Genomic DNA, 72,089 nt, shown 5'->3' on the forward strand with positions numbered 1-72,089 from the left:
ACAACTTTTCATTTCTCTGGTTGTACATGATGCAGAGTCACACCATTCATGCAATCATACATGTACATAGGGGAATAATGTCAAATGTCCATCTCATTTCACCATCCTTCCAACCTCCATACCTCCTCCCCTCCTCTAACTCCCCTCTGCCCAATCCAAAGTTCCTCCATTCTTCCCTTGTCCCCCCATCCCATTATGGATCAGTATCTACATATTGGAGAAAATATTTTGCTTTGGTCTTTTGGGATTAGCTTATTTTACTCAGCAGAATATTCTCCAACTCCATCCATTTACCAGCAAACACCATATTTTCATTCTTCTTTAAGGCTGGGTAATATTCCATTGTGTATGTATACCACAGTTTATTTATCCATTCATCTATTGAAGGGCATCTAGGATGGTTCCACAATTTAGCTATTGTGAATTGAGTTGCTATAAACATTGATGTGGTTGCATCACTACAGTATGCTGATTTTAAGTCCTTTGGGTATAGGCCAAGGAGTGGGATAGCTGGGTCAAATGGTGGTTCCATTCTAAGTTTTCTAAGGAATCTCCATATTGCTTTCCAAAGTGGTTGCACCAATTTGTAGTCCCACAAGCAATATATGATTGTACCCTTTTCCCCACATCCTCACCAACACCTATTGTTGCTAGTATTCTTGATAATTGTCATTCTGACTAGAGTGAGATTAAATTTTAGAGTAGTTTTGATTTGCATTTCTCTAATTGCTAGTGATGTTGAACAATGTTCATATGTTTGTTGATTGATTGTGTGATGAATCATCAGTATTTTTGAATATTTTTATTACATGTTGTTTAGTTGACTTCTTATTATTGCAGCAAAACCTTAGGTACAACCTGTGGGGATAACAAGAGTCTAACTGTATAGAAATAACTGCAGGACACCAAGATAAGATCAACTTTGGAACAATGGAGTCTTTTCTGTATAGGAACACCACAACGTGGTGTTTGGTTTGATCTCCTTGGATGTTAGCTCTGGTATTTCTTCTAAAGGGTGGTTTTGTCACTGGCTTTGCAATAACAAAGAACAAAAAAGAAAGGGATCATGGGTGAAACTCTTGTTACTAAGAACAAAAGCTTTCTAATGTCTATTTTGAAGGTTTTATTAATTTAAGAGAAGTGAACCATGGCTTAAAATTATACTTCCCCAAAAATTACACACATAAACACACAAAACTTTTACTAAACAGGTAAGTACATGTGTCTGTTTCATAAGGAAATAAATAAACACACTAAGAGGTTATGTACTTTACTCAAAGCTATTTACTCAATAATTCTACAGGAAAAAAAGATTTCAGGAACAGAAATGGAAACTCCTAACATTGAAAGTCTTGCCTTGATTACTCAACAACACTTTCCTTATGGTAACACATTGCTATTGACACTAAAACAAAATAAAACCAACTGTTTTATGGTAGCTGGAGGTTAAATTTATAATGCAAATGACTTTGCACAGTCCTTTGCACACAGAAGATACTTAAAGAATAACTTGTGAAGAAACTACACTGGTGGTTCTCAGCATATACAGATCACTTAGGGAGTTTTTTAAAAATGCCAAATGCTGTTGCTCATCCCAGATCAATTAAAATACAGTCTCTGGATGGGAGTAAATGATCCTGCTTAACACATCCAATCTATACCCTTGATCTCTTTCTTTCTCAGTTTCTTTTGCCTCACAGTTGTAAATGCTGACAATTCTTATTCAGGTAAAACAAAATGTTGCTCAGCATCCAACTTTAGTTATTGCTATCTCTCATATGTTTCAAAAGAGTTTATTGTTAAAGCAGTCCCTATTTCTATCAGTATGTTTTCCCGATTCTAATGACGATTGCCTCTGTTGTTATAAAATGTATTTTTTCATTGGTGAGGCCCTGGGCTGAAGTACTGCTATCTGGAATGTGGGTACTTGCACATTCCACTTTTTTTCAAGTGGATATCCACTTGGATTATTGTGGATATTAGAGTTTGGTTGTATGGTATTATAAAGAGACTGAGCCACTGGGAGGCAATTTTGGGCCTAGAATTTAATATATTAATATATTTTAAGTCAAGGAGCTTATGGGTGCACAGCAAGCAAAGGTGATATTAACATCTGTGATGCTGTTGTCATGTACCAACGTGAGCCAGTAATGCCCCAGTTAGCACACAGCTGAGAGAAGCTTTATTTAAATGAGTATGAAGTTCAACTTTATTTGTGCCAGTCCTTTTCCCAAAGCTCAGTGAAAAGAGAGGTCCCATTCCATTAATTTCCCCTTAGGGAAAGATGAGATTGACATGCATCCAACATTCTAATTTGATGGAGTCCTGTCTGAGGGAATGATTTCTATCTCACCTAACTCTTTATTGAGAATATTGGAAGAAATGACATAGTTTGGAGGCTTGGGGCATCTGTGATTAGCAGAAGGTGACTGGTAGCTTTACAATGACTGGTAAATCTTTGCATGGTGGAGAAGGCACTCAGCTTGAGAATTTTCCTCTGGCAATGAGAGAGAGAGAGAGAAAGAGAGAGAGAGGGGAGTGGAGTGTTCCTACAAAGTTTCACCTTCTCTGAGAATTCTCTATGGGATTGTTTTCTGTGTCACCTCACACCTCACTTGGAGGACAGTGAACACTGGCAGTTTGGAGGCCTGGGGGCAGTAGAGAACAATAGAAAGAAATGGATAGCTTGCAGAAGCTAGAATGACTTTACATGATTGGGAGAAAATACTCAACCTGAGACATTTCTCTTGGAATAAAAAGAGGCAAATCATGTCCCTCCCATGACCTGGAATTTCTGAGAACAGTGTGATGGATTTTGTTTGTTTGTTTGTTTCAACTCACTTCTTAATCAAAATGAGAGAGAGGGAGAGGAGTACAGTGTGCATCCTGCAATCCAGCTTTTTGGAAGACTGCCCAAAGGACTGCTGGCTGTTCTAGAAATGACTAAGGGTATGGACAGGGAGTTGCATGTCAGTCACTGAGAACCAGAGAGCATGGGACAGCTTTCTTCTATAGAACCAGAGAATTGTCAGAGCCTCAGAAACCAGAGCAAGAGGGTTCCTAAAACCCAGGATATTCCTCTACTGATCCCTAAAATTCCTATATGTATACAAGTACACAGAAAACATATTCATCAGGAAGGTCTAAGAGTTCCCCAGATCTCTGGCTGGGCTAACTTATGAATATGTTTCTCTGTACAGAGCTAGTCTATAAACAATGGGAGAGGTAGCTGTTGTTTTCAAATGTGCAGATACCGACAAAATTTTCAAGGAACATGAAGAAACTGATAAACATGGTCAAACTAAAGGAACAAAAAAAAGTCTCTAGCAACCAGCTTCAAAGAAAAGAAAGTATGTGATATGACTGGCAAGGAATTGAAAATAACTGAACAAAGATGTTTGACAATCTCAGGAAACTAATTCTTGAAAAAGAATCAGTCTTCTGACAAAGAGAGAGATGCAGAAATTTTGGATCTGAAGAATACAATAACCAATCTGAAAAAAAAAAAAATCAGAGAGGTTCAACAGCCAATTTGATCAAGGAGAAGAAAGAAATAGTGAACTAGAAGCTAGATCATTTGAAATTATACAGGTAGAGGAGGAAAAATAAGTGAAAGAATGAAGAAAGACTAAGGAGATTAAGAACTATTGATGAAACACCAGTAGCCTGGGTGATCCAGAAGCAGAATAAAGGAGGAAATAGACCAGGAGCTTACTTTTAAAAATAATGACCCCAAACTTCCAAAGTCTGGGTAGAAAGATGAACACTCTTATTCAAAAAGCCTAACAGGTTCCAAATAGAATGAACTCAAATAAGTCCACACTGAGACACATTAAAATTAAATCATCAAAAGTCAAAGACAAAAGATAATATTGAAGGCACCAAGAGAAAAACACATTGTCACATATCCTAGTATCTCTGTAGGACTATCAGCAGATTTCTTTGAAGAACCTTACAGACTACAAAGAAGTTGGATAATATACTTTAAAAACCAAAATAAATGACTTGCCAACTACAAATTAAATATCCAGAAAATGAAGGAGTGATAAAGCCTTCAGGTAAAAAAAAAAAAAAAATGCTGAAGGGAGTTCATTACTACTAAGCCTGTCAAATGGAACGGTAAAGGAAGTCTTCAATCTGCAATGAAGAATGGAGCAACTTGAATACTTAGAAGTGTAAAGCTCACCATTAGATGTAACTACGTAGGCACAGACAGAACACTGTGATAACAGTGGTGCATAGATCATCTCTAATTTTTAGAAATTATGAGATAAAAATAAAAAAAACATAACTATAGTGACAATAATTTGCTAAAGGATATACAATGTGAAAAGATATAATTTGTGACATCAGTAACATACAATGATGGGAGAGGTAAATTTTAGAGTTTTGTAATTGAGGTTTAATGAATTTATTATTGTAAAAGAGAGTCTTACAACCTTAAAATGTTTCATGCGAGCTCGATAATAACCATGAAAGAAATGACTACCAAACAACAACAACAACAAACAAACAAAAAACAGAACAAAAGCAAAATGGAATCAAATCATCACACTTTGTGCTAGCTTTCTGTTGCTGAGATAAAAAACTTAAATGGAAGAAGGATTTATTTCAGCTCCCAGTTTCATAGGTTTCAGTCCATGATGACGTGGTTGCTCCCATCATGGTAGCTGGGAAGCAAAAGAGATTCAAAGGGTCCAGGGTCTCACTGTCTCCTACAAGGTTGTACTCGCAAGGATTTAATTTCCTTCCACTAGGTACCACTTCCTGAAGTGGTTTTTCCACCTCTTCTCAATAGTTTTACAGACTGGTGACCAAACTTTAACAATGAGACTGGGGCACCCCAGATCCAAACTATCACATTCCATTACAACCCACAAAGGCACACATCCATCTCACAAAGAAAAATGTATTTAATCCAAGAGTCCCCAAAGTCTTAATGGCTCCAACATTGCTCAAAAGTACAAGTCCAAAGTCTTACCTGAGATTCAAGGCAAACTAATAGCTCTGAGCCTCTGAAAATAAAAACAAGTCACATACTTCCATAATACAAGGGTACAGGCTAAACAATCCCATTCCAAAGAATGAATAGGGGAATAGAAAGGCTATGTACAAACCACTCCATTTCTAGCATCTTGGGCACCTGCTGGCAGGAGGAATGTCTCCAGGGACTTGGGCAGTGACACCCCTACGGTTTTTCTGGCTGCAGTCCACATTGCTTCTCTCTTACGCTCACTGTCTGTGGTTTTTCTTGGCAGATGGTCCATGTTCATGACATCTCTAACTTCTTGAAATCCCCATTCTGGCTTCAACTTTATTCTTCAACATCACCTTCTCATGGTCTCCTTGTTGGAACTCTGTTTGACCTCCAAAGTTTTCCTTTGAAATCTTGGTAGAAGCCTCTTACACCCATAGTGCTTACCTTCTGCATGCCAGCATAAATCAGCGTTGAATGGATTATGCCAGTTTCTTCCACCTGCTTAAGCAGTAGCCAGGCCTACTTAGGTCATGGCTATTGGTCTCTGAATTCTTAAATGACTGGATATGAGAAAATGCATCTCAGGTAAATAAAACCCTAGGTAGACCCACATGAATAGAGTGCCCCAAGGATCTCTTCTCTAAGAAAATTTGAAAAAAATTAATATTCTAATGTCTTTGACACTGTGATGGGTAGTTGGGGTATTGCCAGTTCCTGAAATGCCCTCAAGGAATCTTGCCTGTTGTTGCAGTGCAAAATATATGGTTTCTTTTTAAAGGAGCTGATCTCTTTAGCAACTGTATCCTCTTTGACTGTGCCTTTAAATGCATTTCTTTCATGGCAAAATGGCAAGTTTTTTAAATCTTTCTGCTCTACTCTTTGCTCCTAGTTCTCACTGTACATCTGGCTAAAAGCATCCAGCAATCCCCATGTCAATGCCTGAATGCTGTGATGCCTTCAATCTCCTCTACCAGATTAATTAATCTGTCACCTTTAAATTCAGCATCCTACAAAGTCTCAGGACATGGGTATATATAACATGAATCGCCTCTAGTGCAATTCCCAACAGTCCTTGTTGCCATCCAAAATCTCATCAGCACAACCTTTACTGTCTGGATTCCTATCAGCAGTCTGGTCTTCTGAATTTCTGACATAATTGCCCATGAGCTCTGCTTGTAGTATTCTAGGCTTTTTCTAATTTATTTATATAAATGTTTCCAAATTCCATCCTTAAACTAATTCCAAAGACTTCTGAACCACATGGTCATATACAATCACAGCAATGACCCCACTTCTTGGTAGCAAATTTCTGTGCTATCAACTTACCATTACTATGACAAAATACTGAGATAAACAACTTAAAGGAGGAAAGATTTATTTTGGCTCATCGTTTCAGGAGTGTTCAGTTGGTCCTGTTGCTTTGGGACTGGAGTAAGGCTGAAAATCATTGTGGGAAGCATGTGATGAAGCAAAGTAGCTCACATCACAGTGGCTGGGAAGTGAATGAAAGAATAGGAACCAGGATCCAAATACCCCTTTCAAGGGCATACAGTCAATGATCTTATTTCCTTCCCTTGGGCCTTATTTCCTAAAGTTTCCTCCACTACCTATAGTGCCACAGACTGGTGACCAAGCCTTTAACATATGAGATTATGGTGATACCCCAGATGCAAACTATAACACACTACAAAACATCAGTTACTCACAATGAAAGACAGCAAAAGTGGAAATGAGTGACAGAAGAGTTAGGAGACAGATATAAAATATATAACAAAATGCTAATAGTAAGTCCTTCCTTATCAATAGTTACTTTAAAAGTGAACTGATTAAATTCCCAAATCAAAAGATATAAAATGGTTGAACAACAAGATTTAACTCTAGAGAGAGACTCATTTTAGACATAAAGACAGATACTAAAAGTGAACACATAGAATAAGATATTCCATGAAAATGATACCCCAAAGAGAGCAAGGTGACCATATTTATATCAGACACAAATAAATTTTAAGTGAAAACTCTAGTGAGAGACAAAGCATGGCATTGTATGATACAAGGGTCACTTGAGTATGCAATTACACCAATTACAAATACACACCCACATAATACCAAAACTCTGATATATGTGAAGTAAACATCGATAGAACAATGGAAAAAAATAGCAACATAATAACAGTAGGAGATGTCAATGCTTCACTTTCAATAATGGATAGAACATCCAAAAAGAAAACTAACAAAGAAATAGAGAGCTTGACTAGTACTATAGACCAAATTGTCCTACCACATATCTATAGTACATTGTACCCAAGAAAATACATTCTTCTGAAGCACTCGTAAGACATTCTTCAGGAAGTATCACACTTTAGGTCACAAAATAAGTCTTGAATTTTAGATTAAAATCATACCAAGTATCATTTTCTGACCACCATGGAATGAAACTAGAAGTCAATAGAAGAAAGAAAACTTGAAAATTCACAAACATGTTGGAATTAACACAGTCTTGAACGGTAAATGGTTCATAGAAGAAATAAAAAGTGACATCCTGAAACAGACAAAAAATGAAAATATATCAAAAAATACACCATAGTAGTACTACAAGGGAAATTTACAGCAATAAACACCTCCATTTAAAAAGAAAGATTTCAAGTGAACAACCTAACTTTACACTTCAAGAGATAAGAACAAACTAAGTCTTTAGCTACCAAAAGGAAGGAAATAATAAAGATTACAGCAGAGATAAGCAATAGAAAACTGAAACACAATAGAAAAACATCAATGAAGTTGACAGTTGGGGTTTTAAAGGATCAACAAATTGAAAAACCTTTAGATAGACTAAGAAAAAAGAAGAGATCCAAATTCAATTGTGCACAACAAAATGATGTTTCAGTCAATGATAAACTGTATTTGTAACAGTGATCCCAGAATATTATGATGCAGCTGCTAAATTTCATTTGTGTAGTGACATCATAGACAATGTAGCCACTGCTCATTGTAGCAAAATTCATTGTTCATTTTTATGGTAATTCTGGTGTACACAAACTTGTAGTGCTGTTAGTCATATAAAAGTATAGCTCATACAATTATGTATAGAACATAACAAGTGATAAGGACAATAAATCACTATGGTACTGGTTTATGTAGTTATTATACTACATTTTTATTATTAATTAAGAACTTACTCTTGCTTATAAAGAGGATAACTATAAAACAGCCTCAGGCAGTCCTTCAGGAGAGATTATAGAAGATAGAATTATTATCATAGGAGATGACAGCTACATGCATGTTATTGCCCCTAAAGACCTTCAAATGGTATAAGATTTAGAGGTAGAAAACAGTGATATTCATGATCCTGACCTTGTGGAGGTCTAACTATTTTAAGGGTCTTATGATTTGGATAACCCCAAAAAGGTCCTTGTTAATGCAAGAATATTCAGAGGCTAAATAATTAGCTTATGAGAGCTGTAACCTAGTCAGTCATTCTAGTTTGGACTAGGAAACTGTGTGTGGGGGTGTGTGACTGGAGGAGGTGGGTCTCTGGGGGCCTGCTCTGGAAGGGTGCATGTACCATGCAGGCCTCCCTCTCTTCCTGCTTCCTTGTAATGAAGTGAGCTGCTTTCCTGTATTGGACTTTCTCCCATGATGTAAGGGAGCAATGGAGTTGGCCCTTTATGAACAGAAACCTCTGAAACCACAAACCGTGTTTTAGTCAGGTTCTTTGGGTGCTGTGAGTAAAAGACCCAGCCAGAACAAATGTAGAGGAGGAAAAGTTTATTTAGGGGGTCATGGTCCAAAAGTCTCAGTCCACAGAGGCCTGACTTTATTCCTCAAGGCTCAAGGTGAGACAGAATATCATGGTGGAAGAGTATGGCAGAGGGAAGTGGCTCACATAATGATAAGAAAGCAGAGAGAGACTCCACTCTCCATATAAAATATATATTCCAAAACCATACCCCAAGGCCCACCTCCTCCAGCCACACCCTACTCACCTTCAGTTACTACTCAGTTAATCCTATCAGGGGATTCATTCACTGATAGGTTAAGGCTTTCATCACCCAATCACTCACCTCTGAGCCTTCTTGCATTGTCTCACACATGAGTGTTTGGCGACACCTCACATCCAAACCATAAGATTCTTCCCCTTGCCCCCAAAAGCTTGTGGCAATCTCACAATGCAAAATACATTTACTCCATTTCCAAGAGTCCGCATAGTCTCATCAATTCAAAGATTACCTAAAAGTTCAAGTTCAAAGTCTTCTCTGAGGCTCAAGGCAATCTCACAGTGTGAGCTCCTATAAAATTAAAAGCAATTTATAAATATCTAATATGTAAAGGTACAGAGTAAACATTTCACATTCAAAAAAATAGGGGCATAGAAAGTAGAGCTAAGACCAAAGCAAGACTGAAATCCAGCAAGGGAAACATATCCTGTATTTCCCATCCAGCATCTGGGGCACATGGCATGGCGATGCTCTGTCCAAAGGACCTGAGTAGATCCACCCCTGTGACCTTGTTAGTCGCAGTGCAAATGGTCTTTCTATTGGCTTGTCTCTGCTCAGTACTTGCAGCTTTCCTCAGGGAGCATTCCTTGGTACTGACATTTCTTAATCTCGGGGGTTTCCACTATAGCTTCGGCATCCTCCTTACATCTCCACACCTTGTCCCCTCAGGGGTGCCTGAAGGGACTCTAACCCTCCTTCACTTTGCCTGGCCTCCCAGGCCTTCCTCTGAAATCTTGGTGGAAGCCTTCATGAACTCCTAACTCCAGCATCCTTCATTGCTGCAGAACCAGCACCACATGGTTGATGCCAAGGTCTGCCACCATCTCAAGCACTAGTCAAGCCTCCAAGGACTCTGGCTGCAGTGGTCTCTGAGTGCCTGAGTGACTAAGCACAATGAAACAACTTCCTAGGTCCCCTTGTGCATGAAGGGTACCCCATTGGTCTCTTCTCAAGAGAATTTTTACTTTTACTCCCTAGAGCCTGAGATAGGTGTAGTCTTTCTAATTCCTGAATGCTCTCAAGTCATCTTTCTTATAGTCTCTGGGCAAAGTCTTCAGCATTCCTTTCTTGGTGGTAATGTCTTTAACAATAGCAACTTCCTTTAACCCCAGTTTTACTCCCACCTTTCAAGTCCAAGTTTTTCAAATCTTTCTGCTCTGCTTTCTGCTCCTGATTATCACAATAAATTTGGCTAAAAGCTGCCAGTAATATCATTGCCACTACCTGAATGCTATGATGTCTGGAAAATTCTTCCTGATTAAGAAGCTCTTTGCTTTTTAAATCAACCTCTTGGAAAGTTTCAGGACATGGGCAAAGTGCAGACAATTTCTCAGCCAGACCATAACATGAATGGCCTCTAGTCCACCTACTAATAATGTCCTCCTTTTTTTCTAGAACTTCATTGGCCCTGTTTTCATTATCCACAGACCTATTGGCATTCTGGTCTTCTGAGCTTCCACAATAATCAGTCATTAAGATTTTTTTAATAATAGTCTAAAGCATTTCCAGTTTGCACTGCTACATATCTCAAAATTCCTCCAACAAATTCCAAAAAAAAAAAAAAAAAATCCAGTCTTCTGAACCACATGGTCAGGCTAGTTATGACTCCACTCCTGATACAATTTCTGTTTTAGTCAGTTTTTTGTTTGTTTGTTTGTTTGTTTGTTTTTGGCTTCTGTGACTAAGGACCTGACCATAACAACAGTAGAGGAAAACAAGTCTACTTAGGGACTCATGGTTTCAGAGGTCTCAGTCCATACAAAGCTGGCTCCATTCTTCAGGGCTACCAGAGAGGCAGAATATCATGGCAGAAGAGTGTGGCAGAGGGAAGTGGCTCACATGGTGATCAGAAAGCAGAGAGACTCCACTCTCCTGATACAAATTATATACCACAAAGCCGCACCCTACCACCTTCACATTTTACCAAACTTATCCCTCTTTTAAATTTAATTTTTAATTAACATGACTATGAATGATATCAGAAAGGAAAGAAGAGTCATTACAGCTAATAACACAGGAATTAGATGGATTCTGAGACTATTGGGAAAATTTTACAGTAATGAATTGGATCATACACAAGAAATGGAAAATTTCTGGAAACCTACAATCTACCAAGAGCCAATAACCCAGTTACCACTCTGCTCATCTCATCAGTGGATTAATTAACTTAATAATTATAAAGCTCTCATAACCCAATAATTTCACCCCTGAGTCTTCTTTCATTGCCTCACACATGAGCATTTGGGGGATACCTCAGATCCAATCCATAACACACCCTAAATAAGTCTTTCCTCTTCTAAGTTGTTCTTGTCAGGATTTACACAAAAAATGACCAAAACAGTGCATTTGCTTCTTACAGTGTAACCAAAAAACAAAACAAAGAGCAAAAACAATTTTAAAAAAAAAATAAAAATAGAAAAAACTTGTAGAATAAGCATATATAGAATATATCTGTACAATGTGCATGTGATTTAAGCTAAGTGTTACTAAAAAAGAGTCAGAAAGGTTTTTTTAAGTTTATAAATGAAAAAAAAATTACAATAAGCCAAGGTTAATGTTATGGAAGAAAAAACTTTATCAGTTAATTGTTGCCTGAATGGACCATTTAATAAAATCTACAGTAGTTTACCATCATGTCCTAGGCTTTCAAATTCTTTCACTCACACATTGATTCACCTAGACCAACTCCTAATCATATTAGCTCCATTCATGGCAAATGCTCAAGACAGTTTGTATTTTTAAAAAATCTTTTATATGCTGTTTTTTCTGTACTTTTTTCTATGTCTAGATATGTTTAGATACACAAATGCCAGTGTTTTATAATTTCCAAAAGTATTCAGTACAATAACGTTGTGTAGGTTTGAAGTGTAAAAGCTATTCATAGCGGACACTATAGAGCCTAGGTGTGTAGTAGCATACACAATCTAGTTTTGTGTCCCTATAGTTTATGACACAATTACTTAATAACACATTTTACCAAACATATCCCTATGCTTAAGTGTGGGTAATATCAAAAAGGAAAGAAAAGACATTACAGCTAATACCACAGGAATAAAATGGATTATAAGAAATTACTGTGAAAATTTTATAGCAATGAATTGGTTCTAACACAAGACATGGAAAATTCCTAGAAACCTACAACCTACCAAGATCAGGACATGAAGAAATAGCAGAAATATGCTGTTTTACTTCTAGAAAGGAATTTGAAAAAATATTCAAGCCTCCCAACAAACAGATTCAGGACCAGATGACTTTACTGGTGAATTCTATCAAATAGTTAAAGAAAAATTAATACCAATCATTTTAAAACTCTATCCAAATGTTCAAATGAATAGAGTTTGTAAGGGAACACTTGCAAATTCATTTTACGGGGTCAGATTACCTTAACTCCAAAGACAGAAAAAGAGATTACCTAAAAAAGAAAAGTGTAGATCAATAACCGTGAGGAACTTGGATGCAAAAGTACTCAATATAATACTAGCAATTCAATATCACATTAAAATGGTCATTCAAAATGACCAAGCAATATTTGTCCCTAGGAGGCAAGAATTGCTCAATATATGAAAATCAATCACAGTGATACAATATGTTAATTTTTAAGAAAAGGATAAAAGACATAGGATTGTCTCAATGGGTAAAGAAAAAGCATTTGACAAAATTTATTACTTTTCATGACTAAAAAGTTCAACAAAGTAGGAATAGGAGGTAATTACCTCAACATAAAAATGGCCACATATGAAAAGTTCACAGTGATCACATTACTCAATGGTGGGAAACTGCAAGCTATTTCTCCAAGATCAGAAACAAGGCAGAGATACCCACTCTTGCCACTTCTATTCAACATAGCACTTGAAGTCCCAGTCAGAGAAAGTAGGCAAAAGAAAGAAAAGGTATCCAAATTGGGAGGGAGCAAAATTACCTCTGTGCACGGACATGTCTTATAAGTAGAAAATCTTAAAGATACCATCATTTTTTTCAAACTAATAAACTTAGTAAAGTAGCAGAATATAAAACTCAGTTGAATTTCTATATACTAATAATGACCACTTCAAATAAATCATTTATAATATCTTCAAAGAGACCAAATATTTGAGAATAAACTTAACTAAGGAGGTGAAAAGTTCCAACATTAAAATTTACAAAATCTTGATCAAAGAAATTTTAAGAAGACAAAAATAAGTGTAAAGACATTCATGCTCATGGATTGGAAAAACATATTCTTAAAATGTCCATAGTACTCAAAACAATTTGCAGATTCAATCTCTCCCAAAGCTTCCATGTTATTTTTTACAGAAATGGGAAGAATAAGTCTAAAATTCAAGTAGAACTATGAAAGACTCCAAATAGCCAAAACAACCATAAAAAAAGCAAAACAATGTTGGAGGCCTCACCTCTTATTCAAAACACATTACAAATGTACAGTAATCAAAAGAATGTGCCATTAACATAACAACATATATAGAGACCAATAGAACAGAGTAGGGAGCCCAGAAATAAACCCAGACATTTGTATAGCCAACTAACCTTTAACAAAGGTCCATGAATGTACAATGGATAAAGGAAGGTCTCTACAACACATAGTATTGGAGAAGCTGGATAGCCATGTGAAAAAAAAAAAAAAATTCACCTTTATCTTACACTATACATATAAATCAATTCAAAATGAGTCAAAACTCAAATATAAAATCAGCAACAATAAAACTTTTACAATAACACCTAAGTGGAAAATTTCATGTCATTGATTTTAGCCAGATTTCAGCAACAAAAGAAAAAAAAATAGAGAAAAAGATGACATCAAACTAAAAATCTTCCTAGCAGAAGAAACAACCAATAGCACAAACAACTATGAAATTGGAAAAAAAAATTTTGCAAACCACATATTTGATAAGGTGTTAATATTCATAAAATGTAACTCCCACATCTCAATAGCATCAAAACAAATAACCTGATTCAAAAGCAGGCAAAAAAAAATGAGTATATATTTCTCCAAAGATGACATACCGATGGTATGAAAAGATGCTCAATGTCAGTATTCATCAGGGAAATGTAAATCCAAACTTCACTGAAATGCACTGTGTTTCTTAGATATCTTTGTCAGCTAATTTATCTCTAATTTCTGCTCTAGAATCCAGGGAGGGATATTGGAAGAAAGAGGAAAGGAACAAGAGAGTCCCTTCCTGCCTTTAGTTTCTGACAGTGTCAACAGAGTCCTTATTAAAAGAGAACAGCCATCTGCAGCTCCAGTTTCTATATTCTTCAGGTCTCCTGCTGCCAGCCACAAAGAAGCCCCTCAGAGGTATTAGTAGCAGTTTCGACTTAGCAGCTGGAGTTACTGCCATCTCCTCAGAAGTCTGAATGTCAAACACATGATGTCCCTTCCACAGAGCCTTTCTACATAGGTCAAGCACTGAGCTCCTAGGGTCTAGTAAGCCCACTGTCCCCTTTTTCCCAATTCTCAGAGTGGTAGTAGTTATTGATTTCTGGGTAATCTCAACATTCCCTACATACTTTTGGAGTTCTTCATTAAGAGTGTCAACAATTTCCTATATTAAATCATCCCCCCCATTTTTAAGTAGAGTAATTGCAGAGAAGGGAGTTAATATTGACTGGGCTCCTGTCAGTGGAATTGAGTGTTTATTTAGAAAGGCAACTGGTAATAACATCAGGCATGATTATGGCCCAGCTAGAATTCACATTTTATTGGTGTATCAAAGACTGTTCTTTTCTTTACCTTTTATTGTGCTCATATTTTCCTTATTACATTTTGGGAATTGGCAAATTCTGGAGAAAGAGATGGGGTTCCCAAGCTAAAAACTACATGATCATTTGAAAGGAAGAAGGGAAAGAAGGAAGGAAGAAAGGAAATATTCTAAATCATTTGGCAATTTTTCATGGTTATAGAAAAATTAATACTTATTAATACTCATATTAGAAGCTTAAAACTCAAAAAATAGAAACTACTGGGACAAAATCAGCCAGCTAAGAAGTGGCAGACAAGAGAGTAAAATGTCTTCTGATAGCATACCTTTTAGCTTTACTCCACAAATTTATTGCAATATTACTGCATCATAAAAATGGATGAATCTGTGGCCTAGAATTGCTTTGGACTTTTCTTCATTTGCAAAAGAACCTCTATTGTGACACAGCTGTCTCCTCAAAGCTCTCATTCACTCCATATACAAACAGAAAAATACCCAGATATTACTATGTATTTTGTGTCTGCATGGAAAGTGTCCATGTCTTTCATACCTGGTCATATCTCTAAAGACTTCATAGCTTGTTGCTTCAGTCTTTAACTGTGTGAGAGCCCAGCTCTTCTCCAAGCAAATTATACCCTGCACAACAGGTTCCAGGGGCTTGAAAATTGCACCCAGGAAGGATCCTCTTCATTTCCGCTGATGCAATAAGAGGGCTATTTATCTAGAACTGATCACCTAATTCCCATCAATTTTCTGCAGCTGGAGCATCAGTTCTCTGACTTGTCTTTCAACTAAATTGTAGGATCTGTACCAAAACCTCTGTATGATTATACAACTATCTATAAGAAGATGTAAAATGAATTTCCCTTTCTAGAATAAATGTGTTGTTTCTCCTTTCAAACACTACATGAAAGTTGGTATTGTTTCTATTTGACAGTTGCAAATTAAGTTCTTCCCCATTACAGTGTTTCACAAGTCCTAATCTTTTTCTTATACGAACCTAATCAAGTTTATCTCCTAACTTGGTTAATTTCTTTACATACTTCAAAGAAAAAAGTACATGTTCTTTGGAATTAAATAGATGTAGGGTTAAATCCCTGCTCAGTTCCAATCAAGTTGCTTAACTTCTGTAAGGCCATTTCTTCCTTAAAGACTGGAGATCAACTGCCCACCTCTGGGGTTAAGTGAGGATTAAATGAGATAACATCCATAAAGCACTTAGCACTGCTTAACCAAGAACGAAATGGCTTAAAAAAACATATGATAGCTCCTATCATTTTTCCTTTCTTATGTGACTTTAAGTATATTATTTAACTGATACTTTTGTGAGTTTTTAAACTTATTCTGCAGATCAAATGAGACACAATAATTTTGGGGATTCTGTTAGACTAAATACATGTGATCATAAACAAAACTTAATTCTCACCATTACTTCTTTCAATAAACCTTGTCAAAGGTTTCTTCCCTTCCAAAATGAAATCCTAGGCAAATTGCATAGGCATGCATAGACTTTCAGGTACCAAGTAAGAGTGGGGTCGAAGGTCACATCTTTCAACCAGTTTATATTTTTCTTCTCTCCTAATTTGTGGCCATCTCATGCTAGTGAAGTGTGGAGAGGTGACAGGGGATGGTGATCAGCATCTTCATCTTCTCTTATGGGAGACTTTTCCCCTGCTTCCTCCTCCACTTGTAGTCAGAGCTGAAGAGGGATTAGTGTGGTAGTCATCATCTGGCTTTTGTGATTTGTGTGTGTTGCACACCCAATTCTGCTGTCTTCACAACTCCCTTGCGTGACTGGTTTTGAGGAATGTGGGTAAAGCAAACAATGTCTATTTTGAGACTATCAGTTTTAAGCAACCAAGGTATTAAGAAGTAGATGTGTTCTCCAGTACCCTCATAATCTACAGAAGTTCCCGCCAGGCCACTCCCTTCCCCTTAAATTTATCACTCACGGGAAAATAGTGTGCTTGATATGAAACACACCCTCAGCATCATCTGCAGGGTGGCTTAGAAGGACACAAATTTATTTTCTTAAGTTTCTGGAATTCAGAAGTTCAAAATCACGTTCATTAGATGAAAGCTATGCTGGCTGCACAGAAATCCCTCTGGAGGTTCCATGGAGAAGCCATTCCTGGCCTCTTGTTACCAGTAGCTGCACATTACAGCCTCACTCCCATCTCTGCCTCTGTGGTCAGTCACATGGCTTCTGTCCCATGTGCAATATCCCTCTACTTCCTTCTTCTAAGGACATGTGCCATCCCATTTAGGGTTCACCCAGATTATCCGGGTCATCTGAAGATCACTAACAATCATACCTGCAGAGACACTTCTTCCAGATAAGACAACACCTGCAGGTGCCAGACATTAGGACCTGCCATAAATCTCGAAGATAAGGTGAACTCAGCTCGTAATGAATCTTTTGACTTCTGCTTCTGTTTCAAACTATTCTTCAGAATAATCTATGTTTCAGAGCCCAATTCCTAATCAACAACTATGAAAATACTCTCAGTCATTAGGCAATGTTTTTAACCTCACTCAATTGTTTAAGGATGGAAAAAGAGAAAAAAAATAGGGATCCAAGAATTAAATCTAGAATGTGAGAAGTGTTCAGTGTATTTTAATATTTTTTCTTCCATTGTTCAAATAAGGCATCCCTTTGTATAGATTTATGAGACTGTCTTTTTTTTAGAGAGAGAGCTTTTCTTTTCTTAATTTTACAGTTTTAATATGTCCCTTCTTGTTTTCTCACCATGATAGCACATGCTGATACTAAAATATTATTGAGAACCAACTGATAAATATCAGACCATGACCTCCTCTGAAAAAGAGTAATTCATAGTTTGTAAATAATGGCATTTATGGAAAATACTACTTCAATATTTTCACTCCTGCTTTGTTTTTAGCAGGTTCTTGTTAGGAAAATATTTCAAGTTTCAATATTTCAAATTACCTAGGATATTACATCATTTAATCAAATTGCATCTTTGCAATCTCGATTCATTCATTTTAAAATATTACTTTTAAGATCATGAAAATATAATAATAATTCTCATTTTAGTTTCTTTGATACTTTATCAAAACCAATATCCGTCATCAGTCTATGACAATATTTGACTCTTTTATCGTGATTTAGTTTTTCCATTTTTAAGAACACATTTATTTATTCTATCATTACATTGCAATGAGGGAAGCATCACAAGAAATGTTAAAAACTGCCTGACCAAGTACTTCTAATAAGGTATCAGTTACTCTGTAGCAAACTCTAAATTTTGGGGGGCAGGGTACTGGGAATTGACTTAAGAGGCACTCAACCACTCAGTCATATCCCCAATCCTATTTTGTATTTTATTTAGAGACAGGGTCTCACTGAGTTGCTTAGCACCTCGCTTTTGCTGAGGCTGGCTTTGAACTCAAGATCTTCCTGTCTCAGCCTCCTGCACCGCTGGGATTACAGGCATGTACTACCACACCTGGCAAACTCTAAATTTTAACAAAAAGTAGAATTAGTAGCATTGTTAAGGTGATTTTTTATGGAAGTATGAGAACTTTATGGAAACTTGCTTACATCCTCAAGTTATCACTCAATGAATTTTCATGACCTAAGCCAAGGAAGAGGTGTCAGTGGCACCTCAGAAATCCTTCCTTATGTCATCTCATTACTGCATCCCTCTCCAACCTGGACCTTCATTAACTTCTAAAATCGTAGCTTGATTTTACCTATGAATTTCAGTAAAATTCCATTTACTTTGGGGTTGTCATGTGTGACTTCTTGCTTAATCTCATGCTTGGAAAATTCATAACTATTTTTCACATACTTATAATTAGTTATTTCATATTGATACACAGGACTTCACTAGAAAATTATGAGCATGCTAGTACAGGAACTTCAGTAAATGCGTATGCATTTGTTTAGTATGTCCTTAGGGTTTGAATTGTGGGCCATCTCATACACAAATGTTCAGTTTTAGAGGACACTGCCAAGCAGGCAGCAATTCATCAAACTTCTGGCTGCGGCAGATCCTCACCAACACCCAGTACTATCTGACTTTTTATGTTAGCCATTCTGGTGAGGGATTACAGATAGCATATTTTGGTTTTAATTGACTTTTCACCAATGAAAACCACATATAAGTATTTTTCCATATGTTTATTGATCAGTTACATATGATTTTATGTGAATTACCTATTTACGTGCTTTGTCCATTCTTTCGGTCAAGTTTTATATCTCTTATTGACTTTTAGGTAATCTACATAATCTAGCTATGATATCCTGTGAGGCAAATATTTCGTAAATAGTTTCCTTTTTATTCCATTAATTTGGTTTTACTCTGTTAATTTGATAAATGGTAGTTATTAATTTAAATCTGTTTGTGTGGATTCAATCCCCAACTCTGCAGGAAAACAAACAAACAAAAACCTATTTTGTTTTGTTTAGGAAAACTTGTATTACTCCAAAGGCATGAAGATGGTCATCTCTATGGTCAGCTTAAGCCATTATTGTACTATTGTTTTACTGTTCACACTTTGACCACAGACCATTTTGATTGATTTTTGTAACTTGAGTGAATACAGATTAAGATACTATTTTTTCCCAAATGGATAATCAATTGATGTAGTGCTACTTACTGAAAAACCGTAAGTTACCCATTGCACTGTTACTTTTGTGACAAATTAGTTTGATATATGATATACACATATCATATATATCGATGTGTGTATATATATATATATATATATATATATATACATATATATATAGTCACACATATTGGAAAATGTGATTTTTTAAAAAAACTACTATGTTAGCAAATGCATCAAATGCAGGAGAAATTAAAGAGAATAGTACTATAAACCCACAGTATCCAGCACCTTGCTTCAAAAATTATCAACTCGCGGACAGCCACTTTTCACATATCAGCATATATTTCTTTCCATGATCCAATATCACATATCCTTTTGTCTATTTGGTATATCTTTCTAATGCATACATAAGTTTCCCTTTTATAATATATTCTAATATTATATGATTATCACACCTAAGACTCATATTTTAGCTTGTCCATTTAGGGTTCAATTTCTAACTATCTCATGACTATTGTATTAAATTGGTTGCTATATTTCTTTGGTCTCCTCCAATCGATAAGTTTTTCCTCCTCTTTTGCAATGGATATTTTCCTTGTAAGGCATTTGTTGAAGAAACTAATTCATTTGTTTATAAAACTATTTCATTTGTCCCATATGGAATTTCACATTTTGAATTTTGGTATTTTAAACAATGGGTTATTACTTATTGGAACAAGATGCTTTAAAAAATTATTAATTTCTAGATAGTGAAACAAAGCAAAAGTTACCTTGATATCATCAAAGTGAACATATCAGTTGAAATGTGTGTTTATAATACATAAAGCATATATAAAAAAGATCTCTATTTTTATTAAGAGTTTGTCTAAATAAATAGCCTTAATAGAGTTCCATATGCCAGATTTTTTTCAGCCACAGCCCTATTGACATTTTGTGCTGAGCACTTCTTTGTTGTGGGGGGATATCCTATGCTTTGTAGGATCTTCAACAGTGTCTCAGTGCCCTCCACTCTACGTACAAGGACCCACCCTGGTTGTGAACATATAAAACCCTTCTCATTCACCTACTGATATTGCTTGCTATTATATTTTTATTCCTATTCTTTGTATTTTCTCACTTTGATTTGCTATCAGTTCCTTTAGAACTTGGGCAATGTCTTCATTTTCTAATTAAGGTAAATACATATTCTGCCTTTCTCAAATGGTCATTATAAAGACCAAATGAAATAATCTACAAAAACCTTCTTTTCTCACTTTATGGAGTTCCAGTAAAATTGTTGGACATTTTTGGTTCTCATATTTTTTTGATTTGGTCTCACCATTTTCAGTAGTGTCCTGCACTTAGTACATGGCTATTGACTCCTTCATTTCAAACTCCTTCATTTCTGTGTAGATGTTAATGTTTTCCCATTAATGTTTTTCCCTTCCTTCATGCTGATCAGTCAATTTTCCTCTTGACTTAATTCCCACAGTTTCAAGTTACAGCTTTCCCATTATTATCTCTCAGTTTCTCACACAGTACTCTTTTTGTATCTCCCACATCCAACCTCCCTATTTCTGCTTTATTTATCTACACTCCCACTCGCTTGGCCTTAAACACACTCCTAGTTTATAGTTCCTAATTTATATTTTCCTCTTCCCTTCTATATTAATAAATCTTTCCTGATAGTTCCTAAAATTCTCTTGATATTTCCCCTTTGCATCTCCTAATCTTCTATAATTGCTTGTTCAGCATATTATTTTTGAGAAAAAATACTGAGTGTCTAAGCACAATAAATATTTTTTAAAAAGGATAAATAAGACTTAGGTCTTGTCCCAGAGGGGTCCAGAAAGGAAACAATGGATAAAATTTCTGGGTTAAGAGGTCTTGTTATAAGGATGCTTCTATTTTGTGTTGTGAGGCTCACAAATGAAACAAAAAATGTCTACCTTGGGGAAGAAAATGACATTCAAGAAATAGAGGTTCTACTTGGTCTTAATGAGCATTACCTGAGGAAGAAGTAGGGAAAAGGATTTTAGGCCCCCCAAATTCTTCTGTATTCCTTAAGATGGAGGTACAGTCTCGGAGTTGAGGGTGTGGAATTTTGTCCTTCTATATATGTTACTTCATGTGTATATTCTTAGTCATGCATTTTCATAGTTTTCTAATTGGATTGAAATCTCTAAGAGGTTGTACTGTATTTGGCATCTCCACTCAGTGCTGTTCTAAGCATAACACTGTTGACATGCCACAAATCAGACAAGGTGGCACATTCAACTTTCCCACTGATTCTGGAAAGAACAAAGCATAGCCCCCCTCCATGCCTCAAAATAATCATCAAGTGATTAAATTCATTTTTAAATAATCACTAAATGGAATTCTCTTTCATACTGAGTTATTTTTTTATTTGACAGCTCTCAATTCAATGAAGATACTAGATAGTTAAATTTTTCTTTTTCTCCCTAATTGTATTTAGAAAAAGAGAGTAAATGTCTCAACTCCTTTTGTTGTTACATTTTTCCTGTTCTCTTCCCACTTCCATTCATCTTCCTGGTCATTCTCTTTCTTACTTTTTTCCTCTCCCTCCCTTTTTCCTTCCTTCCTTCCTTCCTTCCATTCTTCTTTCCTTCTTTCCTCTTTTTTGTCCTTTTAAATCAGAGATCCTGTCTGGATGACGACTGAGATCCCCCTGGGCAGATTATTTTAGTGCAGATTACCATAGTGTAGGAGAAAGTGCTGAGAAAACATCCAGGAGCCTGTTAGAAGAGTATGCCCTAATGTCTTCTAAAATTTTCCAGTGATTTTATAATAAACACCAGGTAGCCTTTTATGTGTAAGTTTATACACAGTGGAGTGACTTCAAAGGGGGTAACTTCTTTTTCATCCATTTGGCCTTTCTGAATAGCAATCATGCTAAAGTGCTATTACTAGGTTGGAACACTTGCTCTAAAGATCCTGAGTGGCTTGACTGACTGCCAGAAGTTTCAGTGGTGCTCCCATTCTTAACATGAGCAAGTTAATATTGTTAATTAATCTGAAAAACATGCATCATGTTAAAGGGCAAAATAAAGCTCTCTTATCAAGTTACAAAAGAAGCGAATTCTTACTGTATTGTTCCTTAGGGAAGCAATGCAAGGCAAATTTATTCTTTCTTTCCATCAGTTGTGATGAGTGACTACATGCACTGAAATGTCACCAGGAACATTCTTCCACGTTGTAAGCAATTTTTTTTTTTTTTTTTTTTTTTTTTGGTGGTGCTGGGGATTGAACCCAGGGCCTTGTGCTTATGAGGCAAGCGCTCTACCAACTGAGCTATATCTCCAGCTCCCATTGTATGCATTTTTTATTTTCCTATTTCTGTAAGTTCTTTCTTATTCCCACTTCTCTCCTTTACCTTGGCATTAAGGTTTTCTAACCAATATCTCTCTGACTTACTGATAAGGAATTGCTGACTGAGAGTCTAAGTCCCTAAAGGAAGAAATCTTCAATCTTACTGAAGATTTTTCTGTGGATAATAAATCCTTTTCTTAAGTCAAAATACAGTATTCTATCCATGAAAAACTCTGACCAAATTGCAATACCAAATTCATTTTGTGTGTAATTTGACCTTCCTTGTTAATGTCATAACAAGCATCTATTACATTAAATTGATAGCTTGAAAAGTTCTGGATCAACATCAGGCAAACAAGGGCAGGAAGAGACTTTTATAAGAGTTTGAAGGAGAGACCATCACTGTCTAGCCTTCCTCTTCTCTCCTCAGCAGTTCTAATTACATAGTATAAATTCATGACCACAGCTCTAAATACATGACCTAGTAGGAGCATCTCCGGGTAGAGTCTGTGGTCACAGGGACAGATGACAAAGCTTCCAGTTGCATCAGCTTCTTCCTGCCTCCCAAGAAATGTCTCACTTGAACCAGGGTGCTATCCCTCTACTGGGGCAAAGACTGAAGGACAGCTGGAAGTCACTTTCCTTCATTGTCACAGGATGGGCATGAGTACACTTTTCACCCTTCAGTGCCTATAATAAGCACCCCACAAGAACCAGAGTTTGAAAGCTTGGCAAGCCCAAACATTCCTTTGAAGGAATTAAAATGAAAAATGAAGTTGTACTTTGATTTTACTTTGTTTCCATCTGAAGGCAAAGAAAAGTAGTTGGAAATAAAATATTACATTTTAAATGTTGTAAGTAAGTTTAGTAAATCAGTATAATATACCCATATAAATATCATTGCTTTAAGTGGAATGAGTGTTAGGTAAAATATATACTGCATCATCTTTGAAATATTTGCACTTGTGTTTTTTCACAAAGCTACTGAACCAAAGAATTCAATATGAATTTATTTAGTCAAAACTAAGAGCAGATGGGTTCAAAGACAACACTTGAAATAATGTCAAGGTAAGAAGACATACTCCAGATGCATGCTACCCCTTATAAAATCAAGGTCAAAATTATCTCGAAAATTACAAATTTGGTGGGTATTTTTAGTGTCATTCAAGTGGAAAACCCAGGGTTTGTACCATAACAGCAGTGCTCAGTTTTGAGTCTGGAATGTGGTCATCAAACCAGCTGAAAATAGGCAACAACATCAGTGTTTGATAGAACAGAGACTGCATTGCAATTGGTGTGTGTAGACAAAGGACTGATTCTTAGTATTGTTGGAAAAAGGGACTGCCACATCACAGACTGCTACTGTTCAAATGTCTCAGAATCTGCATGAGAAATAGAATAAATAGAACAACCATCCAGCAAAAACTTTACACAATACCACTTCAATTTCAGTGATAACCCATCATTTGACTAGAATAAATAGGTTTCATGTTTTGTAAGTGTCCTTATTTTTAGGTTCAATTTATGAAATTAAGTATTCTTTAACTAATGGGATAAGATGGTGTCCCTTTAGAGTAAAACAAACAAACAAACAAAACAAAAACCTACTGAGTTTATTCTTACCTGAAAGAGATTTGGGAACCATGGAACTGTACACATGAACACAGGACTGTTTCTTTCTGTGATAGGAAAATTCAGCACCATTTTGTGAACACAGCATGGCTGATTTACTCTTATGGAACCAAGACATGATCATGTTTTCCCCCCAAAAAACTGGATTCAGTGACTTTGTAGCTAGGGAACTATTATTAAGGCAGGAGATCATCCTGAGGGGGTGAGTTGGCAATAATCAAAATTACATAGGACTCAAATGTCAAGTGTGAACAGTGGAAACCAAAAATGTCTTAGACCATGACATCAACTATCCAATGAAAATGGCCTCCCATTTTCCCTTTCCCTGGAAAGTGGGAAGGTCAGCAATGTCCAACTCTACCAAAGGTCTTTTGAAGCACATGGTCCCAACTGTGACCACTGAATGACCCCTCGTATGATCAAGTCTATTTTGCCCCTTGGTTTAATCAAGTCTATTTTAAATCCCCTGGTTTTTCTTAATTCCTACTTATTGGTGGTAAAAATAATAATGCAGCAAGACAATATCAACAGATACAAGAAATATTAAACAGGAATGATTTTAATCTGTTTTGCATCAGTGAAAAATATAAATCTAAATTAAGTATAGCAGAAGAGAATATCCTAAGTAAGGAAAGATATGATTAAATAAGAAAAGAAGAAATAGAGCTTGGTATGTAAGCAAGGCTCCCAGGTTTATGCTTGAAACCTTTTAATACATTATCTTATTTACTCCATAATCTTCATCATATCTTGCAATGTAGTTACCATTAAGGTATTTTTTTAGTAAAAATCCCCCCCAAAATCACAGAACAGTTAAATATTTTGGCCAAAGTCCAGATATATAGATAAATATGAGACAAATAAAACAGGAGCTATTAGTATATGAAGTCAAGGATGAGGGTCTAGCTCAGTGGAAGAGTACCTGTCTACCATGTGAATGGCCCAGAGTTCTATCTGCACCACTCCAAAAAACAAGCAAATGAGCAAACAAAAAAAATGAAAGGTGAAAGGTGGGTTCAATTATAGGAAAAGCAGTGATATTAAAATTGTTATGAAGATTGTCAAAGGTGCCCCCAAAGCATAAAGGAAAGAGTGAATTTACAATTGGAAAAGAATTGGCAGAATGTTGATCAAAAATGAAAATTCAAGGTGTGATGTCCTTAAGCACATAAACCAGGACTCTCCAGAAAACTTAACTGCTTGTGGAAGCCTTGGGAAAGCTCCACTCCTTACATTCCCCCACGGGCATAGATGCCACACATGGTATCCCTTAAAACACAAGAACTCTACAAGAGTTCTCCAGTGCCATCATTGGTGACTTTACCTGAAATTTTATTCATTTAGCAAAATCATTATTATTATCTAATAATACTTGTTTGTACATGGAAATTAGGAAAGATAGTCTTCAGTTTTGTCAAAAAAATGTGATAAAATGAGGAACCTAATTACTGGTAAACGTTTTAAAAATAGTTTGGGAATGGATTTGAAATTGTTAGGTAGGTCTTGCTGACTCCTTTCTGGTTATTCCTCCTACTAATTTGGTACCGCTAATTGGCATGGGCTTCTATTACAGAAATGTGGCTGGAGAAAAGGGTTATGAGCTATGTCTGCATTTTCTCCTTGCAAGTGAAGGCATAGTGAACCTCAGTGGAGTGTAAAGGACAGTTTCCATTAGGGGTCACACCTTTGTCATAACAGATATTTCTCATGACTTATATACAAAATGTGGGTGGGTTATTTTTTAAAGAACAACCTCAAGTCCTAAAGCAATTTACATTTTCAAGGATTCTAGTAAGATTGGCAAAATGTCAAATGTGGTAAGGAACTGGCAGCTGAAATCCTTCTCTGGTCTGTGTATGCATTTTAATACTATCAAATTCTTCCTTGCTTCCAGGCTTTTTGTTTTATTTGCATATGCCTTATTTGCTTACCAGTCTGATATTATTTAAGCTTCTCTGTAGACTGTGTAATACTTTCTACAGAAGTATGTTATCAAATACTTGCTACTAAAAGTGACTTCACCAATAATGGAAGAGTAAAAATGATCATTCCTTCTATTTAAAAGGGAATGTTATGATCTATTTCCATGTGGTATACAAAATAATAGCCGGAATTGGAACTTGTTTCAAAAGTCAGATTGTAAAACATAAAGACTATGAAAGAACATGCTAAATGCATAAAGTTTTAAAATTCACAGCAAGTTTACAGTTTCATTTTCAAAAGTGCTATCAATTGTGAATCTATATGTGCCCCAAATGGTGATAAAAAGAATATTCCAGGAGATATCCTAGGACATTAAAAAATAAATATATATATGTACATATTTGTTGAGAACAAGCTCCAAGTAACTGTATGAATTAAGAAGAAAACGAAATGCAATGTAGTAACTGAAGAAAACAGAAAGCTCCCATGCTCTTCATGCTTTGGTTCATTTCCTTCTAACTTGTTTGTATTAGAATCAATCTGAGAGGAAGAAGGAAGAGAAAGCATGCAAAGACTAGAACTGTTGTCTAAAAGACACATTCTAGGTGACTTCAGAGACCATAGCATACAGAGATGGGAGCAGAAGAGGGGTAGGAGGAAATAATTGGGCTGTAATCACAATGAACCAGACTCAGAGGCTTTACGGGGCATCTGAGATTTCAGGCGTCTCTAATTCTGAGGAGCAAGATGCTGTAAGATTAGTTGTGCTGGTAAATTCAGAATCCTGTAACATTCCCTATCCTCACATCTGTATTTTCTGTGGAAGAATTCAAAGGTTGAATATTTATTATGGAGATGCAGAAAGTATGTTTTCTGCCACTCTGCAAAGAATGACCTCATCCATGGCAGGCATCATCTATTCAAGTAATCCTCTCTTCCTGGTATTATAGATCCTGGTTTGGCTTAATTGTCATGATATAGTAACTGAGATTATTGCTAGAAGATTGCAAATGCTGAACTCCTCTCGTGCTGGAAAGTGATGTGGGAGCTGGTTACTGAGAATTTTTAAAATGTTGATAAAAATGACTTTGCAAGAGATGTTGACATTCATAAACTGAATATTCAAAGTAAGGAGGCAGTTGATCTGAAAACTCAGCAACATGCAGTGATTACTTATTTCCAGAGTTCTAGCATGTAATGCATAAAATGTGTGACTGCTGCTAAAGTCAGAATAATGAGGCCTTTGAATGTACAAATGATGGAGTCAAGTCCAAAGAGTCTTTTTCAACATCACTAATCTTCATGGAAATACAAATGAAAACCACAATGAGATATCACCTCACTCAAATGAGGACAATTACTATGAAAAAATGCTAAAGATAACCCGTGCTGGTGAGAATGTGGAGGAAAGGGAATCCCAGCATACCCTGGGAGGAGAAAGTACACTAAAGCAATTAATAGGTGTTTCTCAAAAAACAGAAGTACTACGACATTCAGCAATCCCACTACTAAATATGTATCCAAAGTAAAGGAAAGCAGTATATCAAAGAGACAATTTCACTTCCATTTACAATAACAGAAATGGAAACAATCTAAAGTTCTGTCAGTTGATGAGTGAATAAAGAAAATATGGCACAGATATACAATGAAGTACCATGCAATTGTAAAAAAAGAATGAAATCCTTCCTTGAGAAAATATGGATGGAACTGGAGAGCATTATAATAAGTAAAATAAACAAGGAACATTCACATGTGGAATATGAAAAATTTGAGGTTATAGAAGTTGGGATAGAATAGTGGTTACCAGACATTTGGCAGAGTACTGGGGAGAGAGTTGGAGAGAGGTAGAGCAAGGTATACTACTACAGGTAGGAGAAAGAGGTTCTGGGGAGCACAGTAGGGTGACTATAGATAATAATGGTGTAGTACACACTTCAAAAAGCTATGAGAAAAGATTTTGAATATTTTCACCATAGAGAAATGTTAAGTATTTGAGGAGCTAGAGATGTTTAACCTGATTTAAAGGTTATACAATGTATTCATGGATTGAAACATCACAAAGTAGTTCATAAATATGTATGATTTTTATCTGTCAGTTAAAACATAATCAATTTAAATTAAAAGAGTTTTGTATGGGAAAAGTAGATGGAAAGTTGACAGGTAATCATTAACAAAAATTTTGTGTACATGAAAACAATGCATTTGCTGCTGCTGGTGTGGATGTGAGGAAGGTTGAATGGGGAGACCTTTTATTCCTAAGCTAATCCAGTTAATGATAATTTTGAAAATCATGATGATCAACATCATATATAATGTAGCAACGGATCACTGGGAATGCATATAATTAGTTCAACCCAATCCCACCACCTAAAAAGTAAAACAAAGTTAGAATTCAACTTTTACACTTAAAATGAAAGAGTATGAGTGGAGAATGAGATGAGAATGAAAAAGAGGTAATTTTAAAGTATTGTAAAATCATGAATTGGAGACTGCTGCAAATAGGGGATGACTTAAGCTGAAATGTAAGTGAAGGTGTGAGCCTCATTTTTTGGTACTGGGGATTGAACCCAGGGGTATTTAACCACTGAGTCACATGTTCAGCTTTTTTTATTTATATTTTTAAGTTTTAAGACAGGGTCTCTAAGTTACTTAGAGCCTCCCTAAGTTGCTTGGGGCCTCTCTAAATTGCTGATGCTAGCTTTGAACTTGCCAAAAAAACCTGCTTCAGCCTCCAGAGCTGCTGGGACTACAGATGTGCACCACCATGCTGGGCTGGACTGAGTTCTCATCTTGAAGATCAAGGAAGAAAACAATCATTTTCCAAGCCCATTCTTATTCTTGGCTGAATTCAGTTACTTTTAGGCAATGTCTCCATTTCTTTGCTGTCTGTTAACAAGGGGGTTGTTGGTCCAACCCCCAAGAGACCATTACATCCCTGGCCATGTGTACCCTCCATCTTTGAGCAAGCAGTCGTGCTTTGAATTTTCTGACTTTCTCTTGAGCAACCATCTGGAAGAACCTCTCTATTCTTCAGGGAGTCATGTGATTAGGACAGGCTCACATAGATAATCTCATCTTAAGGTCAACTGATTAAACCTCAGATCTTAATTACATCAGGAAAATCCCTTCTCAGATGTACCTAGAGTAGTGTTTGATTGAAAAACTGGGAGACATGTTTTCACCAGGGACCAGGGATTTACAGAGATGATGTATGAGAATTTTGCCTATGACACAGTTCAAAAGGACCTGACCTAGTTAAAATGGAGAAGGAGAAGTCAGGAATATTTTATTATATAGAAAATGATAAAACATTATAGATATTTTCATTAAAAAAAGGAAAGTTGAGAAAGCAAAGCCTCATGAAAGAACTATCAAATGAGTATGAGAAAAACAGGAGTAAAGCTGACATTTTGAGTTGTATAGAATAGAATAATCAATATAACAATAGAAGAATCCATGCTTCTGTTTTGGAACCTAGAAAGAATATGAACTCTGTCTCAAAATAAAAAAAAATAAAAAGCGTTAGGGATGTGTTAAGCACCCAGTACCAAATAAAAAGAAAAAAAAAAATAGAAATAACTATGAAGAAAATCAAGTACATAAGGAATCCTTGGCCTTTGGAGAAGTGTTGGCAATTGACCGAATATGTGGTTTAGGGTGATGAACAGATAGGGAGAAGGAGGAAAAGCTTTGGGACAGGACTAGGAGTGTGTTAAGGATAGAAAAACATTATGAAACACAATGAGAATAACATGGTAAATTCAGATATTGGAAGATCATACAAAAAAAAAAAACTGAAGGCTAATCTTGAATTTATACTGAGGATCAAAACAAAAATGCATTTCTTCCTGTCTGATGACCCAGATTGATTGTGATAATGAAGTGTGATTATATGATGATACATGTGGCCAAAGGAGAGATGAAAATCATTACAAATACACATGATTAGGAAATCCTGGACAAGGATAATAACTCTGATTTTTCTAATATTTTTCATTCAGTTTTGTTTTAATCCTTATCCTACTTATATATGCACACACAGGCTAGGAGATAGAAGTAGTTCTTTTAGGCTTGTAATAGACAAAATTTATTGTGCTCTTTTTTCCAATTTTCCTGTATACAGAGGCAACTACTTTCAACATTTTAGCTGATTCTTTTGGTATTTACTTCTGTACTTTAAATAGCAGAACTAAATTGCTGTGACTTGACTCTTTGTTCTAGTTCAGGTCTTATTTGTCTCTTGTTGAGAACATGAGTTTTGTCACTCCCATATCTTCATGTCTTTCCACGTTCACACACACACACACACACACACACACACACACACTTTTCTCCCTTCTTCTCATTACAGTTGTCATGATTTTGGTTAGATAAGTGTTTACATAATTATGAATATATGAATACTATTATGAGCCTGTTGTGTACTAAAAGTATTTTTCACCCTCTGGACTAAAAAATCCTATTTTTGCATGCTTATATTTTTTACCTTTTTAGCACTAATTCAAATCCATACTCCTCATCAGTTGTCTAAATCTCCTCTTAGTACAGAACTTTTGATGAATAAAATGTGTCTTTTGAAGACATCTGTTCTGAACACTCTGACCTGCCTCCATTCTGGGTTGATTTTCCTTTATGCCTGTCCTTCAGCTACAGTGATCTTCCTGGACTTTCCATTTCATCGCAATCCCAAAGATGCTCTTTGCTTTCCCCCTGCATTTCATACCATATTTCTAGCAAAGTCAGTACATAAGCCCTCACCCCCTTATTTTTTTAAAGAAACTCTTCTTAGCATAGCTGCCTGTGAAAGGTATATAACGGATTTTTTTGGAGACATTGTGTGTCTCTACTATTACCCTTGATTTTATGGTTTGGCTGGATATCAAGCCCTAGATCTGAAATGATATTTGCTGAGAATCTTGTAGATAGTACTCCATTGTGTCCAGTTCCCAGTATTGTTCTTAAGCAACCTAAAGTCTTTCCAAGTACAGATTCTTTTCATGAGACCCATTATTTTCCCCTCTCTGGAAACAAATAAAATCTGATCTTTGCCTCTGGTGTTCTAAAATTTCATGTTAATGCACCTTGATATGGGTCAATTTTTAAATTTATATTTTGTTGAACCATGTTCAATTGTGGGAAATATTCATGAATTATTTAATTGATTATTTCCTCACTTCCGTTTTTATTATTCTCTTTCTAGCATTTCTGTTACTTGGATATTGTTATCTTTTTGTTCCTCTTATTTTCTTGCAATTGTCTTCTAATTTTCTACCTCTTATATTTTTTCTCCTTTCATACTTCTCCACATTGGGATAGATTTCTTTCACTTTATCTTTGAAAATTTCAGTAGAGTTTTCAGTTCTGCTAAATTCTTATGTAGCACTTTCCTTTTTCCTGAAAAATCTCATTTTTTAATATCAACAAAACATTTGTATTTTTTCCCTGCATAGTCTTTATTTCCAGAAATTTCTTTCTTTTCTATGTTTATTTTGATCTCTGTCTTTTAATTGGAAGATTTTTCACAGGTGATGATCCTTAGGTATCTGTTAATATTTAAAAGTCAGACATTTGAAGTTGACTTGGAACATTAATTTCCTAGGTTGGCCCTTGTTACTGTGATCATCATTATAAGTATGCCATTTTCTTAGGAAAAACAAACATATTTGTTTTCTCTCTCAGCTGAGCAGATTCCCCATATATAATCTTTTAATAGCCTGCATAAAGATTATAGTCCTGGCTGCTGTCATTCTAGAAGATAAGTTGGAGAGAAAGCTAGGGAATCTGTACTCAATATTTTAAGTGCCTATTTAACCCTGTGTTCAAAAGCATGTTCCATAGTCAAATATCTATCAGTCCAGAAACCTATCTTGCCTATTATTGGTCTTTTGCTGGTATAAAATAAAATGACTCCTTTGAAAACAGGCATTGATTGAGAAGATCCAAGGTTCTACTTGTTTCTTTGTTGTTTTATAAACTGCTTTTTCATTCATCGGTTTTATTGAGAAATAAGAGATATACCATAAATCGCATTTATTTAAAGGACATGATCTAGTAAATTTTGACAATTGTAGTCACCTATGACCAAACCTCCACAGTTAAGAATATATCTGCCACTCATCAAGATTCCTGAGGTTCCTTTCAGTCAATTCTTCCTTCAGTCCTTACCCCAGACTGTGAGCATAGGTGATTTTGCAATGAATATAAATGGGACACAGTTTGTAATCTTTTGTGCTTTGCTTCTGTCAGCAAGATGATTTTGAGATTCATCCCAGTTCTTGCATTACTGTGATTCTTTACTTATATTCCTGAGTAGTATTCCATTGTATAAAGGTACCATCTTTGTTGTATCAATTTTATGAACTGATAGACCCTAAAGCTGTTTCCATTTTTGGCCATTGTCAATGAAGTTGTCATGAACATTCATGTATAAATCTTTGTATGGACATGAACATTCATTTCTCTTGCCTATGTATGTGCTTGCACTCCTAAAAAAAAAAAAAACACTATTTTATATATATAATCTATATCCTTGTCAACACATATTGTTATTTACATTTTATTTTATTTTGACTAAGGAGTGTGCAGTTTTAACTGTTGCTTAAATTTTTCAACTGATTATCTTCTTTTTAGTCCACCAGGTCCTTACTTCCCAACAGAAAACTAACATTGACAATTTTTAATTTTAAAGGATATTTTTCAGTGTTCATGAGGTTGTTTCCTGCCCTTCACAGATTGGGGATTCAATTTTCCTAGACTGTTAAATGAGATACCATCTATCTGTACATTTTCCATCCCCTAAATTAGGCTTGTGCTTGTCTCTACTCTGGTTATCTTTGTCAGTATGTTTCCACATTTAAAAATATCCCTTTATTTTTATCTTAGTGAGTTTTTTGAGGAAATATAAATACATTATATTTAATTCACTACCTTTATTCCTCAGTTATGTATTTAATCTGTATTTTTAACATATAAAGTCAATGTCCAAACATAGATGAGATACAAGGTTAAACAATTAATGAGTGTTAAGATACTCTGGAAATTATAAGAGAAATGATAGTACAAGATATGGAGATGGAGATTCAGAAAGGCACGTAAGAAAGGGAGTTCCTTTTGAAAACTATTAGGATGTTGGAATGAGAGTTTGAAAAGGGACCCTGAAGAACAACATGGAATTGACACATTCTATTTTTCAGAATTCTGAGGGAAGTAATGGGATAAATTTATTGGGGAGGGATATAAAAAATACAAAGCTACTATCTCAGTAAAGTGGAGGACTACTATGTAAGGAGGCATTTTGCTTTTATTTCAAATGAGTGTGTTGTTGCAATAACAGCTTCTCAAGGAGTCCCATTTGATGGGAAATGTGCATTGATATTTTAACTTTTGAATGATCATGTTCACTACTTCATACTCCCTTTGACTAAGTAACATGGAAGGAAGAGCTATCCCATAGGTAGAAGAAAGTGACAGCACATTGATCTACAACATGATCTGTTCTAAAGGGCATTGAATCATAATTTCAAGCTGTCACATGTCTAGAGAAATATGATCAAAATAATGATATCCTAGAAAAAATACAATAGAAGAAGGTTTGAAAAAAATCAGTGTTCAACATTAGGCAAATATTTAAAATGGGCGTAATTACCACTATTGGTTATTCCAAAGTTATTATGTGAGAATTGAGATAGATGAGAATGTACACTTAATAGTGTACATAAAAACAGAATAAATCATCTTTGTTTTGCAGGATGGTGTATTGTGAATTAGGAGACAGACATTTCAAATTTCTTTCTAACTTTCTAAGGACCTATTAGTTAATCTCATAACATTATAGTTACATTTAGAACAAATTATCATGTCTGAGAGCTTAGTAATACAGCCCTATGATGACCTTTGTAAGGTTTAAGCTACCCACATGTAAGGTTGTCCTTCTGAAGTAATCTATCAATAAATCAAGAAAAAGGAACCATACAAAATATGTTGCAATTCTCTAATAGTATTTCTAATTATAAATATTTTCATCCTTCATCCTTCAGATATTTTTAAATATCCATGATTAGAAATTGAACTAGAAAAGCCTAAATTATTCATTGCATTTCACATTTGAATCAAAGGAAAACCAGTTACAATTTTCAAGTGAAACTACACATAGCAAGGATTACACTTGAAATCTACTTTTGTACAAAGATTAATTCGTATTGGATACTACTGATGTGAAGATAGGATAATGTGAATAAAGTTCACAGTTAAACCATATCACAAACTAGAAAGATTAAAGTACACTGGGTAGCCACTTCTGGTAATGTTCCCCAAAGGAAATACAGGCTAGATAAACGAAGTCAAGATTAGAAAACATGCACTTGATAAACAGCCTAGCTATCACTTTTATCTGCTTTATCAAAATTGCTGTTAAAAAGAAGGACAGTTTTCTTCTTTTACTAAAGAACAGGTTTCTTCTTTTAATAAATGCCCAAATACAATAAAAGAAAATAACAAGGAAGTTTTAAGTTTTATTATTTTTTATATTTTAAAAAAGAATAGGGTGGCAAGATGTAGTCTATGTGTACAATTTATGATTGTTAACTATCATTAAATTACGCAGTTTTTGCTTGGAGGTTTACTGGTTTTAAATGTATTTTCCACTCTAAGGAACATACTATAATAAAAATGATAACGATATTTATGTTTCAGATATGTATAACCAATATAATCAAGAGCAAATCAAGTTACCATGCAGAGGTTTAACGGGGAAGAGTTGTATGCGACAAAGCAATGTCTTTGAGTGAAATGGGGAAAGGGGCAGTTAAGAGGTGTGGTCTTACATGGACAAAGGTCAAGTGAAATGACTGTAATTTTTCCTGTTTGTAAAATATGACATGCATCAGCAATAGGACAGCATTAGAGTTTCTTTCAAATAGTGAACTGTTAAAAACACGTCTGTGACACAGCTAGCTACTACTGTACTCATTCTTTAGTGAACCTCATACATTAAAATTTCCTACTCATGAATAAAACTGAAGCTCCAGCATTTTATTTCAAAAAGCGATTCAGGGGTTGATACATTTATTTCACTGCTGCTTCTGCCCTTAGTCTGTGTAGCTATCAGATTTATGTTGCTTCTGTAATGGAGACCACTCTACATCCCAGAGATCATTTGCTTAATAAATTTCACATTGCTACTTACCAAATACTAAAACTAGATAAGCACAAACTGATCCATCCAGCAATCGGATGAATTAAATTTATGTTGCACAGCTACAAGAGATTAACTCATAGCTTTGTTAGAAGTCTATGGCATTCTACCTTGGAGAGCATTTCTGAAATGCTTAGAAAGACTTGAAATATTTATATACTAAAGCATATATTTCAACTATAGAACAAATGATTTACATGTTACATGAAGGTAAAGAGGTAGCAATGGGAATTTATGATACAGGAAGTGCTTGGAAATTTATTCTTTTGTAGATTAAATTAAATACTGAGCACCCATGCAGGAATTCCTGTCTTGATTCACAGTAAGATAAAGAATATATTTGATTTAATTCAAAGTTACTTCTCCATAGCCAGCAGCAAATCCATTAAAGTGCTATTCTGAGTTTCATCTAGACCCATCATCAGTGTCCTAGGACATGGCCACTCAGTATAAACACATCTTCCAAAGGTTGTACAAGCAGACAAAGATCATCTATATGATCATATGTGGAGCAGGAATAGTTATGCAATAATTCAAGTGTAGAAGTAGCCACAGGCATATTTAAGGGCATAACTAACCATTCCTGTGAAATTTTAGAAGAAAAAAATGTTGGTATTATTCATTGAAATGAAAATTTCAAGATTATATATTTGAAGTAATGACAATTTTACTTTTTAAATAGTTCATGCAGCTCCAATGAAATTATTTTGCTTTTGTTTAAAATGTGTTTACTTTGTTTAACAAATTTTGGGGAATTTTTTTCAAGTGATCCAACATACACTGTTTTGGAAATTAATTTTGAGAAATATCCTTTGTTTTAACCAGTTTTAACTTCTTGAAGAAATCATTTGACTTGTCAGAACCTCAGTTTTCCCATCTATTAAATGAAGAGATTGGACAGGCGACTTCTAAGTCATTTCAAGTATCAGACCTGGATTCACAAAATACATGGAGTGTTTTGCAAAATGGTAGAGGTCATTAAGAAAAACTACATACTAAGTGGTGATTAAGCATCATTTTAATAAAACCTATTTAAGGAGGGAGAAACATTGAAAAGAGTGGATTGGAGGAAATTTTATAAAGAAAAAATTCATTACTATGTTTTTCAAAAATGGGAAACTGAACCAAAAAGTAACCGCTGTGGATTAAATTTGAAAATCTAAATAAGCATAAGCTGAAAACAGCAGCATGTGAACTAAGATAAAATGTTTTCATCCCAGAACAATTGATTACTTACAGAAAGAATCAATGCCCTCTCTAGAACAGGCTTATAAATAATTTGCCATTCTAAATAGAATGGATTATATTCTCCTGTGTTGGTAAACACAACTATCACTCATTAGAAGCTTGAACAGAAGAAAATTGAACTTTGAAATTTGCTAATGAAGGGAACTAATTTGTTTTGAATTATGTGTGATCTTGAAATTAAGAACTTTTCAAGATATAGTGCATCACATTGTACATCATAGTACCCTTTAAAGAAATAGTATAATATCCTAAGCTCACTATAGTATCCATAATAGATTATAGGAGTAATGGAGATTGGAGGAAAAGAAGAGAAAGAGAAGTTGGGGGTGAGGGAGGGGGGAATGAGAGAGAGAAACTTCTTGAAATAAATGTCTAATAATGGGTGATAAGTCCAAGCATGATCCCAATATGGGAAAAGAGACATTTGAAATTCTAGTGTTAGAAATGTTTTTAAGTATGGGAAATTTAGCAAAGAAAAAAATAAAATCATTATTTTATATTATCTGCAAATAGTAGGATGAGAATTATTATCATTGTATTAAAACTTAATTCTTTATCATTAGTTTATCCAAATTAGTCATTGAGGAATATTTTTCCTTATGTTTGAGTTTATTAATCCTTTCCACAAAAATAATTGTACCTGTAACATTTTCATTGGGCTAGGACAAAAAACGTCCAAGTCAATTTCTCCTGGAAGTAATTTGATTGTTTTCATGTGGAGAATTCCAGGGAGTATATGGAAATAGTAAATAGAGTCCATAATTTTGATTGAAGGACATTTAGGGCAATGCATATTCAAGATCACATGAGGAGAAAACATCCCTAATTTCTTGGCAATCCAGAATCCCCTTCAATTCTCACCCTCCACGCTGTCTTCCACCACCAACCTATATCCAGGGGTGAAGGGTGTGTGCCATGCTAGGTGACACAATTTGGAATGAGGAACAAGTGTTTAATTGTGACCTAACTAAAGACTTTTTTATTGACAAATTGTTCTGTAATAGGGAAAAGTTACTTGTGAATTACTGGTCAGCAGCAGGCCTTCAATTCCCTTAGATTTAGCTACTTAACTACTTATTGAGCCCACTACTATGTTAGCTGCTGAATTATTGTTTTCAAAATATGACAAAAACATTTGCAGAAGCCCACTCCACCAATCAATTTTCAGCCTACTATTCATTTTCCAAGCTTACCTGAATTTATGTATTCAAACAACTTCAAGCACATGCTTTATAAAGTCTTTTGCCCTAAGGCTGCTCTATGATGATTAATAGAAACTGCTTTGCCAGCAAATACAATTTTATCATTGTATTTTGAGGTGTTCTGCCTAAAGAAAAAATAACACTGGGAAAAAATTCCACTGCAGTGGTATATGTTACATTGTTATGACAAGATCTTAAAATGTTCTGCATAAAATGCTAGTATAGTGCTTCAAAACAAAAGAAATGTCACTGAATATTTTTTTCACTTTCCATTTTTAAGTAGACTAATGATTTTCATTGTAATGTTTAACATTTGAGCTACGATGGTTACATAGATTACTAATCAAATATCCGTCAAATATCTACTTGTTCTTTGAAGGTAAAAACCAAGAAGGACTTAATGTTCTTTCTTTTAAGAAGCAAAGTTAAATATAATCCTGGCAGAAAGTCTGGAAATGTCTAATATAATCTAGGGATTTTTTTTACATGCTTTTCCATAGAATAGTAAATAGATCAATCTTTTAAAATAATCTACTTGTTCATTCAAAAATATAATCTGAGTGCCTTCTACAGGCCAGAATTTTTTTTAATTTAAATTTCAAGCTTATAATTAGCTATTTGTGGCTAATTAAAATTTATGTTATTTTACCAGAATTAAAAATTTTATATCTTATAAAATGTTTTCTGTAACAGATGTACTGTCCTTTATAAGACAATGTGGGACTGAAAGAATCAAAAGATGTTGCTGCTAAAATGTAAACATTTGTTTTTTTTTTTTTGTCACCATGTTCTAATATTTATCTTGAAAGTTCCTTCCACTGTTCTGAAATTCTCACTATGTACAAAGTTTTATCTTCATTAAAGAGAAAATAAAACTTAACTTCTACTTTCATTTAAGCCCTGAAATTACTGCAGTCTTTCCCCCATACTTTTTCCATTGGTACTGTTGTGGTTGTCAACAGCCACCGTCTTGCCCAGGGCTAAGGACATCACTCTCTCTTCATCTTTGACTTCTTAGCAGTCTTGAACAAAGAAAATCCTACATCCTTTTGAAACTTTCTTTCCATGGGCTTCCAAGGCATCAATAACTCCCATTTTTTCCTTACCTCATTGGCTGCTGCTCACCATCTCGTTTGGTGGTCCAATGCAATCTATGTGTTATATGCCCAAGGATTGTGTCCTGGGCACTGGTCCTTTTTCTGGCCATAATCTTTTATGCAATTTCCTGGATGATCTTATCTAATAATGTAACAGCAAAAGCATTTATATGAATGGATCTCATTAGACTTAATGCTGACTAGACATTGCATGTCTATAAAATACACAAAAATATTGTATAAAATATTTTATAACTTTATCTTCTTTACTATTTCCAAACCAAATTTGCTGATATAATTAGAAAAAAATCAAAATAGTAACCTAACTCAAAGGTAGAGAAAAGTAAAAGGAAATTAATTTATAATAAAATGTTATGATTCCACATTTAAATGTTTAGACGTTTTTATTAAAAAGCATAATTGAGGTAATGCTTGTGCCTCCTTACAATTAATATGTTGACTTTAGAAGAGGTGATAAAGTCAAAAACCTTTGCACATAAGAAGTAAATGGTTTTCCAGTTTTCCCAGCACCATTTGTTGAAGAGGCTATCTTTTCTCCATTGCATATTTTTGGAACCTTTGTCTAGTATGAGAAAATTGTATTTATTTGGGTTTGCGTCCATGTCCTCTATTCTGTACCATTGATCTACCTGTCTATTTTGGTACCAATACTATGCCGTTTTTGTTACTATTGCTTTGTAGTAGAGTTGAAGATCTGGTATTGCAATACCCCCTGCTTCGCTCTTGCTACTGAGGATTGCTTTAGCTATTCTAGGTTTTTTATTCTTCCAGATGAATTTCATAATTGCTTGCTCTATTTCTGTAAGGTACATCATTGGGATTTTAATTGGAATTGCATTGAATCTGTATAGCACTTTTGGTAGTATAGCCATTTTGATAATTTTAATTCTGCCTATCCAGGAACATGGGAGATCTTTCCATCTTCTAAGGTTTTCTTTAATTTCTTTCTTTAGTGTTCTGTAGTTCTCATTGTAGAGGTCTTTCACCTCTTTTGTGAGATTGATTCCCAAGTATTTTATTTTTTTCGATGCTATTGTGAATGGGGTAGTTTTCCTAATTTCTCTTTCTGAAGATTCATCACTTATGTATAAAAATGCATTGGATTTATGCAATAGAATGAAATTAAACCCCTATCTCTCACCCTACACAAAACTCAACTCAAAATGGATCAAGGACCTCGGAATCAGACCAGAGACCCTGCATCTTATAGAAGAAAAAGTAGGTCCAAATCTTCAACTTGTTGGCTTAGGATCAGACTTCCTTAACAGGACTCCCATAGCACAAGAAATAAAAGCAAGAATCAACAACTGGGATAGATTCAAACTAAAAAGCTTTCTCTCAGCAAAGGAAACTATCAGAAATGTGAAGAGAGAGCCTACAGAGTGGGAGAATATTTTTGCCAACCATACCTCAGATAGAGCGCTAATTTCCAGAATCTATAAAGAACTCAAAAAACTCTACACCAAGAATACAAATAATCCAATCAACAAATGGGCTAAGGAAATGAACAGACACTTCACAGAAGAAGATGTACAAGTAATCAACAGATATATGAAAAAATGTTCAACATCCCTAGTAATAAGGGAAATGCAAATCAAAACTACCCTAAGATTTCATCTCACCCCAATTAGAATGGTGATTATCAAGAATACAAGCAACGACAGGTGTTGGCGAGGATGTGGTGAAAAAGGAACACTCATACATTGCTGGTGGGGTTGCAAATTAGTGCAGCCACTCTGGAAAGCAGTGTGGAGATTCCTCAGAAAGTTTGGAATGGAAACACCATTTGACCCAGCTATCCCACTCCTTGGCCTATACCCAAAGGACTGAAAATCAGCATACTACAGAGATACAGCCACATCAATGTTCACTGCTGCTCAATTCACCATAGCCAGATTGTGGAACCAACCTAGATGCCCTTCAGTTGATGAATGGATAAAGAAACTGTGGCATATTTATACAATGGAATATTACTCCGCAATGAAGAATGATAAAATTATGGCATTTGTAGGCAAATGGACGAAATTGGAGAATATCATGCTAAGTGAGATAAGCCAATCTCAAAAAACTAAAGGACGAATGATCTCGCTGATAAGCGGATGAGGACATATAATCGGGGTTGGGAGGGGTTAGCATTAGGTTTAGGGTTAGGTTTAGAGTTAGGCTAAGGAGAGCGGTAAGAATGAAGGAAAGAAGGACTGTATAGAGGGAAAAGAGGGGCGGGAGGGGTGGGGGGGAAGGGAAAAAAAATAAACATCATTACCCTATGTAAACGTTAAAAATAAATAAATAAAAAAAAAAGAAGTAAATGAAAATAAATGTATTGAAAAACAGAAATGGGATTGGGGATAAAAAGATAGTTTTGAGTGTTATAATACATATAACTCATTTGTATACGATAAATAAAAAAAGAGGAAAAATACCCCCAAGGGAAGTAAGAAAATTTGCCAAGATAAATTTCAGAATTGTTGAAGTGGAAATAATAAGTGAGTTTGATAGTCTGTAAAGTAACTGTGGCTTTTTTCTAAGTATAGTATCACAATAATTCCTATACTATTGCATCACAGGTAATAATAAAATTTTTCAAGGTCATAAATGTATTTCCTATCTTAAAATTCAACCACAAATGAAGACATATGTTTACTCTCTAGTACTTAGACCCTCTATTCGACTTCAATAAGCATCAGAGACTAGAGTATAGGTTGGAAAAAGAAGCAATTATTTAAGAAATTATGCAGAATTTGTATATTAGAGGTCTATGGACAGAACAAGAGCAACAGTGAGAAACAATAGACATCCCACAAAAATATAATATCCATATACAGTTTTCAGTGAACATCTTATCTTTGCAGTGATGTGAAATATTAAAAGTGTTATCAATGAACTTCCTTAATCCATCTGCAGTTATTCTGAGTCTGTTGCAAGCAACTCTGTCAAATGGATTCAACTGAACCTCCTGAATTTTAAGTAGTTATACTTTGGGAACCTCAGGAGCTGGATGGCAGTTCTCTGAGTTTGAGTGTCCTCTGCAGAGCCCAAGAAAGTTAAGCTCTGTTCCCGTGAGCCCCATGGTCAGACCTGCTCCTGTCTCAGTAGTTCTCTAAGACCAATGACTCTAGGAAGCTGTGGAGCACAGAACGTTCAGTTGTCACCAAACTGTCATTCTGGCTGTATCTGTCCACCGGACTAGTGAGTGGGTTGTCAGTTTTTGCCTCTGGGTCTATTTCCAACTGCTGATTTGAATTCTGGCTCTGTGATGACTACTTCCTGGTCTTAGCCCCTCACTCTCCACAGTCACTGGGGCCTTGAACAACTTGTTACCCACCGTGTTCATGGAGACTCATTGCAGAAAGTCGCTAAAGCAGTTCTTTGGGCACTCAAGCTTTTAAACTTTGTTGGGCTTTGTTATTTCAACTTTGACGATGTGATCATCAGCAAAGCTCTGGCCACACTGTGAGAACTCTGACCTTTTAGACTTAATACCTTAAGTATTGATTGTATGCTTCTTCATCCCTGCTGTAGTATGTCATTTAGCTGACAATAAAGAAGAAATAACAGGTCCAATGGTGGACAAACCTCTTTTCTTGAATGATATGGCATTTTCAGAATTTAATTATTGACAAAACGATTTGAGAGGGATTACATTCAGGAAATTGTGAGACTTAGTTCCATTTCTGGTGAGTTAATGGATCTGTCTTCCAAACTTATATGACTCATAGCATGACTAAACATATATGTGCTTTTGTCTTTTAAATGATCAATATCTTAAAGAGAATTTAGTTTTATCACTATCAATATAATATCTATATTTGTCAAAGGAAAAGATTATTAATTCATGAGTAAAGATTTTGCAGAAAATTACAATGTATTTAATTTTGAAAACTTCTCACAATTCATTAGATATCAGCTATAGGTGGTTACATATCTATGGAAACATTAAAATTAGGAAATTCTGATATATCACATACACTTTTCTATATTCTAGTGAGAACTTTGTGACTTCCGAATTTAGAGATGTTCAATTTAGGGAAGAGAGCTCCTTTGTGATGTATCAAAACAGAGACTTAATCCTGAAATGTGTTGTCCTAAAATAATCTTTCCTCAGAGGTAAAACAATCAGTTATAATTTTCTATTTTCCCATTGTGAGAATCTCTACTGAAAAAAAATAAAAGAATCTGACAACAGATCTGTATGTTGTGCCCAAACCAGATGCATGTTCATTTGCTTACTTAACGAATATCTGGGTGTTATCTTCACTATTTCCCTTTCCCTTCCCACTATATGTAATTTGAAAGAAGTTCTTTTCAGTTGATTTCAGCAAATGTGTTAAATATTTTCAATTCTCTCTTTTTCCACCATCACTTCTCTAGATAAAGTGGTGGTTAGTTGTGTCTTCCACCAGTGCAGTTGCTCATTAATTGTTCCTTAGTATTTTATATTGTCATCATTTTTTTCTTTTTTCTCTTTTCTTTTACTTTTTTTTATTTGTTCCTTTTAGTTACACATGATATTTTGACATAGCATACATACATGGAGGATAACTTCCCACTCTTGTGCTTGTAAATGACGTGGCGTTACACTGGTCATGTATTCATACAAATATAGCAAAGTTAGGTCCAATTCATTCTACTTTCTTGCCCATTCCTATCCCTGCTCTCTTTCCCCATTCCCTCTTGTCCAATCGGGTGAACTCCCACTCCTCCCTCCACCCTGCATATTGTGAGTGAGCATCCACATATCAGAAAGAACATTCTGTCTTTGGCTTTTTGTTATTGGCTTATTTCATTCATCATGATAGTCTCCAGTTCTGTCCATTTATTGGCTAATGCAACAATTTCATTCTCCTTTAAGACTGAGTAATAATTCCATTATGTATATGCACCACATTTTATTTATCCATTCATCTGTTGAAGGGTCCTTAGGTTGGTTCTGCAACTTAGCTATTATGAATTGAGCTGCTGTGAACATCGATGTGGCTGCATCACTGTGGTATGCTGATTTTAAGTCCTTTGGGTAAATGTCAAGGAGTGGGATAACTGGGTGAAATGGTGGTTCAATTCCAAGGTTTCTGAGGAATCTTCATACTGCTTTCCAGAGTGGTTGCACCATTTTGCATTCCCACCAGCAATGTACGAGTGTAATATTTTCCCCACATCCTCACTAACCTTGTTACGTATTCTTGATAATTGCCATACTGACTGAAGTGAGATGAAATCTCAGTGTACTTTTAATTTGCATTTATTTGCTAGTGATGTTGAACATTTTTTCATATATATATTGACCATTGATATTTCTTCTGTGAAGTGTTTGGTCAGTTTTCTTGCCCATTTATTGATTGGACTAAATTTTTTGGTGTTTTTTGAGTTATTTAATATCTTGGAGATTAATGCAAAGATTTTCTCCCATTCTGTGGACTCTCGGTTTACGTTCTTGATTGTTTACTTTGCTGTGAAGATGCTTTTCAGTTTGATACAATCCCATTTATTGATTCTTGATTTTAATTCTTGTGCTTTAGGATTCTTGCAAAGGAATTTGTTTCCTAAGCCGACATGATGGAGATTTGGGCCTACTTTTTCTCCTAATAGGTGCAGGGTCTCTGGTCTAATTTTGAGGTCCTTGATCTACTTGGGTTGAGTTTTATGCAAGGTGAGAGACAGGGATTTAATTTACTTTTACTACATGTGGATTTCCAGTTTGCCAGCACCATTTGTTGAAGAGGGTATTTTTTTCTCCAATGTATGTGTATGGCGCTTTTGTCTAATATGAAATAAATGTATTTATGTGAATTTGTCTCTGTATCTTCTATTCTGTAACATTGGTCTTCATGTCTGTTTTGGTGTCCATACAAGGATGTTTTGTTAATATAACTTTGTAGTATATTCTGAGGTTTGATATTGCGATACTTCCTGCTTCACTTTTCTTGCTGAGGATTACTTTGGCTATTCTGGGTCTCTTATTTTTCCAAAAGCATTTAACGATTGCTTTTTCTATTTCTCTGAAGGATGTATTGGAATCTTAATAGGAATTACATTAAATCTGTACAGTGTTTTTGGTAGTATGGCCATTTTGACAATATTAATTCTGCCTATCAAAGAACATGGGAGATCTTTCCACCTTTTAAGGTCTTCTTCAATTTCTTTCTTTAGTGTTCTCTAGTTTTCATTGTAGAGTTCTTTCATCTCTTCTGTTAGATTGATTCCCAAATTTTTTTTTTGAGCCTATCGTGAATGGGGACAGTTATCCTAATTTCTCTTTCAGTGGATTCATCACTGATGTTTAGGAATGCAATTGATTTATGGGTGTTAATTCTGTCACTTTGCTGAATTCATTTATGAGTTCTAGAAATTTTCTGATGAATTTTTTTTGTCTTCTAAATGTAGAATCATGTCATCAGTAAATAGGGAAAGTTTGAGTTCTTATTTTCCTGTTTGTATCCTTTTAATTTCTTTCTCCTGTCTAATTGTTCTGGCTAGAGTTTCTAGGACTATGTTAAATAGAAGTGGTGAAAGAAGGCATCCTTATCTTGTTCCAGTTTTTAGAAGGAATGTTTCCAATTTTTCCCCATTTAGAATGATGATGACTTTGAGTTTAGCATACATAACTTTAACAATGTTGAGGTATGTTCCTACTCTTCTTAGTTTTTCTAGTTTTTCAAACATGAATGAATGCTGCATTTTATCAAATGTTTTTTCTGAATCTATTGATATAATTATGTGATCCATGTCTTTAAGTCTATTGATATGATGAATTACATTTATGGGATGAACCCCACTTGATCATGGTGCACTATCTTTTTAATATGTTTTTGCATGTGATTTTCCAGTATTTTATTAAGAATTTTTGCATGTATGTTCATCAGGGATATTGGTCTGAAATTTTCTTTCCTTGTTGTGTTTTTGTCTGCTTTTCATATCAGTATGATACTAGCTTCATAGAAGGGGTGTGGAAGGGTTCCCTCATTTTCTATTTCATGGAATAATTTGAGAGCATTGGTGTTAGCTTTTCTTTGGAGGTCCAATAGAACTCTGGTGAGAATCCAACTGGTCCTGGGCTTTTCTTCATTGGTAGGCTTTTGATGGTGTCTTCTATCTCATTGCTTGAAATTGATCTGTTTAAATTTTCTAGGTCCTCCTGATTCAATTTAGTTAAGTCATATGTCTTTAGAAATTTGTCAATGTCTTCAAGATTTCCTATTTTATTAGAGTATAAATTTTCAAAATAGGTTCTGATTATTTTCTGTATTTCAGTATCATCTGTTGTGATATTTTCTGTTTCGTCATGAATTTTGTGATTTTAGTTTTTACTCCTTCTTTTTGTTAGTTTGGCTAAGGGTTTACCAATATTATTGATTTTTTTCAAAGAATCAACTTTTTGTTTTGTCAATTTTTGAATTTTTCTTTTATTTCAATTTCTTTGATTTCAACTCTGATTTTAATTACTTCCTGTTTTCTACTGCTTTTGGTGTTGAGTTGTTCTTCTTTCTAGGACTTTGAGATATAAAGTTAGGTTGCTTATTTATTGACTTTCTCTTTTTTTAATGAATGAATTCAATGCAGTGTACTTTTCTCTTAGCAGTGCCTTCATAGTGTCTCAGAGATTTCGACATGTCGTATCACTATTCTCATTCACCTCTAAGTATTCTGTAATTTCATCCCTGATTTATTCTGCTATCCATTTATCATTCAATAGCATATTATTTAGTCTATGGGTGTTAGAGTAGCTTCTATTTTTAATTTTATCATTGATTTCTATTTTCATTCCATTATCATCTGATAGGATGAAAAGTATTATCTCTATTTTTTTTTTTTTTTTTTGTATTTGTGAAGTTGCTTTGTTGTCTACAATATGGCCAATTTAGGGAAGGATCCATGAGCTGCTGAGGAGAAAGTGTATTTAGTCATTGATGAATGAAATATTCTATTTATATTTGTTAAGTTTAAATTATTGTATTTTTTAATTCTGTAGTTTCTTCATTTAGTTTTTGTTTGGATGATCTATCAAGTCACGAGAAGAGTGTTAAAGTCACCCAGTATTATTGTGTTGTGTATTTGATTCTTGAAATTGAGAAGGGTTTGTTTGATGTATGCAGGTGCTCCATTGTTTGGGGCATAAATATTTATGATTGCCATGTCTTGTTGAAGTATAATTCCCTCAAGTAATATGAATCCTCTGTCCTTTCTGATTAACTTTGGGTTGAATTCCACTTTATCTTATATGACAATAGAAACCCTTGCTTGTTTATGAGATTCAGGTGAACAGTATGTTTTTTTCACATCATTTTACCTTCAATCTGTGGATGTCTTTGCCTATGAGACAAATATCTTGGAGACAGCATATTGTTGTTATTTTATAATCCAATCTGTCAGTATATAACTTTTGATCAGTGAGGTTAGGCCTTTTACATTGAATGTTATTATTGATATATGATTTTTACTTGGTGTCATTTTTATTTATTTTGGTTTTCCATTTGAATTTGTTTCTTCATTGATTTTTTTACACTTTTTTTTAGTGTAGTTCCTCTCTCTACTGGTTTTCACTTTTATTTTTCATGAAATATTGAGTATATTTTGTAGTTCAGGCTTTCTAGTTCTGCATTCTTTTAACTTTTATTTATCATAGGAAGTTTTTATTTCATCATCAATTCTGAAGCTTATATTTGCTGGGTATAATATTTTCGACTGGCATCTATTTTCTCTCCAAGCCTGGTATATATTATTCCAAGATCTCCTAGCTTAGAGGGTCTGGGTTCAGAGATCAGCTGAAATATGAATTGATTTCTCTCTAAATATTACCTATCAGTTTTCTCTGGAAGCCTTTAAAATTCTATCTTTATTCTATATGTTAGGTTTTTTCATAATAATGTGAATTGGTGTGGGTCCGTTGTAATTTGGTGTATTTGGGGTTCTGTAAGACTCCTGTATTTGATTTTCCATTTTATTCTTTATGTTTAGGAATTTTTTTGATATTATTTCAATGAAAAGATTTTGCATTCCCTTCATTTGTATCTCTGAGCCTTCATCTATCCCCCAAAGTCTTAAGTTTGGTCTTTTCAGATTATCCTATATTTCTTGGAAGTTCTGTTCATGATCTCTTGGCATCTTTTCTCCATGGTCAACTTTGTCTTCAAGATTATATATTTTGTCTTCATTGCCTGAAACTCTATCTTCCAAGTGACCTAATCTATTGGTGATGCTTCCAATTGAAATTTTAATTTGGTTTATTTATTCCTTCATTTTGAGGATTTCTGCTTTTTGTTTTTTCACAATCTCTACCTCTTTATTGAAATGAATGTTCACTTCCTGTATTTTCTGATTTCACTCCTTATACCATCCTTTACTTTGGAGATCAATTTAACTATGTACATTCTAAACTCCTCTGACATTTCTTCCACATTGGTGTCAATGAATTCTGTATCTTGGTTTGTTTGGGATGATTTGTTCCCTTGATTTTTCATGTTGTTTTGTGCATCTACCTATCTAACAGTATGGATCTGAGACAGTAGTTTCTACCCTGTGGACTTGTAATGTACCCAAAGGTTTTTAGTACCTCACTGCCTTACTGTTTAGCGGGAGACAAATAATAACAAAAATCAATGCAAACAATATACAGCATTAAATCAAATAATTTCTACTATGACATCTACAATGTTAATTATCAAAATAAATAGAAATATATGATCAGTTATTGCCTACAATAAATCAGCAAGTTTGCAAAAGGGTTTATAATTTCAAATGGTGGACAGGGAAAGAGCAGAAGTGATATAGGATGTGATGATTATGAGGAAGGAGGAGAGAAAAGAGAAGTAAAAATTAAAGGAAAAGTGAAAGAGAGAGCAATAGATTGACTGTTAGCAGACAAAAAGAGAAAGAGAATTTAGGGAAATAGGTAAGAGAAAAAATATATGTAAAGTAAAAATTTAAACATTAAAAAAAATAATAATACAAAAACCTAAAATAAACTAATCAAACATCTTAGTCCTCAAAAAAACTGATCCATGAAAAATAACTGTCTTCAAAATTGCTAAAAGTGAGAAAAAAATATATGAGTATGTATAATATCCATGTACCATTATGGTCACAATTAAACAGAGAAAAGAAAGGGGAAAAAAAAAGAAAAAAGAAAAAAGAGAGGCAAAAAATATCGATGAAAAGTTAAAGAAAACTTTCCATTAGAGTTCAAAAGATTCTCAGCTTCTCTTCTCAGTAGTTTTGAGCAGGGTCATCTGAAGCATGATGCACGGTCCTCCAGATTGCTGAAATGAGAGAGATAATTCCATAGGCAGAATTCCTGGAGGTGGGGCTTAGGTTTAGGTGGACTCCAGGCTCTTCATTGAATGCAAATTAATTTGGAGATTGTTTAATCAGTCCACCTTCAGGGCCCAATACTTGCTGATCTATGCCAGAAGACTGTACCCCAGGGATCTCCCCAGGTTCTATTTGTGTGTTGAGGGAGCCAATTCTTAATCCCCTAAGTCACCTGTAGCCCCTACATTTCCTGGTATTGAGTTCAGTCTCCAAACCCAATCACTCTCATTCCTGTCCTTTTCCAACCAGATATGTGTCTCTCAGCTGGCCCTGTAAGTAGCTGGATTGAAGGGGAAGGGGTACAGCTAGGTGGGTTTCCATGATCAGTTGTCCCCTGTGTAAACTTCACTACATGTTTGATATTCCCGTGGTCACTTAAACACACTCTATGTTGTGCAGTGTGTGTTTACTGGGCCTGTATTTTGGGCCAAATTTGGGTTTGTCAGGACTCGTCTTCCCCAGTTGCCAGCCCCTGAGCTGTGACTGCAAAATGGTGCCTTCCTTTGTCCTCCATAGGTCTGAAGAAATGGCAGTTTATTTCCGGCACAAGGTTATTGTGCATGGCCTCTGTCTTTCAGATTAGTTGAGCAGTGTCCTTGATCTCTAAATGCTCCATATGCAGACACACCTCAGGCCTCCTAAAAATTCAGGTTCCTTTAATTCCTTTGTGCTCAGAGGGACCACTCTGGCTGTTGCTTTCAACCTGGTCAGGGCAATAGCTATACCCCTGGGGATTTCTTTCTTATTTTGTTATATACAACCTTGTGAATCCCTGATCTGATTTGAATGTCCAGTTTTAAATTCTAGTAAAGTCATCCCCTCTTTTTTTTAGTTCACCCACCTTGCTGAGAAGCTGCTTGGTTTCATGCCACTAAGCAGCCAGGGAAGCAACATCCTCTATTCCACCATCTTCTTCTCATAATTTTATACACCACCTCCAGCCTCAACTTTTAAAGACATAACGAGATTATAACACTCCTCTACTAAAAACCCACAATGAATTCCTAAGAGTCTAGGTTAAATCTCAAGTTTTTCCTTGTTTTGCAAGGTGTTTGGTGATCTGACTTCATCCTATTTGCCCACCCCATCATATGAATTCTTCCCTTGCTCCCTTACTTTCTGGCCTCATGTTTGTTTATTTTTTGTGCAAATGTTTCCTGCACAAGGATGTCATTACTTTCTTTTCCAAGAATTTTCCTTGCCATAGCTTTCTGCCTGTTATGTTCATTTTTACTCTAGTTCTCAAGTTAAATCTCACCCCCTCTGTCAGGCCTTCCCTAGTCATGCCCTGCATTATTTTTAATCTATTTTAAAAGTGTTTATACTATCATTATTTTGTGTAATTTGGTATTATTAATGTTTATCATATTTTTTCCTACTAGAATGTGTGTTCCACAAAAGCATGCAACTTATCTGTCTTTCTCGTTACTATATCCCCAGCTTTTAACCTGTGGTAGAGGTATAATCAAAATCTGTTGCATTAATAAAACCTTTTAAAACTATTTCTAATAGTTACATGTTGAAAAATATACTAAATTATCCAAAGTATATTGTCTTTTAAATGTATGCAATTAAAACAGTAGAAAACGAAATCATTTCTCATAGTTCCTAGTTAAGAAGGTGATTGAAAGCCATCGTGTGTGTGTGTGTGTGTGTGTGATCTATATTGATGATATGAAAACTAAAGACTTTTTTTTAGGCTTACATTATTATATTTTGGAGACATACAAATAAGGCAGTAAGTTTGCTCAGATCCAATTCAATGGCCATATGCTTACATTCTCTTATGTTAACACATCTCTTCCTTTTTTCTTAGCAAGGATTATAGTTATACCAAAGACTGTCTTATTATCAATCAGTCTTTGGTATAATCAGATTTTCAAATGAGATCTTGAAGTGAGGAAATAAGAATGAAAATAACTACTTTCCAGTGAAATCCAGTACCTTCCACTATTTGAACTTATCACACAACTCTAATTATACCTAAAGTATCATGAAGTGAAAGCCAGAAGAGGTATGTAAGAAATGGAAAGGAAGAAAGGAGAAACTGGAAAGGCAAAGCAGAGATGTGCTTGTGTGAACTTATACATTGAGCAGATTCAGTGGAGAAAAGATTTAGAATACACCAGCATTTCAAAACACCTGTGGTAAGCCACTTCTATCAATTATCCAAACATTTAAAATTTTTAAATTTCCGTCTAAAATTTTAAATAGACATTCTTTTTTACAGACATTTTAGATTTCCAGCCTTTTGAGGTGGAGAGGTAATACACACCCTCTACCTCTAACCACACAGCCTCTGTCATTTTCAGCATCTTGCACCAGAGTGCTCCATAAGTTGCAATAAGTTGCAATCGATGAGACTACATCAACACACCATTATCATCCGGAGTCCAGAGTTTACATTAGGGTTCGCTCTTAATGTTATAAGTTCTATGGTTTTGACTGGTGTGTAACCATGTTTTCTTTACCTAAAAGTCCTCCATATAACACCTGTTTATACCTCCATCTCCCCTAACCTCTGACAAACACTGATTTAATTTTTTTTTAACTGTATCCATAGTTTTTCTTTTCCAGAATGCCCCATAGGTAGAATTATATAATATGTAACCTTTTCAGATCAATTTCTTTGATTTTGTACTATGCAATTTAAGTTCTTCTATGTCTTTCCAAGGCTTGTCAGCTCATTTCTTTTTATTAGCACTGAATAATATTCCATTGCCTGGATGTACCACAGCTTATCTATTTACTTACTGAAGAACATCTTGGTTGCTTCAAATTTTGGCAATTACAAATACACCTGCAGTAAACATCTCTGTGAAGGATTTTATGTGGAAATATTTTCAAGTCATCTCAGCAAATTCCAAGGAGCATTATTGCTGTTTCATATGGAGCATGATTAGTAAGAAACTATCAAACTGTTTTCAAAGTTACTGTGCCATTTTACATTCCCACCAGGAATGAATGAATAATTTATGTTGCTTCACAAGCTCACCAATAGTTGTTTTCAGTATCTTGAATTTTCACAGTTCTGTTTCTAATAAACATTATAGTATCTCGTTGTTTTAATTTGCAATTCCCTGATGACATATGATGTTGAACGTATATTCATATGCTTATTTTCTATCTGTCTATCTTATCTGATGAGGTTCTGTTCAGATGTTTTGCCAGTTTTTAAAATCTGGTTGTTAATTTTTCTAGAGTTTTGAGAGTTCTTTGTATTTACTGAATAATAGTCTTTTATTAGAGGAAAAAAGTCAATATTCTGACTCATCTTTTCATTCTCTTGACAATATCTTCTACAGAGCCGAAATATTTAATTTTAGGAATATCCAGCTGATCACTTATTTCTTTCGTGGATGTGGCTTTGATGTTGTATCCAGAAAGTCATCACTATACTCAGAATCTTGCAGACTTTTCTCCTACATTGTCCCCTAACATTTCTATAGTTTTGAATCATACATTTATGTCTATGATCCATTTTGATTTAATTTTTTGAAGGTCTGTGTATCAAATTTATTTTTTTGCATGTGAATGTCCAATTGTTCCAGTGTCATGGTTGAAAAGGCTACTTTTCTTCATTGTGTTGCTTTTGTTCCTTTGCTGAATGCCAGTAGAGTATATTTATGTGGGGCTACTCCTGGGTTCTCTGTTATGTCCCACTGATCTTCCTATTCTTTACCAATACATCTCTGTTATGATTACAATGGGTTTGTAGTGAGTCTTGGACTAAGTTCTCTAATCCAGTCCTTTAATTTTTTAAATTTTTTATTATACCCTTGGATCTCATGACACTGGAGATATATATATATATATATATATGTATATATATATATATTATATATATAAAATATATAATATATGTATAAAATATATGTATTTTATTTTATGTGTTTATATACATATATGTATTTTATTTTATGTATTTTATAGCTATACTCAAAAAATCACTATTGAAAACTTTTTATTAAATGGTGTATATTTTAAACATCAAGATGCATGACTTCAGAGAGGAAGTTCTCAATAAATATTAACCATCATCACAATCATTACCAATAGTAACAACCTTCTCCACAGAGGTAGAAACAATGCTTAAGAGACTAACCCAATATCAAAGCTGGTCAATGTAGGAGGACACAGATCTGAGTCATCTGATTTCAAGGTAGGTGTCTAGCCACTACTTCATGCTATGGATGTTGAAGATGTAAACACTCTGAAATCATTTTTCCTGTCATTTATTCTCTTGGTGAAACTTTTATGATTCTGTGTAGGATATAGTAGAAAACAGACTTTGAAAGTAACTGAAACTCAGCTCCTGAAGGTGATATTATTTCTCAAGTGTGTAGAACCTATTGTTACACAAATGAGAGTAAGTCTAAATAATATTATCCAAATAAGAGATTATTACATAAAATGTTCTAAAAACTTTGGGGGTACTCAATGGAGAAATTCACTTGATCTCTGAATCACATAAGGCACTGCATGAAAATCTCTAAACACTACAAAGTACAAGTATGCTACATTGTAATAATAAACAAGTCATTTCCTAAATGATAATTGTTTAATACTTGGACCATAATAACCTATCAATAAATATTTGATGAATAAATGAATGTGATATGTTCATAACAGCTTTTACTACTTGTTATGTTTAATATTATATAAATATTTAAACAATAAAACACAAGGTGATAAAATGGTTTTTATAAGGAATTTAATATCTAACCTATAATTGCTCTATATTAAATGAACTATAAATTCATTTTTCATTAGAGTATATAATAGAGGCTATTTTCATTTCATTGAATATATTTATAAGGTGTTATTATTTTAAGTATTTACACTATGCTTAATGTGTACATATTGCATTAATATTTATAGTAATATAATTTCAGATCAACAGAATAATAAACAATGTAAGAGTCATAATCTGAGAGAGATATTTGGATTTTTACTGTAATTTCCAGTGCTAATAGCCTTTCTTGACTTCAACTATAGGAAAACACTCACCCAAACGAATACTTATTATAATCTTTTTCTTCCACATTGCCGTAGGTTAGAATTAAAAATAGAAATTTGTTAGGGCTGAAAGAAAAAAAAGTCAGCAAATACATTGCAAACTACAAAGGGCCACTTAAGTCATTTTCATATTAAAATATCGCATCATTTTTATAGGTAAAATAAGTGTAATCTCGAGACATCTATTAGGAAAATAATGAATTTGAAAAATAAAGGACAAGATAAAAAATTCTGAAAATACCATATTAGAATAAAATCATGCAATTTATAAGGTAACCTTTATAAAGGAGATATGTTTTAGGGAAATGTTGAGTGGATTAATTTGCAGATAACATTCTCTCCAATTCTTTCCTGGCCTTCCAGAGGTGGAGGAAACTTTCAATATAGCCTGCACTTTCTGAACCCCTACGGTCACATGACCTGCCCCAAGCAAGGATGAGATCACTGAACCATAAGCGGCAAAACCTCACTATTGACTTTGCTTGCCTTTGAGATCTCCAGGGCCCACAGAAGGCAATGGTGAGAAATTCCGGCTGTTACTCCCACTCTGTGAGAATGCCTCCAGGGGACACATTTTCCTTCCAAAATAAAAAAAAAAAAAAAAAAAAAAGGAAAAGGAAAAAAAAATTCAAGAGCAATGTTAGACTTTGGGGGAGGGTTTGGCCAGAGTGGAAGGGAATAAAGAACTGTTCTGAGTGGGAGTTCAGGTTCACTCCAACCCCTGATTCTGATCAGGAAAATACTGTCTCTAGAGTTTGGGTCTCTTCACCTGAGGGAAAAGCAGATAAATAAAAGGTTGAGACTTGCAAACGAATTACAACCTTTCTCCCATGTTATCCTGATATGAACTGTGAGAGATCTATGCAGTTCTCCACAAGTCCTCTTCAAGTCCAAAGTCATTTATTGCCAGCAGTTCAGGAAAGATGATTTTCCAAATCTCAAAATCAGGACACATAATTAGATAAGAATTCTAACTTCCTGTGTTATCATTTATTATTTATGATTATTTTCAGTAAATATCTTTTGAATCCTGCTATATGCTAGGCTCTATAGTAAGTTGCAGAAGGTACCATGAAGTCTAGACTCTAGCACCTAGCACAGTATTGTACAAATAGTAGGTACTGAAATAATTTGGTGATATGAAACAGACAAACTTCCAGAAAATTAAATCAGTATGACATGGAACACCTGGGTGGTGCTTTCCATTGCCCTTGACATCAAAAGGACCTCTGGAATGAGAAATGCAAGAAAAGCTTCCTATAGCCAGTACTCTGGGCATACTTAATCAGCTCTGATCCACTCTGCCATGAGTACTTTCCTATGATGTGAGACATTTCCTGTGACTGAGTGACACCAGAGATAAGCAATCAGTAATATACAGCTAGCCTTGCTTTTCCCTCTCTGATTAACCATTGGATATTTATAGACATATATATGCACACCCATATACTAACATACGTGATTAACAGTCAAGTAATTGATTTAAGCTCCCCAAAGTATTTTACAACCCCATATTAACACAGTCAACTTATATATCTTACTCATAAAAAAGGTCTAAAAATTATGAACTTATTAAGTTCTAAGCTTCAGTTTTATTATTATAAAAAATTTTATTACAAATCATATAAGATTAAAAGTTTCTGGCAATGTTTTTATATTTAGATGAGGAGATATCTAAACAATATTTTACTGCCTTTAGATGACAAGAAGACAATTGTCAAACTCTTGAGAGTAACAGAATACATTCTAAGCAAACCTCACCAAAAAAGAAGGTGCTATTGTATTCTTTCATAGGATGATTTTAAATCTTAATTTCCACCCTTTAAAAAAGGAATCAATTATTTGTATAAATACTTCATACAATGTGATTCCAAGTATTTATGAAGCCTGTAGAGGAAACTAGCAAAGACAACTACATGTTTGGATATTTTTCCTTCAACAATATATATATATACACACATTTAAAATTAATACTTTAAATGATATTTTATCAATATATACAAATGTATATATTGATATATTTGTATATATTGATAATGTATATACATTTGTATATATTGATAATGTATATACATTTGTATATATTGATAATGTATATACATTTATATATATTGATAAAATATCATTTAAAGTATTAATTTTAAATATAGAAAAATAAGGTTTATAATTTAATTTATTTTTATGTATTTCTTCCCCTAAATTAATTTGAAACATTTCCTACTTCACACCAAATTTAAGTACTATATAATAATTTTTTTATTTATGGATTAGGATAATCGCAATAAATATTAACTTAGACATATAGATGCAAACATCACCACAACTTTTTCACATCATCTCATCACTCTAGAAACACACAATTGCTCAGCAGTGTTTGTAGTTACTGCCACAAGGCATTTTTGTAGTTTCAAGAGTGCCTTCAGGTCCCTATCTGTAGGAAGTCTTTGATTGCCAAAAGCAGTTTCATCAACAGTGGAAATTAAAAGCAACCTTCAAGAGGCTTTTAGACATGAGTAGGCTTTCTGGGGCAACTCTGTAGGAAAACTGACTGAAAAAAGATGAACTATTCACCAGACACAGAACTGAATAATTTACGTGTGGTGAGTTCAATCACCTTTTAAACTACTTTTTTCATTGAACATTGATTAAAATGTCATTAAACACAATGAATGCCTAAATATATGAGAGTTACCAAAATTATTTCAATGCTATTATCTTAAAAGATCAAATGGTTTTCATAATAGGTGCCCTGGTACAGGAACTGCTTTCTTTTCTTGCCTATTCTGACATGTTCATGTTGTGCTAACTCAAGGTGGACCCATCTGAGGCCATGTGAACTGGCTGTTGAGAAAATTGGAGAATCAGCATCTGGCTACGTGATGAACTAGGGCATAGTCTATAATTCATGCATTTTTCTAGTGAATCTTCATCTAATCCCAGGAATGATGTAAACTCTTCTATTATTATCAAATGTTGAATTGATCTTTCAGGAAATGCCCCATTGTGCTATAATTTGGTATTCCATGAATTAGTTTTCAGTCTCCGTGTGATTCATCTTTAAATACTTTATTAACAAAGTGTTGTTTTGAATTCTTTTCTTTCTCTCTCATCAGAAAATCATCCATCAGACAATTCAGACAAGGAATGCTGGCATATTTGGGTTCAGATACGGCATTTCTGTGCTGCTCTCGAGTCACAGATCTTTCCATTAGTGTTCACTTAGGCCATGAAGATGATCCATTAGCTTTATTTTCTAATGAGGTACATGCAATGGCACTCTCTCTTAAGTAAATGTCTATCTAGGTGCAGGATTCTTTCCAGTTCAGTACTCCCATCCTGTGACCAAAAATTTAAATTCAAAATACTTTAAGAAATGGAAATTGATTCCAGAATGTCCATATCTTTTAAGAAAACTCATCACATATTTCTTCTTGCCTTTCTGGTTCAAGAACCTGGAATATTTAAGGTATTATCATCATCACCACCAAAAACAATAACAGCATAACCACAATCCACACAAAAATGCCTAAGTAGAATCAGTGATGTCTTTTACTGGACATCAAGTCAGACCATTTCCGTTGATGTCTGGGTAAAAATCTATATGTATGTTTTCAACTACATATTCTGGGATGGAATAGACTCAAAGTCAGTTACTATAATCTTAGACTTCCTAGTGTATTCCCTCTTGAAAACATTCACATTTCTTACATCTACCAAGAAATGAAAAGATTCACTATATCTCAGTGAAAACTTAGTTTATTTATTATGAATATAATAAATGAAAACAAACAGATGTATTCTATGTTTTGAAATAGAAAATACGTTCTTTACAATGACATTTTTATTAAAAGTAGCTTTTTACAAATATTATGAATTTTGTAAAATTGATATTTCAAAATCTTAGGAGCACTTGGTACCAAAGTATAATCTGATCCTTGGAGTAGCATGAAAAACCTAGCCAAATGGAAAAGGAAGACAGATTTAGTACTTCAAGGGCATAGCATTTTAAAAATAAAAAGTTTTAGTAAATTTTAGTAACATCAAGACAAGTGAGCTTAAAACAAATGTGTAGGTTTTTACTTATGTGATATATATATATATATATATATATATCAGTAATTATTGATCTTTCAGAATTGCCAGATTACTTGCTTGTATAATTTTATTTAATTGGCCAAAATATTTTAAAGTTGGTATTATAATTTCCATTTCAAAACTAAAAAAAAATTACATGTTCAGTGATGCTTATAGACTACTCTAAATTCTGAGATAATAATTGGCTGCATTTGGACACAAAGTATAGTCTTCAGGTGGGTGCAGAAAGTTGTGCTCTTTCTACCAGCCTTGCTTTACTATGTAACTTAAAATCAACCAATTGAAATACTAAAATTTTAACATTAAGGTTTTCGGTTTCTTTTTTTGAAACTCAACTTTCATATCAAATACTTATAAAGTAAGCATGGGGTAGACTGGAGCACAGATCAAGATTTTCTTTGAATGTGAGCAAGCGTTATTGAGCTATTTATTGACAGGTGGGACAGCCTACATTTATCCTGTAAGTTATTTTTAGAAATGAGGTCATAATAAATAAAAATCAAAAATTAAAATCTAGTCATAATAAATCTCAGTTTTTATACCATTGGGGTGAGTTTCAAGACTAAATCAGGTCCAGATTTTGGAAGTGGAGTGATTGTTTTCAAAAATTCCCTTCTCGTCATTATCACTGTCAATCAGATCATGAGAAGGGAGCCAGTTTGGCAAAGAGAAGGAACATAAGAATTAATTTAAGCTATTAAACACATTTCATGTATTAAGCACTTAAAATGCTTTCTTATTCACTGAGAATATGGTGTTTGAAGGGTCAAAATATAGAATTTTAAAAACAATTAGATGTGTCACTTTTAATAAGTATTCTGGGCAGATTTAAACATGATGTTTATTGAATCCTAACAGTCATTACATAGTAATTGAAATTCCCGCACCTTAAAAGATGTCTAAAATGGCATCAAGACTGAAGTAATGACCGACCAACACTGGACAAGCTGACCAAATGGTAATATAAGGTAATTATTTTGAAAAAGGGAGAGTGAAGAAAAGATATAAAATTCATTATTAATTCATTATTAATGTAAGAATATAAGACTCAATTCATAGGAAATCATTTTAGTAATACATATTTAATATGAAAAAAGGTAAGAAAAACAGCAATGATAATTATTTCTCATGTCTTAACACAGTAAAATTTCAGTCTTGTGATTTGTCTTTCCTTTTTTTTTCCCTTACAGACATGGTTATCTACATAAAGATAGATGTTTTAATTGTGTGCTGCCAAAATAGTCAATCTGCTTAACTTACTTTTTTCCCAATATTCTTGTTTTGCCTAACAGACTTACACTTCTTTAAATTCACATTTCCTTCATATTCTTTTTTAGTCCTTCCCCAATTCATTCTTCTTCTATTTCCAACATACTCAATTTCTCTCTTACATTCTAAAATCTTATTTTAAAAAAATTTTCTTTGCCCTCTGCTATTCTGCCTCATTCTGACTACTCTAATGTCCCTAGTCTCAACCAAGGTGTCTATAAAATCGGTGAATAATAGAATATTCAGTAGACTTTTCAGAATGCACATAGTCTCCAAGAATATGCCTTAAAATATATAGTACAGGGCTGGGGGCATAGATCAGTGAGAGAGAGCACCTGCTTAGCCTGTATAAGGCCTTGAGTTTCAAACACTTCACCACACACACACACACACACACACACACACACACACAAATCTACAGTGTGAAAATTATTCTTTGTATAGGTAAATATAAAGAGTATGGAATGTAACCAGTAATCACAATTTGTGTGTGTTTTATATGTGGATGTGTTATAAAAATTTTACAAAGAATCAATTAATATTGGTGGAGGAAGCAAGTTACTTATTCAGAGTTTATCAAGATAGAGATAAATAAAATCTGTGTATGAACTCGGAATGCAGAGAAAGCATGACAGTGTAAATGGCAAAGATGAATTTCCTTCTGTAACAGCCCAGAACATCCTGCTTGTAAGTTCTGAGTTTATCATGTTTTTAATGAAGAGAAAAAACTGAAGACATGGGAAAGTTTAAAGATCCTTAAAGAAATTGAAACATAGGCTCTTTGCCAGTTCTTCTCCAGTCTATTCTAGACCAGACAAAGAACTGCATTTAAAGTATAGTATAAAAAGTGTTTCTGATGAAAGGAATTCTGCTTTACAGAAGTCAAGTCCCAGGTTCTCAAAGTCATTAATCATAGAATCTATCTTGACTTATTCAGAGCTGTGCATGCTCAGTCTTCCCTGTAACTTCAGTTTATTCCAATATTGTGGTTTCATGTGATTCACTCCTAAAGAAACTGTCTTAAGTATCCAATTGCACCAAAAGAATATGTTCACTTCCAAATACTATTAATGACATGTACCTTCAAAATCTAAAGGTGTGTGAATCAGTGGTCATGAGCACAGCCAAATACTTTATCTATGTACTAACCAAATTCACTGATGTCATCATATTTTTCTGCAAAATAAGAATATTTTGATATGTTAACAACACCTTAAGTTCTTTGGCCATTTATTTTTAATCTGTTTTGCACACCCTAGTCCCTTTAGTGACTAAAACCAAGTGATAGTAATTATACTAAATTGAGTACACGACATTGAATTCAGAAAACAACTAGGTCTTTAACCTAACCTTCAATGTCCTTGTAAGACTGTCTCATTCTCCTCTGCTATAAAACTAGAAGTTTGGATGAGATTTCTGCAAATGGTCCCTCCCAGTTTAAATGTTTTAATCCTGCAAATCTACAACATTTCAAAATCTAAAATTGTCATGAATTGAGAACTGTGTGAATATGAACCGTGTAGAGAGTTTTAGACAAGTCTTAAATGTTTGCCATGATAGCCCTTCTCTAACTTAAAAGTTTGTCTGAGGGTGATTTCTAAGTCATTCTTTGGCTTCTCATGCAACAATGGAAAGCAAGGACTTCGGACACTACTTAGAACAGACTTTGCAATTGTTTTCGTGTCTGTTGACTAATAAATGCATACATAGCAAATTCATCCTTAGGCTGTTGGTTCATTATCACATCATAACAGGTAGTGAAGTCACAGGCCTAGGGGCACATTTCTGATTGTCATAGGCTACCAGCATTTACCAAAGAGTCTCACACCATGAAAGGTAATATTGACTCAAGGTTTTCAACATAAGATTATTTTTAAGGAGATAAATGTTAAAGTAGAGAATACCTTTTTTGTTTGTTTGTTTGTTTTGCTTTGTTTGCTTGCTTTTGCTTTTTGTTTTTGTCTTTTTCTAGTTTGGCTTTGGCCAAATAAAAATGTGGTTCAAATACAATTTCCTTGTACTTCGTTCTACCTTAATTTATTTGTTATTTATTAATGGATGAATTTCATCTTTTTGGACTAGTAGAATAGAAACTACAACTGATCCAAAATGTTCATAAAACAAGAGAGAATAGGAACTGTTTTATTCGGTTCAGGCTATAACAGAATATCATAAAATCAGTAGATTATAAACAACCAGAATTTCTTTCTCACATGAATTTACTTCTTCCCTGGAGGCTGGCAAGTTTCTAAGTACTTAAAATACGGAGAGAGATATTGACTTTTCCTATAGTCACTCTCTAGTTGGGAGAGTGACAAGAATTGGAAGAGGAAGATGTGAGATGAACTAGACTTGTAGATGTGAAAGAAGAAATGATGGATAAAGCAGGTTTACAGGTCAAATGCCACCTTCCTGACCTACTCAGACCACACAACACAGAGAGAAAGGAATCAGTGTGCAGAATCTTTGCTTCGACTTTAGATGCAAGAAGGAATGCCACCTGAACTTTGTTACTAAAAGGGAGAACCTAGAAAAAGAGTCTCCAAGAAACAGGCAAGAAATGGAAACAAGACACATGCCAACTATTTGTATGTATACTTCCTCTTAAATTAGGGAGGAAGATATTAAGAGTGTTTGACTTTGAGGTTCCCCCCAGTAATAGTACTGCGATTGCTTAAGTAAATTCTCAAAATTAACATCCCATAAATGTACTGGATGAATAGAGTATTTTGAAAGAAACGTGTGAATGAGTTTACTTCAACAGTTTATTCATTTTCTACATGAGATTTCTGCATATGGTCCCTCCCAGTTTAAATGTTTTAATCCTGCAAATCTATAACACTTCAAAATCTAAAATTGTCATGAATTGAGAACTGTGTGAATATGAACCTTGTAGAGAGTTTTAGACAAGTCTTAAATGTTTGCCATGATAGCCCTTCTCTAACTTAAAAGTTTGTCTGAGAGTGATTTCTAAGTCATTCTTTGGCTTCTTTTTTTGGTGCATATTTCATAGCAAAACCCCACACACAACTATTTATACAGGGGCAAGAATTTGAATTACAGCCACAATATTATTGCTAATGCTTATTCAGTTTCAACATGTTTAAAATGAAATGACTGATAGAATGCCAAAATACTCAGAAAGAATAGTACTAGTAACAGGTAAAGACAAAATAATGACCAAAGTCTGAAGTCACAAGAAGGCATTTCTAAGAAAGCATTTCCAAAATTCTTGGGATAAAATACATTAAGGATATATGTGAATTACTGGGGGGAAAAAGAAGAAGAGAGAATTAAACAAAACAATGTCAGTTTAAAATTATGATTCAAAAATACTATGGTGGAAGTAGCATAGAAATGTTCAACAGGCACAACTCGGCACACCTGGTTCAAAACTTGAATTCTGTGATCTTGGTCAAGAACTTCAACCTTTCAGTGTTGCAATTTTCTCATCTATATTATGTGCATGGTTGTTCTGAGCTCGTAGAATTTCAGAAGAACTAAACATTATTATGAAAGTACATCAGTTCCTTGTCAAGAAGACAAAGTTTCTACTATCATTTTTAGAATTTATTACACACATTTGTGTTTATTTTCACAGTCAATACCTATAATCAGCAAATGTAAATATTTTGATTTTAATTGTTACATTAAAATATAAAAAGCTACTTTGAGTTTCTTTTGGTTTAACATTTTTTGTGTTTCTACCTTCAGTGAGATTCATCAAGTTTTCACTATGATGAAATGCAGTCTCTATTTTAAGCATCTTTTCTGGGAAGATATGTAAATATGCCATTTGCAAAGTGCACAGCTAATAGGTCTTACAACTTTAAACCATCTTCTTTCCACTCCCCCATGGCTGCCCTACACTTCTCTCCCTTTCTTGGTCACCAATTGAGTACAAACTATCTGGCTTTGAAGTGTTATCTATGTAAATTCTTCTGCCACAGCTGGACAAGATGCTTTCAAGAGTTTTTCTGTTTCCTGTGTGGTAAAGCAGCTTTCCCCTAACGACTATTTCCCATCAATGCCCACAAAGACCTACCTTCTTAACCACAGTTTCAACGGTTTCTTACCACTTCCACCTTTCTATAGAACATTGCATTTGGAAGGAGGTTCACAAATATTTGTTCACTGGGCTGTTCAGACTGATAACATCTCTTGGGACCTGAGTTTTGACGTACAATTCTCATCGGGACCAAAAAAATGCAACTGTCAAACATTGGCATATTATACCAAAAAGTGAAAACAAACCTCTGCCTCAAAGTCACAGTAAGATAGTTATTTGTTTTACTGTTTTGGAACCTGGAAGTCTTTACATTTTTATAAAAATCAAAGCAAAAGTATTTTATCACATCTATTTGGTCAAGTTTTGCAAAATTTTAACACCAGTGTCTAAATCATGTGCTTTATTGATAAATGTTGTTTGTAATTGCAGTTGTAGATCTAAAAATAGAAAATCAAATTAGACGTATAAACATATAAATTTTTATAAGAAATGAAAGAATTCTGGTACCTTTATTCTTGTAAAATAAAATAAGAAATGTCAAGGCATTATTTGAGTGTTAAAATTTTTTCATCTAAAAATAGAAGTGTCTGATATTAATTATTTGCGGCCAAAACAAACTATGGGTATTATCTCTACATTACTGATAAAGAGTATTTTAATTCAGTCTTTAGAAATTATTTTACCTACTCATTTTTTAAAACATCAAATGTATCTGCATTGTCATGAATCAACTGATTGTAAAAGTTCAACATAAATTTTCATATCATCTCCTACCACTGGTATTTAGTTTCGCATTTTATTGTCTTTGCTTTTCTGGTATTCATTTTCAAGGTATTTTCAAGTGGAGCTTCACCTGAATAGAAAATTATCTAGTTCAAAATATTTGATGGTTCAAAATATTTGATGATTCAAAAATCCAGTAAGGTTGAAATCTTTCCCTAGTATGCACACCGAATAGCAATGGTATGTGTAGAAAAAAAGTGTTAAGCAAGTATGTCCCTGTCTCAACCCAAGGCAGAGTTCATGGTCATTACTACTGTAAGCATCAGAAAGTGTGTATTACAGAATGCTTGTTTTTCAACATTAATAGCTGCTCAACACACAACTACAAACATGTAAGTTTCTACTAGTTAATAAATTTGAGAATTTCTTGCTAAAACACAGTTAAGTAGATTTCTTTACCACAGTTCTCCTCACATACTTTGATTTCTTAATACTGTGAACCTCCCAGAGCAAGATATCATGTAAACGCCTTGAAGCATATCTTAAAACCATGTAAAATCCTTTGAATCTATTAATATATAAAGCAGGTAATAGCAAATTATTAATTAGAGGTCTGCTTATGCTTATATATGTACCATATATGTTACCACCAACTGTGTTTTTCTTTCACATTATGTCATCTCCTTTCCTTTCTCAAAGTCACCACCCACATGCAGACATTGGTTTTGCTCTGCCACTTGAATTATTTGTCATGAATCACGTGATTTTAAAAGTTCAACACAAATTTACACATAATCTCTTACCGATGGTATTTATTTTCTTGTTTTAGGATCTTTCCCCTGTGGTGTTCATTTCTAAGATATTTTCAGATGGTGTTTCAATAAAGGCGTGCTAGAACAGAAATTTTTCTAGTTTGTAATATTCGATGACATAAAAATCTGTTTGTCCTAGTTTCTCTTCCTTGTTCCATCCTGTAAATTTCATGATATTAATCTTTCCAGTGCACTAATAATAAAGTCACAAAGTTCTCTGAATATTTGGCATGGCTTCCTTGACTAACAATAAGAATTTTTTCAATGTTAACTAATGTGCAGGGGCATCTATAATGCAATCTCAACATTTTTTTCAGATTCTATCATTTCATGACCCATCTGTTTGAGGAATTGAGCTGATCACCAACCATGCCAGAGATTTCTTTTTTCTGATATTTGATCATATTATTTCCTCTGTTGGGAATATGCTACACCAGCCTTTCCTTCTGAAATCCAGTATATTCCTTGGTTCTAATCAAATTGACAGTCCCAGAATGAAACACTCAGATCCTTTCAGCAGGATACAATCATCTCTTCATTTAAAACTCTATAAAAATTTCTTATACACTCTTTGAGGTATATATTACATTTGTGTCTAGTTGCCTTAGCTTCTGGCCAAATTATAAAATGTTTTAGGGTGAAGGAGATAAAATTGAGAAAGGGACAGTTTTCTACTGAAAATTTCATAGATTGGCTTTACCGCATCTAAAGTGGGTGTGGGGACATTCATCTGCTGATAAAAATCTCAGTCATCACAACTCTAAAAATCTAAGAATCACTGCTTAATGGAAGAACATTTTTGCATATTACCATCAGCAGAATAGTTTTTATTATTTTGTCCTAATACTTCATTGAATATACCAAATTTTAGTTTGTATTTTAAAATATTTTATGTGTCTTCATATTTGTTCTCTGTATGGAAAATAGAAAAAAAAAAAAAAACTCTGAAGAAATGGACATCCCATTCTTCCTTTTCCTAGTGCCCTAATGCTCCTTGAAGATCCTAAACCATTAGCCTCAGGTAGGTGCCTTAACCCTAAAGATAATTCCTAGGACAACACCCGAGTGTATCTTATCTAAAATCTCTATTTGTGACTACGATGCCTATCATGACTTAAAATTCTCCCTAAGACAGTGGTTACTTGAGGCATCCAACCACACCGTCGGCCATTCCAGAACTGGGAGACCATCTTTCCTCTAGGATCATTCCTTCATTAGAGGTGGGGGAAAGGAACCCACAAATACAAATCAATATTTCTAACGCAGCATACTTTATGCTGCAAGCTAAATTTGTGAAACAGAGTATATTCTATTAAAAAGAGGAGTAAAGACAGACATTCATAGGAATATCCCCCAAATTACTTTTGAAGAACCTCAGGGAAGATTACAGTAATTTCCTGACTAAAATTCTCTCTTGAAATGAGTAATGCAAAGCAAAGACCTCACCTTTGAACCTTTCTCTTAGATTTTACCTTAGGTTCACAAAAGATGTAATTTTAATGGAATTAATGTGTCCCTGTCAAAGGTTTTTCTCCTACCTTTAATTCGAAGTCATTTTTATAAAAGTGAAGATGAGTTAGCTCTATGGATTTGGACTCACGTGAGACACTTGACTGCAGAGCTATCAGTCACATCTAGTAAAACTTCACTACTCCTGATCCTCTCTCCTATCCTGATACAATCAACAGGGGGTAGGGTTAATGTCTATAAAGCATACATATAGATTTGATATAGCTCCTGATGATGTGCATGCAAATTATTTAGACATTTGGAATCAATTTAGCAACCCTGTGAACTTCACATAAATAGCCATTATTTGACTTAATGCTTTTAGTAGTTTTGGATGGCAGGATTGTCAATGGTCCTGGCATAGTATTGGGATTGAGGAGATTACTTCCCTTTGGGCTCTTTCACTAGGGAGAGCAGTTTGAATGGAAGAGAAAAATACCTAAAGTCATTATCAAAACTGGATAATGGCCATAGCCTATGGGAAATCAAAGAATAACTTAATTTGTTTCTGTAGTGAAAGGGTTAGCATTATTGTTTAAAATTCGTCCTAATTAGTCCTTTCTCTGTTCTTGAGGCAAATATTTTATGATGATTGTAAACATTTGTTTTTAAATTTACATTGTCACTGTTATTGTCCTGAATGTTTTGGACTTTATAATCTATTAGAAAGTAAACCCAAGGAATAATATTGCTAAGGTGGTCTTCTAACTAAATAAAAATCATACTTTGAGGTAAAATTTCTTTTTATATCATTCTAACCAAGAAATCCATGGAGAAACATTTCCTCTATCTATTATAGTCCTGACAGATTTTAGAAACGTGGCAAGCTGGTTTGACTATCCCACTTTTAGACAATTAAATGTCATTCAATCTCTGTGCTTTATAAAGATAGGAAGAAAAATAATAGTGTTAAAATAAGTGAATTAAAAACTCAGATGAAAATTTGATTTTAAATAATGAATAAGTACTAATTTTAAAATTTAGTGAGTCCAAATAATAGTGAACCTCAAAGAGTGGTGTTCCATTCAGCCTTCACAACTATAAATCCAAACTTTTAAAATACCACTAGGCTTCCAGAAGAACAATTATGAGAGAATCAATCTGTTGACAACTAAATAGTTTATTCTCCTTGGTCTTGTGAAAAATTGCCTACATTCTAAAATTTGTTAGTTTTGAGATCCAATTATACTACCTTATTCTAAAGCGACTAATCATTTGCCTAAATATAAATGCGACACTGAGAAAAGACCTTTAGCTGTCAAAATCATTTAGATATTACCATTGAATAACCTTCTCTCTTCATGCCAGTTTCCTTAATTAAATCTTTAGATAATATTCTCTCAGAATGAACTCGATATTGTTTATTTCATCTTCCAAAGTGAAATCCCAAATTATAACTTTTTTGCTGTCCTTCACTTTCTATCTTCTAGCTTTCAAAACACATCCCTTGAAAGTCTATTAATTTCTCATGACTGCATTGTTTCTTCACTTATAACTGCCTTTGGTACAAAACACTCTTAATTTTAGATGCCAGCTCATTAACATTTCCTCAAGGCACATACCAAAACATACTACCACAATTAGATACCCAAGAAAAGTTCAGAATCAACAAACTCCAACTGTGAGTAGTGTAAAACAATATATTATCATGGGTCTTATCTTTTTAACTTCTAATTTATTTGATGTAGAGGAAAAGGGCTAAAAGATTATGAAGTCAAATATTCATCCATACAAGAAAATATAGGTGAATTTTCAGATTCCAGAAAGTTTGCCTTAAGAAACTGAAATATTTGTCACAAAATTAATATTGTTAAATGGGGATACATTTTTTGCTGCTTAAGTTGATAGGGACTTCATGCCTAATGTGCCAGTAAGGTGTGCAGCATTGTTCAAAATCAACTTTTCTATAATTAAGACTGTAAAATGACTAACATTACAGTTTGGCAGTCAATACATGCACTTTACACATTACCTTACAGACTTACTAATTTAAAAGTTAGAGAAAACAAAGGCTCAAATAAGTCAGAAAATTTGAATGTAGGTCAGATTTTTTACACTAGAAACAATTGGTTTGCTCCATGTATTTGGATGGGAGAAGGAGGAAGAGGCCCCTCTCAGATGATAGAGGTCACAGAGGGGCTCCTGCCACCCGCAGTGTTGAGGGGATCAATACATGGCACTCACAGACCCATTCACAGTGAACCAGTAGGAAATGTCTATAGTACACTAATCTCCTATCTTCAGCACACTGGTCACATTTTAGATGTTTCTCACAGAGCTCAACCATAAAGTGACCCACTTGAGATATATAACATTTCAAAGTGTTAAAATGGACTTAGTCTTCATTTTGAAATTTCAAAACTTTTAGTTTTGTTTTGAGATAGACATTTCATTCATTTAATTTCTTTTCAGGTCCACCCTGAAGCACAATGTTGAACCTAAGAACACTTCCAATTTGGACACTCCTTCAATCATTAAGCCAGTATTTATTTATTGAGCACCTGCTGTGTGCCAGGCTCTACTACAGAGTTATACAAGTAAACAAAATAAGTCCCTTCTCTCAGGCAGCTACATTCTAGTGAGAAAGAGACACCTGGTTTCGTCCCCACATAGGCACCTAATTTTCTTTAATATGCCCATGTGCACCAGGGAGCCTGTATAGTAAAATAATACTATGAAGCATTAGCCTGGCTTTGCTAAACACCTATTCTCCCTGGGACACACACATTTCCCTTCAACCCAGCAATGAACCCTACCCCAACTTCTTTGCTGCTAGGGGTCTCGACATGACCCTTCACCCAAGGGAGAGACATTATGACAGAGCCAGAAAAATACTATAATGTTGGCAGCAAATTGTTGACTTTTATGAACTAATCAGTGGCCCAGGTTTAGTAGAGAAAGGACTGGAAAAATATGAAGGAATTTCCTCTGCTGCAAATGAAGAAAAGATAATTAAAATTAAAACTTAGAGGATAGCCAAAAGGCCTTCATCAATGTTAATGCTTTGTTTTGCTTTTTTCTTTGGACTATCCTCTCTTATCTCACTAACCAAAACCAGTATGAGTTATTGTATTTTTTATTTCAATGTATAACATGAGAGGTATGGGCTGCCTGGATGGTTCATATCAGTATTTTCAATACTGTACTTAGGGAATTATGGACAAATGCTTTTTAAAAATATCAACTTATATAGTCTTTGAGTATTTTAACTAATAAAATATTTTCAACTCATATTTTTCTCAATGATCTAGAATGATTTTCCCTGTGAAAAAAGGACACTTTGAGAGAATAAAAATGCAATGCCCACTTTATTTTCTGTGTCCTTTTGAACTACTTATTAACAGATTGTAGAAGTAAGAGATAACTTTTTAATAAAATAAATTATATTTTTAAATAAAATCTTTTTGCAGATTTAAAACAAGACTATGACCATAATGAGGTACTCATAAATCTACAGACTTTCAGGCAAGGTTAACTCAGCACATTCAAATAAAATTTTGGCCAGAGATTGCCCATGCAGCCTAACAGCCAAAAGAATAAAAGTTCTTCTGAGGTTTATATCTTTTGGCTCAGTGGGTAACATATTCAGGTTCTAAACAGAGAAATGAACTCTTTGTGGTTTCTGGGAGAAAAAGGGTACTGGATCATTTTAGATTAATAAAAGTAAAAAGGATTGATGGTGCTTTTAATCAGAAAGTTCAGTTTTAGCAGAATTTCATAATTACAGAAACTTTGGATCACTTCAGACAGAACTGAACGTGATTAAAAAGAACTCATGCTTTTGCTTTGTGGCTATTTGGTAAGGCCTTGTTGAATCCAACAAATGAATACACAACCATGCACATAAATAAAAGTCACATTTCCCTGAGGTGAAATACCTCAATGTCAGTTTTGACAAATGCTCAATTTTTGTTATGATTTCAAGACTTTTCCTGGGATGATCCTGTGATGTATGTTCTCAAGTTTGTTAAGGTGATGCCCAGCACTTCATTGGGTGTTATCTATTCTATTATCTATCTATCTATCGATCTATCTATCTATCTACATATCTATTCATTCATCTCCATCTATTGTGTAATTATTGCACAAGAGAATGCAACAAAAAGGCAGCCTCACATCTCCTGATGCAAAATAAGAATGGATTAGCATTTTAGGAAGTCGGATCACATTTTAGAAACTTAATGTTGAAAAATAAAACAAAACAAAACAAAAACAAAACATATCTTTTTCACATATCTTCCTTGGTCATCCTGCACTTAAGGAAAGCAATTTTTGTTTGTTTGTTTTGGACTAAATATAGCATTCCATGTTGATAAACACAGCTATTGATATCTATTCAGAATCCAATAAATTAAAAATCAATTTTGGATATATTGAGGTTATGTAAGGACATTATTAAGTTAAAAAAAAAAAGTCAAGGAATAGTGACAATTGCTCTGGAGAAATAAATCAGGAGTCCAAGCTCTGATACAAGTTCTGATACAAGCAAGCTGACTAATTTTACTTCTCTGGGAATAAGTTTCCTTGACCATAAAATGAGTAATTTGAACTTCATCATCTGTAAGTTGTTATGTAATTCTGACATGGCATTTTCTAAATTCTATGTTGTTAATTTTATAGCATTCATTTTACTTATTTTTAAATCTTGATCTTTTCAGCTGCTTCTGTACCTTTATTTTTATTTATGTCATTGATTAAAATGTTGAATAAGACCATGTCCAATGCATTTCATAGGAAACCTAACTTTAGATTGACAGTGATTCAGAGCTTTATAATCTGTGGTTATTCAAAACCACCAATCATCATTTTATTATCATTCATCCAAAATTCACTCATTTTATCTGATCTGAAAGAATATCATGAAAAAAACTGATTAAATGCCTTTTACCCAGACAACAAAGTTCAGTGTGCATTTTCAGATCCCTGAAAGTTATCCTTGAACCTGAATTACATTTTTGTCTTGGTACTAGACTCTAGTAAATGGGTAAGTCAGAAGGTGGTAAGTAAGAGGAAAAAATATTTTTCTCACAGCCCTCCCCTACTTTGCTTAAAACACACACACACACACACACACACACACACATACACACATCTGCTTATTTTTACTCCTTATGTAGAAAGAGGCAGAACACTGTCAGTGAGACAGTTAGTGAAGGGAAAAATGAGAACGAATGATATTGAGCCTGCACGTTGGAATCTGAGACTGCTCTGAATCAAGTAAACAGGTCACCTTGACAGGTAGCCTACATGTACTCCATGTACAGATCTCCCTAAGGCAATGCAAATCAAGCCTCCCCAGGAGGCAAGAAGAAGCCTCCGTAGCTAGAATGGTACTGGATTTTGAGGTTGTTTGGGGGCAAAATGGATTTTTTTATACCTAAGATCCAGGAGAAATGTATACCATTCAATAGATGAAGATACCAATGAGAACATGTATTTCCAAATGTGTCAATCATACCTGACCTATTCA

The 72,089-nt window shown here is 34.4% G+C and overlaps 1 non-coding gene across 1 annotated transcript; it reads right to left on the reverse strand.

The window, feature by feature from the left end:
* Window positions 1-22,481: 22,481 nt before the first annotated feature.
* Window positions 22,482-22,554, reverse strand: Trnam-cau (transfer RNA methionine (anticodon CAU)). Its single transcript has one exon. It is a non-coding gene; the product is annotated as a tRNA-Met (tRNA).
* Window positions 22,555-72,089: the final 49,535 nt, after the last annotated feature.

Source organism: Sciurus carolinensis, chromosome 12 (assembly GCF_902686445.1).
Source record: "Sciurus carolinensis chromosome 12, mSciCar1.2, whole genome shotgun sequence".
NCBI classification, from domain to species: Eukaryota; Metazoa; Chordata; class Mammalia; order Rodentia; family Sciuridae; genus Sciurus; species Sciurus carolinensis.